Here is a 72,089-nt window from a genome sequence, read left to right as displayed (position 1 = left end):
ACACTACATCTGTGAAATGGCAAGGACCCTGGACAAGAGACTGAAGTAACACTGGAAACATCAGCTGTCTTTGAACAGCAGACCAAAACCAGTCACAACATCAAGAGGTTACCATCTCCCCCAATATACAACCACCTAAGTACAGCCTCACATCATATGACACATCAAGTTCCATGCTTAGATCACATGATGACAAATGATCTTCATGATAACATGAGCAAACTCCATCACTGATGAAGACCATGTCTGGTCATCTCATCATTTATTTGGAACACTTTACCAAGAAATTTATGACCACATTGCATTTTCTTTTGCTGATTTTCTGTAAATTTGGTTAAAATTTGCATAACATTTGGATGGAAACCTAGCTATTCATGTGCACCTCAGGATGACCTGTGATAACATTGTTGATCCTGTGACTTTTCATCTAGCGCCATCATCACGTAATAGAATATATTTTTGTTCAGTACTTTGGGTTTTGACCAAATACCTGAAAAACTAATGGCATACCCTTCAGCCTCACCTGTGCTTCGTGCTAATTAGCAAAGGTTAGCATGCTAACAATGAACTAAGCATGGTAAACTAAGATGATGAATATGGTACAGTTTACCAGCCAAACATCAGCATGTTAGCATTTTCATTGTAAGAATGTTAGCATGCTGATGTGAGCATTTAACTCAAAGCACCTCTGTGCCTAAGTACAGCCTAACAGAGCCCCTAGCATGACTGGAGTCTCCAGTCATGTATACAGTCCCTTGTTTATCAAGCACTCTTGGATCTTGGATCTTACTGCAGCTTTTGACCATAATATTCTTATGTGGAATACCGCAGTAATTTTATTGCAAAAAGAGTATTTTCAGTGGTAGTTTTTCTGACAGCAAATGGCTTGTGGTGTTCCACAAGGGAGTTGCTTGGGTCCACTTTTTTTCAACTTCTATAAATGATTTACCACAAATGCTGATGTAGTTATGTATGCAGATGACTCATTAATTCATAAATAAATAAATAAATATGCCTATGAAATAAATAAATATGGCTATGAAATAAATCCTGAAATGAATAAATGAGGCATTAAATATATAAATATAAATATATAAATGAGTCAATATAGTTCAGTACAAACATAAATAACTTTTTATTTCAAAAAGGATGTTTTTCATAGGACTACTTTTATTTATTTCAGGGGACTTTATTTCATAATACCACATTTATTTATTTCATGGGACTTTTATTTCATAATGCCACATTTATTGCCATCTGTTATATTCAAATGAAGGGGGCGTGGTTATCTCAGCTGCAAGACCTGACACTATATTACCATATTGACTTATTTATTTATTTCATAGCCATATTTATTAATTTCATAGGCATATTTATTTATTTATTTAATATTGACTAAAATGGCATTCATAGCTAACGCTACTGCACTCAATCAGAATCAGAATCAGAAATACTTTATTGATCCCTGAGGGGAAACTCTTTCATTACAGCTGCTCACTATCACATCGTTTACACTTGAGAATAGAAGGAATAGAAGTACTAGGCAAATCAAAATATAATACACTATAATACAGGTAAGATAAATTAAGTACAAAGTGGTGTCACGGCCGGATCGCAAGCCGCGACAAAGAAGAAGATAACACGTTGTATGACGTTCAAAAAAGAATAACATTTATTAAAGTAAGAATAAAATTAGGAAAAAGACCAAATGAAAACAAAACAAACAACTGAAGGGAGAACGAGTACGACATGGGGAAGGGAGAGCGAGCGCCATCACACTGAAGGGAGCTGCTTAAATTTGCCGGCATTAGCTCCACACAGGTGTAAGTCTTCAGTAATGATGATGTCACTCACCCTAACACCATCCTGCAAAACAAGAAAAAAAAAAAAAAAAACAACAACAACAAATATGACCCATACTGGGTTCATAACAGTAGATATAAATATAAAAGCTAAAATAAGTGTAAGTACCAAGTGGATTTAGCGGTTGATAAGTATGTATGGTATAATACAATGTAATAATATAAGTAATAAGTAATAGTGCAAAAATGAGTACTGTCAAGTTAAGTGTAGCTTATTAAGATGATTATGAGACGGTGGATATTGATTATGAGATGGTGGATATTGCACAGCAATAATAGACGTATCAGTAAATATCAGTATATCAATATAATTTGTGTATAGATGTAGATTTAGATTTGTGTATGATCAGTTAAAACCAAATTACTGGGTGTTAAAGTAGATAATTTAATGTCTTGGTCTAATCAGATTGATTACATTGTTTCCATGATGGAAAAGGGCAATTTCAAGGAAATGTTCTGCATATGTTTCGTCTTCTGTTATGAATGAAGTTGTTAGATCACTTTGCTTATTTGGTCAAGGTCTGTTCTTTCCATGCTGTGTGTGAGATGCATAAACGACTATCATGGCTAACTGTGGAGGCTAAATTAAAATCTTGTCTTCTGTTATGCAAAATGTGATTTAGAATAATACACCACATTTTTTTGTGAAAAACTACTATATACTGGTTTTTGTCATAGGTATAATACACATCAAGTGATCACTTGTCATCTGGTGGTGCCATGTCCATGAACAAAATGTGCAATGAGAACTGTTCTTTATAGCACTTCTTCTGCCTGGAATATGCTCCCCACCAACATCAAACACATCAAAAGTTGATTTTCTTCCAAAAAGTCACTACAACAAAAATTGATGAATCTCAAACAGATGTTACTTCAGTAATTGCCAGGGGTGGAAATAACAAATCACATTTATTCACGTTATTGTATCAAAGCTGGGTTTTTTGTGCTGAGTGTGCTTTGAGTATTTAAAAAAAATTGGTAATTTTCCTTCTACGTAAGTACTTTTTGTCACAGGTATTGCACTTTGCCACATTTTTTCATGCATTTTTGATTGTTTTATTTTCTTTTTGTTGCTATTTATTTGTGACAATTTAGTTTTTGTTTTCATTGTAGCTTCCATTGTCCATCTTTTCATATTTAGTCATTTTACTTATTTTCTGATCTTTATATTTGGCTTGTTTTGCCTTTTCTTGTTTTATTGATACTGTGTGATTGTAAATTGTTGTTTGTTTTCATTATTATTATTTTTGTGTGGATCCCAGACTAGCGACCACTTTGTGGAAGCTAATCTTTACATTTTTACGTTTATATGTTTTGTTTTGAAATGGGTTAAAAAGTAACTCTCTTGAGGGAAGCTGCTGTATTTCAACTTATTCAAAACTGCTTTTCCACATAACTAAATTTATATAAAATGATCTAGGGCATTGTAATGTGTATGTCATAGTACGTGTCAATTGAGATTTGTCTGTTTTTTGTGTTGCTGTAACACTCTCTGGGGTTCAATAAAGTGATATCTATTGCTCACCTTCTAGTTTGAATTCATTGGCAGCCTGTAAAAGTAGACCTTCAAAGTATCTCCTTGTTTAGCCCTGAATCCCATCTCTGCAAAGGGTAGAATAACTTCTAGTTCAAAAAGAAGAACCATTGTATACAAAAGAGCAACTTCTGAATTTTCTGAAATTTCATTTTGATTTTGAAGTGGAAAACTTAAAACCTAGAAATGACGGTGATCATTTCGAGACAGAATTTGCCTACTAATTTATCTCCTGGACATACGTGGTTTAGCACTTGTTTTGTAATCGATCATGACAGATGTTTTAAAATGTGAGCGGGAACAACATGCGCTTTGAGATCTTTAACAGCCTGGTATCCAAAGTTAAAAGCTACATGTCCAAGGTTAAAAGTTGGCCAAGGTCTCTTCGTCTAAAACCAGCACTCTGCCAAAAATCTGTCTTGGGTCAGGTCTCCCATCCAGAGTGTGGGCTGTGTTAGTGCATAGAGTCAAGGTTTTACTCAGTGAGTCTGCTAGTCAGGGCCTCAGGCCTTGGCACTCCTGATGCCTGCTGGCCGCTAGTAACCCCTCCTCCTCCTCTTCTTCTTTGCGAGTGCATGGTGAGGATCTGGCAGAGTAGAAGGACCCCGGCCTTGCAGACTTTTTCTTAGTGCTCGCTGCACCACATCTCCCCCCACTACTTCTTCCTCTGCTCTCCCAACATACCTCCCATCTCCTCTGTTAAAGCAATGCTAATGCAGAGGTCAGCAAAGCAGCACATGGTTTTCGGAGGCCAACAGCTCCCGAGGAGGTGCTTTTGATTTTCAACTCCATTGAGCTGCACTTATTCAATATTTACTCTCCAAGACCTCTGCATTAATTTTACACTATACTTCTAAGAGGGCCCATGTAAAAAAAACCTGCAAAGGGCCTTATGCAGCACTCCTAACAATCCCCCCCCAACACACACACACACACACACACACACCCTTAAACCTCCCTTTCTGTGTGCTCCACCGAAGGCTTCATTCTCTGCTTGTCTCTGACTCCTTCCTATCCACCAGTGGGAAGGCCAATCCTGGGCTAGTTATTGTTGGTGTGCCATTCTATCATTACCACTAACCTTGACTCCTGGCTGCTTGCTGTAATCACGTTGAGCCACCAGGGAGGAAGTCTGGCCTGGGGTGAATTATTAATTAGCAAGGCTGGTCCTCCCCCTCAGCACTCCCAGGGAGAGGAGGCGGAGCGGTGTGTGTGCTCCTCACAGGTGGTAGGGGTTACCCACCATGCAGATGGTATTAGCACACCTATCAAGGTAAGACGGATCAACATTCTGGGCTACTTGTGGAATTGTTAAGCAACACAGAATCAATAACCAACAGTGCATCGCTTCCTGCCAATGCTTGATGTGCCTCTTACTTTCCATCCCTGTGAAAGGCTGTGATGGGGATGGGGGGGGGGTTCATTAAGATGAACTTCACAGGCTTCCTCACTGGGGACATAGAGGTTGATGAATTCCAGTTTTCGACTAATTATCAACTTCTATATGAAGTCAAAAACAAAGCAAAGCTTCCTAATACTTGTTGTCCTTTACTGACCTTTCTACATGTTGCCACAAGCACACACACGCATGCACAATAGAGTCAATGCATTTACACACACACATTTCTAAGGTATATTATATGAAGCTGACACAAGTTCCCTTGTACAACAACAACACATCCACAGACAGAATATGACAGAAGGCAGGACTACAAACCTACAGTTACCTTACAGTATGTTTTGGAGAGCTTCAGTTCACTTGTTTGGCGGATTCCCTGGGGTCATCCATTTCCCAGCAACCCTGACTTTCCCCCCTAAACAGCAGAGACTACGGGGACTGGGACAGAGGCTTTGATCTTCACACAACTCCCTTAATTCACAGAGAGGAAGCAGGGATTTTCTCCAAAGGGTGTCTCTGTGCTCCTATTCCCCAGGAGGACCAAGCCAAGTCATCTATGAAAGTGAGTGAATTGCAGAGCAAAACAGTGCTCCCCAGGGTGCAGAAACAGATACTCCACCAGTCACTTTGCAGCTTTGCTGAGGAACACTGGTAATGAAAAATTTATCACTGTGTGATGTACAGCACCTGCAGCTACTCTACCTGATGCGCAAAGTCACATACAGTCAGTAATATGTGGTTATGACAACATCCTGTTGAAGCTTGACTGTCAAATACATTTCATGTTATTTAAATCATCACTAATGTACTAACTGAGCAACTCTGAATGAATTTACAGTTGTCATCACTAAATGTAAGACTAGATACAATTTGAAAGAATCATATTGGCAGTTGCATTTGACCTAGTCTTGTTGATTTTTCCAGGTCTTCCAAACAAGGGTCAGTCATGAGACATTTTGTGTCACCCAGTGCACACGGACTGGACAGATAACAGGGAGTGATGTACAGTGTATTGCAATCCACTGCAATAGCTCTGCAAAACACAATGCCCTTTTGAAGCTTACAATGTTCAATCTTTGTTCTAAATTCAATTACATGGTAACTTTGAAGCCATAGTTTGAATTGGATTGTAGACTCTGATCAGCAAGTCAAGTTTTATAGTAACAATATTATTTCTGTCACCAAAGGCAAAGTGTCCCAACATGTGGATTGAGCACCTCAGGAGCCCCAGGAGGATCTTGAAGGAAGACATTTGCACAACAAGAACATGTATTACTGATGTTATTAGCTTCAACAGCCACTGTACATACAGTTACTGTATAACTAGTTACTGTACCAAGTCACTGATAACAACAACACCTACTCACATGGGTATCCTCTAATATTAGGACATGATTGGGGACTTAATTAAAACATTCATAGAAAATCCAGAAAGGGTAGTGAAAGCAAAACCTTCTATAATTAACCTTTTGTGGCTTGCGACTAACAGAATAATAAAACTTGGAAAATAACATCCAAGTTGTATGGAATTAGAATTTTCCTTTAAAGGCTTCACAGTCATCATCACCAATTTTTTAATGAATCATGCATAGCATGAAGCACAGTGTTTTGTATACTGGATTTTGCAATTCACAGTGGTAACTTTTAAGCGTAAAGCCTTTGGGAAAGGTGAAAAAAACAACGTATCTTGGCAACTTTATAAAAAATTAGTAATTTTATCACAGATTCATCACAATGGCCGGTGGAAGGCAATCTAATATTTTTCAGCTGATCACAAATTCTGTGCTTGATGTTGTGTCTGACAATTTTATCATATACTATGATTTTGTGTCTTAACTAAAATAAATACATTTAAACTTTTATTAGTTAAATTTCTCTCTGTATGATCTAAAATCATGGAGCGGCTATCAGAAGATTGGCGGTTTCGATGGAAACAAGATTGATGAGAGCAGTGAGACTGAACCAAAACAGTAAAGTTGCGGACTATAAAACCAAAACAATGAGTTGACATATGCCAAATTAATCAATGTTGGATATGAATACATATTTATTTGTAAAAAAATGTAGAAAGCGATGCTTTTTCCCCTGATCTCCCCCTACAAACACGTACCCCTCTGGTCAGGCTTGCCCTCGCATTTTCTTTTCATTTACTTTATCCCTTCTGCTTCATTCCAAAATATTTTTCCAAAGGCATTTCCTTTTATTTTGAATCCTCGAACTGGATTGTCAGCCTGTGCTTTTGATGAGAAAAAAAAAAATCCTTTATGAGGGTAATTCATCACCTTTATAAATGTGTTCTTCCGCAGAGGCTGAGTGTTTCTGAAAAAAATGTGATTCGGAAATCAAGAATGTAAGGATGGCTGTGGAGGCTGGTCCACGGGGAGTCATTTGTGGTCCTACTGTAACTGTGCAGTGCTGCGGCAGTGCAATTAAAACACAGGGTTTTTAAGGGTTTCAAAGTGGCTTTCCTGCTCTTGCTTCTGTCAGCCATAAATTGAAAATAAACACAGCTATATATGGGACGCCCATAAACGCCTTCATAATTCACACCTTTGGGGAGAAGCTCAGGTAGATTAAGTCGTTTCTGTGATCCAATGTTTTCACGTGAATAATATACCCACAACCCTCCACCTCACTCCTGTTCCTGCACTCTTCCCTTAGCTAAAAGCTTGATCTGGACATTATTGGACAATAAAGGGACACATACCATATTGCAGATGATTAGACTCATGGGTATATAAAGTGTATAGGTGTAACAGCCCCTCATATAGCAATATGTTGCATTAGAGGAGCTCTGTGCATCTCATCATCCGGGGGTAAAATAATTACCTGTCTTTTTTATCAAATGTGAATATCCAATTTGTTGCAAAATAATTTTCTCTCCTCATCTCTCCTTCTACACTTTACTTCACTCTCTTTTTTACCTCCTTACCTGTATGTTCAAATAAAATTAGGCTTTCTGCAATAATCCTACAGCTAAAACCTTTCCATCTCTGCCTTCCGACATGATTTTGATCCTTGGTATACTCCCAATGATGGCGGGCGACTGGCATATGGCAAAGCCTTAAAATACATCAACACAAACATAAGGCCTACACAGCTCTGTGGATCTGATGCTCATAAGCCAACAGAAGATAAAGTCGTAAAAGACATAATATACCTCAGAAAAGAGAATCCAAGAGAGCTAGATGCCAGATTTCTGATCAAAGCACCTTTTGAAGTTTACACAGGAGGTTCATGGTGTGTGTGTGTGTGTGTGTGTGTAAGTGCAGGTGTGTGTGTGTGTGTGTGTGTTTGTGCATGTGTGTGTATGTGAGACACAGAGAGTAAGAGACAGACTGAGAGAGCGTGTTTGTGTGTTTTCTCAAGACACTTGCCTGGGTGTCTGTCGAACGTGATATCATGGGATTTTATATAAATAGCGCACCGGACATTCCATGTCATACGCATTTTAAGCTGTAAGCATGTCATTTAACACAGTTAGAGATGGTGCATTTCATTGGTTCACAAAGTCAGGTGACCTTTGTCAGGTGACCTTTGTCGTCATAGTCAAGTGACCTTCGTCGTCATGGTAACATTAATAAACACGTGGTTAACGTTGTGAAATGGTCGCAGTTTGGTTAGGTTTATGCAACAAAACTACTTGGTTAGGTTTAGGAAAAGATAATGGTTTGGGTTAAAATAAGCATGTTAGTTAAGTTACGTACGTAAGTTAATTTATGTTACATATGTTAAATATGTTACATAAGTACATATGTATGTACATACGTAACTTAAAAATAAGTCAACGTTGACTTTTGGTTTCACAACAGCAGTCTCCTGGGTTAAAGCCCTGTGTTTGTTTGACTCATCCATCCACACTGACCTCCTCCCAATGCAAACTTTGTCGCTCTTTATTCTACATCACCTCAAATTGTTTTTCTCTGACATTCGCGTGTAAAATGACACGCCGTCTCTACACAATATAAGTCTACAGACTAAATGCCGTGAAATCAAATGCAAAATGACTTAAGGCATTGCCGTGTTATTCATAAGACATTTGGTGATATCAGGTTGGTCTTTCTTTGTGACAAAATGTACTGAGCAAACATACAATAATAAGTGTAATAAGTGTAAATGATTAAATGACTACTACACCAGATATCTTCAAAAGTCAAAGTGTATTATGAATTCAATATATTTTTGTATCTTCTCAAATATCGCTCCTATTCTTTATGTACTTAAAAGCATCATGTCCAAACTGTCAACTTTTCAGGCACGAAGAACAGCAGTGTTTCTAGCTTTCTGACTGCATTTTAAGTTAATTCAGTCGGCTTCGAAGGCAAAAGGGGCATTTTATCATCCCCCAGTTCATTGTGACTATCATTGTTCATTCTAACAACCAGTTTGTCCTTTATTTACTCCTAATACAGAGCCACAGTTTAAAGTTCTGAAACCCAGAAATTAATCAGCATTTCTGAGTCATAGGTTCCCTTATCAGCTGTTTCCCCCCTAGGCTTTTCAATGTATGCAGAAAGTCTGTTGTTCAGATAAGTCTGTGAAGGTTTCGTGTTTTGTTCTAAGACATAAAGTACACCTGTTATACCTGCTATACATTGAATTTGTAAGCTGAATATTTATAGCTTTCCAGTTAGGAATCATAAACTTATTTTCTTAATTTAACTCAAGCTAATACAAAACTTCCATTGGAAACCTCCCATAGTGGATATAACTTCCAGGTTAGCCTCAAGGATTGTAAGACAAGGTTGGACAGTTGTCATCATACAGAAAAGCTACACCCCTGTTTCCAGAGAAGTATGTTTGCAACTAATCTAAAGAGTTTCCCCTCACTGCCAATGCAAAATGTTCATACTGAATGTATGTATAATGTAAAATATTCCCTATCAACCTGTTTCATTTGTTTTCCTTATAATATCTGCTCATAACAACTAAAATAGAATTTTAGCTTTTTATGGTTAGGTTTACTGTAAGCAACTCAAAGCACTTGGTAAAGGTAGGGTAACGACTGTATTTGTGTTGTCATGAAGGGATGTTAAAACTGGAGTAATGTGTTCTCTTCTTGTGGTTCCACTTAAAAGCTGAGCAGCTGCATTTTAGACCAATTATGATGTAGTGCTTTTTAATTCAGTGCAGAATATACAGCGTTACAGTCGGGATAAGATGGGATGAAGTAAAGACAAAAATAACTTTCTCCAGGTTAACAACAGACAGAAATGGTTTGATTTTAGAGATACTTTTCAACTTGAATAAGCCCTTGCACTTGGTTTACAAAGTTTAGATTTGAAGAAAAGATTACTCCCAAACTTCTGGAAAACAGCTTGGTATTGGTTGGCAGTTTTAATTTCGACTGTCCGGCTTACGGTGATTTTGTGTTAAACCAAAACTGCCATCTTTCCCGAAACTTAACAATGTGGTCTAGTAGCCTTAACCTAACAACAAGGGGGAGGCAGGATGTGAATCCCGACCTCTGGTTTCAAAGTCCTATGCACTGTATACCCATCCCCTGACCTTTGTGCAGTATAGGAACATTTCCTAGATTGGCACATACCATTAAACGCAGAGTCCCTTTTACTGGCTGGGTGTGGCTACACGTTTTGACAAATAAACGCAAGTCTCAATTTTTATAGTTCTTTGGATGTATAAAACATCTGAAAGCCCATCGGGTCACCCACTTGAGCTAGTTCTAAGCTGCATAGATCGCGCATACACATATATATGTTTAAACTTTTGTCAATATGGATATGCTACACTTCATAAGATCGGTTCAATCGACAAGAAACCGAAACCATGAGCACCAAAGTATAATTCATTCAGATTTACCGGCATGGTAAACAAGACAGACAAGATAAAGTGGTGACTCCCTACATGAAGCAGTCTTATATGTGTCCAAATATGTGTCCATTCCTCGATTATTTATCTTATTTCCCAGTTTTGCTGAGCAAAACTGGGAAATAAGATAAATAAGATAATAATAATAATAAATAAGGTGTGGAAGGAATTAAAGGCATCTCCCACAGATGCACATCCCAAATATAGGCAGGTTGAGTTCAGTGATTGAAGCAAATAAAAGCCTGGGTTGTTAATTGAAGATTTATGGTATGTTGCCAGTGAAATGTAATTGAGGCAGCAATTACATTTCCTCCAAAATATATTTCACAAAGCAAATTAGTAGAAAAGAAACTTATTTATATATTTTTTTAAGGATATAAGGTTATTATCTTGCAAGAAGCTTTCATTTAACCCGATTTCATGGAAGCAAATGTCCTGCCTGTTTAGTTTAATCCAGTTTTATTTTGGTTTGGGTTTGAGACATTGAGAGGTAGGATACCCCTGTCTTTAATATCAAGTCCGTAAGTTTGCATGTGGACAGTAGGGACATGTCCTTTTGGGAGGACAGAATTGTCCCTACCCATTTTTGAGCAAACCTGTTTGCATTATGTTTGGAGTGAAGTCTTATTAGATAATTCTGGTGTGCCCTCCCAGAGGCTACGTCAAATTAGAGAGAGAGAGAGAGAGTGAGAGCTGTTTCTATGCGCCTCCCCCTGCAGAAAGTCGTACATAAATTCCAAAAAATATTTTGCATTCTGCTAGTGCTACGTTCTTATGTGAGTGTTCTTATTAATAAATGTATCCTTTATTTTGGAACAGTGGCTTTAGAGTTTGTGTCCATGTAGTGTTTTTCTCTCTTACTGCTCAAGCCGCTCCATCCGAGCCCTCCCCAGCGCCCTGCGCTTTTCTGCCCGAGAAAAATGCCTATATGTACACACTCCCTTATGTTGTTGTTATTTAGCCTTTCTGAGGATATTGCATGGATAAATCCAGTGCTTAATTTTTAAATCAGGAGGTCCCGGAACACAGAGAGGGTGCTGTTCCCTGTGGGTCAGGGGGGGAGAAAAAGTTGTGGAACGCATCAAAAATCCACAGTGCCTGGAGCACATTGGACAACGCATAAACTAAACTAAACTGTCACAAACAAAGCATTATTTATTTACATTAATCAAATATATTAATCAGAGCATTAACAATAATCATTCAGAATCAGCAGGGGGAGGTATGTAGAAACAACTGTTTCTCTCTCTGTCTTTCTCTCTCGTTTGCCATCGTTCAGACGGAAAGCCCTTTCTGATCTGCTGGACATTGCAGTGTTTCTCCAGGATCAGTTGAACTGATATGGCATGCTTCAAGGATATAATATAATGCATCTGAAGTGCATTCAGGCTGGCTATGTGGTGACTTAAGAGACAGAAGTAAGAATCAGGAAATTGCTGAAAATACATAAATAAAATTACTTAAAGACAGGACTAGCCTATCTCCCAGAGTCTCAAACCCAAACCAAAATAAAACTGGATTAAACTAAACAGGCGGGACATTTGAATGCAAGTGAATGCATTACGCTTCTGTAGGTTATTTTTTCATGTTAATATATTTAAATATAAATGCACAACATTTCATTTGAATTCACTTCATGAATACATGTTGAGAAATTGTATACATCATAAATATTTTTTTCTTCATCATCACACTCAAATCCCCCATGTACCCATCCATCCCCATATCCACAACCATTCCCACCCACAAAATAATAATCATAATATACAAACATGTGTATCCCAACATATCCCACCATGTACACACACAAACCTGTCTAAATACATGCATGCACTGAGTACACATACAGTAATCTCCACATGTAAACGCATGCGTATACATTAAAGCGTTGCACACAATTTACAGGTTTTGTAGGTTGCAAAATAATTGACAGTTCCTGATACTGACTGCAAGTCAAATATAGAGGAATACCAAAAACAACACATTTTTGGCTGGACCAAAGCAAAGCCAGCCCTATAAACACGTAAGTCTGTCCCTGACTTATTGAGTGAGTGATGAAGTTGCACCATTGGTCGGTCGGCCACAATTTAGCACATTGACCATACACGGTCTAGCCATATACTAGGTTTCGACCTAGTTTTGTTTTTCCTATATTTTGCTTGAGTCCAACTCTGCTACTTTGTGCACAGTAAACTGCTAAAGCTGTCTCCCAGTGCCTTACTTCATCCAGGATAGCACCCCATCTGTCTCCTATGTTCCTAGTCTGCATCCTTGGATGGTCCATCAGTTGTTCCATCAAGGGTCTCAAAATATACAAATATACATTCAAGTGACAAAGCCCTCTAGCGGCCATAGTAATTAGTACTACATATTTTGTCGTTTAATTTGGAGGAATCACAATACTGTATTTACCGTATGTCAGTTAAAAATATTAACATCAACTTGAACCGTTTCATAATATCATTCTGCTTGTTGAAGTTGTGTTGGTTGATGTTGATGTTGGACTTGCACATCACCACTGGTCAAATACCTACAGTACTTGGACCCAACATGAAGCATATGGGACAGCAAATGTAAAACTCTCTCTTGTGTTATATTAGAGCAGGAGCAGTGACACCTCTCTCTATGAAAATGTCTCAGATGATTACTTGAGAAGAATCATGAGGAAGCCAGAATTTAATGAGCAGACAAAGTCCTTCAGACCTGGAACAAGTACCCTCCGTGGTGCTTGTGTTTAATGGCCCCAGAGAGGATATTGCCCCCTACCTCTGTGAGAGGAGCTCTCCTGAGTCAAGTGACTTTGATGGGCTGCCCCCCGAGCCCGGTGCTTCTCTGGCATGGGAATGGAAGGCAGAGGCCCTTGTGAGGTGAGGAGAAGGATTTGTGTGCGGCCTATTGTTCCCAGGCTCTCTTCCGGTGCGCGAAAGACCCTGAGCCTCCCAATGTGCAGCACACAGAACAATACAGCCCAGTTCTTCCAGTCTGTCTGGGACAAAGGAGATGTTCTGCAGTCCCCTCCAATCTGTTGATGTTGTCTGCCTGATGTTTTAAAACTCTCCTGATAAACTGGGAAACACCTTTATTCCAAACAGGCATGTATCTCGTGACAATAAAGTGGGATTGAGTGCACTAGGAGTCAATCAATGTTATCAGGCCTTTGCTGCAAAGGTCAAAAAAGCTACATGTCCATCCAAGATGCCCAATTTAAAAGGCATCAGAAATGCTATTTAAAGAACTTAACATGTTTGAGAAATAAGAAAGCTTTAGAATTAAATATGAACCAGTAATGGCTGCAGTGGTTTTAGTCAGGGTTTATGTCTTTGTCTTTGTGTCTCAGCTGAGTCAAAGGTGTTAATTTAATATTTTTTTTAACAGAAAGGATAATAATAGATAACTGATGTGAAATGACCAAAGGATCAACCGTGAGTTAAACTTTCACTAAACAGAGACTGCTGATAATTGAGAGTGAGAATGATTTTTTTTTTCTTTGATGTAACACAAATAAAAGATCAGCCATATGAATTGAAACTCCTCTTTATCTGGTCGCCTCTTTTTTGCTGAGTGAACAGAGAATGTGCTGCAGAAATCTCACTCAGTAAACATGTGCATCATTATCCATTCATCGGGACGTATTGTTTGTTTACTGTGGCCCCATTTCCAGAGAGCCCAAAAGCAGGCCGGTGGAGTGGGAAGCTCTGAACAAAGGCCTTTCTTCCCCACCCGCCTGGGCCTCAGAAATGCTCACCACTCAGCTGGCACAGAGCCTTTCACCGGGCTTTTGGTCGCCCATGAGTGACAGTTGAATCACGGAGAACTTTTCCCAAGTACAGGAGCCGGGGTGACTACACTGTAAAAATATTTCTGCAAAACTCAAATATATTGATTGTTGAGAAGACTATTAGAAAGCTAACAATTAAAGTTTTGTAATCAGTGATGTGTTTGAGAGATGTAAAAAACTTGTTGTCATCTCAATAGAAGCAAAGCAATAGAGACACAAGGGCATCTTTGATTTGGAATTTCAGAAGTGTAAAAGCTGAGTGAGATTTGTTAACCTTGAGATATCTGAATTGCAGTTACAGTATATCAACATAGTGGAATTCATTGTAAACAATACATAGTAATACTTTTAATAGGGTGTGAAGCACTGCGCTGGCAGACATGAGGAGTTTTATTTACCCAAAAATGAAGAAAGCAATTTACAAAATTTGAAACAAAGTTCTGGGCCCATAAAAGAGGTCAATTAAACAGAACTAAACTCAGGCTATGCTAACTTAACAAAAACTGAATATAACTGAACAGACCAAACTGTCAACAAAGACAAAACTGACCTAACAAAATGAACACATAGAGGAACAAGAACCTAAAGGGTAACACACAAACAAACACTAACCAAACTACAAATAAAACTAGAAGGGCACTCAGAGAGCACAGACCTCCGCGACTGATCTCGCAATGCTAACGAAAGTGAAAAATAATTTATGTATCTGCCCCGGGATTTGGATCCACTCCACTTGGATCCAAGTTTCATGAAAATTGGGCCAGTATTTTTTTTTCGGAATCCTGCTGACAGACAAACAAACAAACAAACTGAAACATAACCTCCTTGGTGGAGGTAACAAAAGAGGACAATTAGTCTATTGGTTTAAATATTTTAACAATTAACCAAAACAAAAGTATCAAAAAACTAGTATATTATAAAGAAATAAACAAAATCTCTACACTAGAAATCCCTAACCCCCAAGTAATGTGGTGGGCAATTGGCCACTTCCTGTATTTCACAGCTCTGCTTTAGGGGTGCATCTTTTGCTCAGGCCTGACAAGATGTCCCTCCAGCAGCAGCAATCAGAACAGGCACCCTCAGTACTGATAACTCCAAAGAAATAGAAATTAGAACACCTTAAGATAAAGATTAACTAAAGACAAATTAAAGTGTGACTATACAGAAGTTAGCTAAATGTGTGTACTACAAATAGAAACGAATGTACTGCCAACAATAATTTTTCTCTCATCTCTCCTCTCTCCTTCTGTTGCTTTCAGCAGGTATTTCTGCCTCCAGAGCTGCGGAGACTGGATCTGTGGTTGTGGGCCACCTGCTGCCCCCGTGTTCCTGCTCGACAACTGCTACTACAGTTGTTGTTATTGGCTTTGTTACTAATACTGACATTATTTTTCCTATAGCTGTCATTCCTATTATTACTAATTTATTAATATTAACACTACAATTACTTTTCTACTGTTAAAACATTTGCATTGTGCCGCTCCTTCCCCCACCACACTCCCCCAAAACCCCCCTCTCTCTCCCTCCCTCTCTCTCTCTCAAAACCTAACACAGTAGTGGTGGATGGCAACCCACCATTAAGTCTGGTTCTGTCCAAGGTTTCTGCCTTTTAAAGAAAGTTTTTCCTTGCCACTGTCACCAAATGCTTGCTCATGGTGGGATTTGTTGGGTCTCTGTAATTAATATTATAAAGAGTACGGTCTAGACCTGCTCTATAGGAAAAGTGCAATGAGATAACTTCTGTTATGAATTGGCGCTATATAAATAAATTGAATGGAATTGAATTGAAATTGAACAATACAAAATAAACTATGAGTTTGATGTATGAAACAAAAGCTACTTGTCATCATTTATCTGTTTGCTGATGTGTGTGCATTGTGAATGTAATATGCAGAAGGACAAGGAACCACATGATGATTCTTCCGTTGGCGTTCTTCCCTGGGGCCAACAATGTCTGTTCCAAGGTGTTCAGAGGTTGGAGTGGAGCTCTGGAACAGGAGAAATGTGAGCCTGCACCTCCAGCTGCAAAAGCTGCAACTGATGTTGCAGTGTCTTAAAATAATGCTCCTGGCGTGTATTATCCTTTCAGTTGCACCTCCTGGACCTCCTGCTGCCCCATGAAGGCCTGAAGAATACCAGCCTGGTCTCTCAATGTTGGTTCTCTGATATCTTCATCCTCTGTGCCTCTGGCTCCTCCAGATCCTCCAGCTTCCATCTCCTCTTCACTGTCTGCTTGGTCTGCTGGTCCAGTGGGGTCCACTTGTACATCTCCCTCCATGCTGCATGGCTCACAAAAATGGCGCGAAGGAAAAAGAGAAAAGAAAAAGAGAAAAGAAAACAAACACCTGTTCCCTAATCCCACCGATCCCACTCTTGCCACCATACAAGAGGGACCGAGCTGGCAGGCATGAGGAGTCACAGGTGGAACTTTTAACAAAGGGTTTTATTTACCCTCAAAGTACACTCAAGCTTCACAGGACATTAATCCATAAAAAAACCTGTGTGGTGAAGCATTAAAGACACTATGTGTATTTGTGTATTTCCCACCTACCATTGGTAGTACCAAAAACTGCGCCCAAAACCTACATATAGTGGCTTTAAACAGAATTTTGAGATTAAAGTTGTACTTACAGCAGGTAACATGTGGATAGCTAACTAATAGTAAGTGTTTCTTTAGACCAGAGGTACCTAGCCTGTTGTGGATCAGGATACTAATTTTAGGTCTGAAAATATTAGTGACCCCACCTTAAAATAAAACATATATACATATTTGCTACTGGAAACTTTTTAAATGACAGGGATTTTATTGAAGAGTTATGAAAGGAAATTTTAGTCACAACAATGCTGCGATAGGTTCCTAAAGCACAATGTGTTGATACTACTGTTAATTTAAACTCACTATATCTAATGAGATGGTTGTGGTGATGGTTTGCGCTGCAGCCTAAAGTCACAGTGTGTAGTCGAGAGTGCTAATCTGTTACGTCTAATCTGGATCAGTACTTTGATTTTATGCAAAACGATAGACTAAGTCCAGTTTCAAGTGATTGGGAACCATAAGTTTAAAGTGCACTGTGTCCCCTTTAGATACACCCCTTTTGGCCCAAATCAAAACTCATCTATGCATGTCAGACATAGTTTAGTGACTGACTTTCTTTATTTCTGGCAACCAGAGAAATTCATATATATCGTATAGAGGACTGCATTGTTATAGTAAGACCACCATGTTTTTCCCTAATGTGACCCCATACATCAGTATTAGCATATTGGCACATGACATACAGGGGTTGCTTTGGAATTTGTCTGAGCTTCTTAGAGACTTAACTTTCTAACAACAAAGCTTAACAATAACAATGTACTACTGCCACCATCAGGCCAAAATTTCCCCCTGACGACCACTTTAGTCCAGGACAAAGTGTCTATTGGCTCCATTTCCATAAAATGTGCTGTGGTTTTTAAGTTTTCCAGATAAATAAATAATACTTGAGCTGATCACCTGACCTTTTCTCCAGTGTCACTGAGGCCAAACCAACGGTGACACAACGAAACACAACAACATTTCAGAAAACACAACATTTCACACATTTCACAAAACACAACAACATTTCACAAACACGACATTTCAGAAAAAAATTATAATTCACAAAACACAGCATTTAACAAAACACAACGACATTTCAGATTATGGAAAAGGACGGACAACATTTCTTGTTTGTAATTGGACAGAACCTAAGTCCCTGGCGACAGTTCAATGTCATTTCCTGTTTGTGTAGCCTATCCTAGCCTATGACCAAAATCCATCCCCCCTGTTAACCTGGTCAAAAATGCTCTGTGCTCTGTTTCGTAGTGTCGCTTCATATTGTTGCTTTTAATAATTGCCCTGGTCTCAGAACACGTGAGACATACTGGTTTTGAACTGCCTGTGGGAAAATTGAACATGTAAGAGTCTGTCCATTCTGGATTAATAGCTCTGTTTCCGCTGTCTACTTTTCTCTTTTAGAGCAAGACATTTGAAATTATTTCTCCGACTTGTTTGTGTCCCAGTGGAGGCTGTTCACATTCACTTTTCGTAGTTATAGCTAGGAAAGTAATGCACTATAATTCGTATAAACCCACATAATAGGGAGCCACAAGGCAGTTAAATTTATCATTATGCAGCGACCTCTAGTGGCCTTAGTAATTATGACGGGATCAAAGGAGGAAGTCAGATCAGAAAGTATAAAGAGCATCAAAGTCCATGTAGGGAGGTGGATGGATGGGTCAAACACAGGCCTTTCAACCGGGAAACTGGGGGTTCATGTCCTGTGTGAAACCAAAAGTCATTATTGAGTTATTTTACGCTTACTTATTTTATGTTACGTATGTATGTTTTGTAACCTACGTAAGTTGAGCCTTTCCTAAACCTAACCAAGTAGTTTTGGTGCCTAAACCTAACCAAACTACGACAACAACGTTAACCATGTGTTTATTGTTACCATGACAACGAAGGTGTTGCTGGTTGCTAGACATTTGTAGGATTATGCATGAAAAATGGTGCATTACCTTTCATAAGATATCTACGAACTGTTGTATGAGGATACTTTGCCCTGTGTGTGTGTCTCTCACTAACTCACTGACTTGAGTCGCAATGCTCATCGGAATGCACAGATTTGATTGGCTGAATAACATCACGTGACATAATTTATTACGCATGCAACTGATCTGTGAGTTTCCCGCTAAACCAGTCCCGTAAAGGCTAATAAAGCTGTGCCAGTTAAAATAGAAACGCTCCGTCAAAATTTAATAATTCTCAATAATTTATCAATATTCTCTACAGCAGACAGGGGGAAAGATACGTTTTTTTTTTACTGTTCTCACTTGTTATTTTTTCAAATAAAATTGAGTATTTATTTGACAATATAACACAATAATTATACATTGTTTCAGAGTTTAGTAAATGCCCCTAAAAAATAAATAAATAAATAAGGCAGAAGGAAGCCCTCATTGATCAGCGGTAAAAATTAACAAATCGCTTACTGGTTCTGTCCAATCACAAACAAGAAGTGTTGTGTTGTCCCACCTTTTCCGTAATCTGAAATGTTGTTGTGTTTTCTGAAATGTCGTGTGTTGTGTAATGCATTTCAGCCTCTAGGGGCCATAGCAGAGCTTCTAAACTATAACTGCCGTACATATTTCTTTCAATTAATATGTTCTATAATTTTCATACATATTATTTCTTTTTAACATGTTTTTGTTATGTTTGTTTAAATTAATTCATGCATATTAAGTGCTTATGTTAAGTAGGAACTAAAGTACATATGCGTTACACACATGTTTTTGAAAGGTGCAACAGGAAAAAATTGACTTTTGGTGAGAAGTTAATATCTCTGCATGTGGATATAAAGTTATAAAAAAGTTGCAAAGAAGAAAAGATGTTTTTCATTTTTGTATTTTGATCGGGGTATTTCAAGAACTCATTCCCTCTTGGTTATATGCAGCTAGCGAGGTATGTGAAGTATGTTTGTGTTTGTGTGTTTGAGTTTTTTTGCAATATATGTGAATGTGTTTATGTTTTACATTGTCATACTGTAGTTTGACGGTGGATTTCATTGACGGTGAACGTGATAGCGGAGAAAAGAGTGAGAAAGGCAATAAATCCATCAGTATCCAGAACCATGGCGTCGTTTATTTCCCGGAGGGAGTGAAATAAACTGTTAGTCTTGTTTCCAAGAGGAACCACTGAAACACAACAGCTAGGAGATCTGCACTTTCATCTTTGTATGGAACAACAATACTATATTATTAGATTAAAGATTGGTTGCTGACCAAAACACACATACAGTAGCTGATGAGTAAATTTGACTGCAGTGAAGTTTTACAGTGTATGGACGAGTGCTGTTGTATTGAGGGCCAGGCCCAGCTGCATTGCTGGGAGGTCTGCCTATTGTCTGGGCCACATAAAGGCAGGACGAGCCAGGGACCAGGCTTTACAACTCAGCCCAACAAGCTGTTGCAGAGCACACACTCACTGACTATGTCATTGATGCATCAAGAGACGTGGTGTGATGCTCTTTACGTAAATGAGACAAAGACACATACACATAATCTCCACATGTTCAATCAAACAAGCACAAATGTTAAGAACATACTATCTCTAACATATGTGTACACAATATCCTTAAAGCCATGTATAACTTTGCTGATTAATAATCTGCAATTGAATGTTTTTTTTTCTAACACTGTCTGTCTCCAAATAATAGTGATTCACCACTTTGCTTCTTCAAGAACGCTTTTACAATAGGTGTTTTGAACACTCTGTGTAGTTGTAGGCTCTGACACACAGGTTCGTGATCATCCTATAAGATGGGGTTCATGTTGATATGAAGGAGAGAACTGTCAGTCACCTATTGAACAGTCTTGTTGTAATAAAGTCTGTCCTAAACGAAAGGCCTAGTGAGCCTTGTCATAGCACAATGAATGAAATTAAAGCTGTGGTTCTGCGATACGCTGTCCCTCTATGGGTTGAGAAAGCGTGGCCATCCTTAGTTCTCAACAAACCCTTTCAAAAGCCCCTCTGTATTGCATACACAAACACAGACATATTCTATTCAAGAGGGGTTGTCAAAAGACAAAAAAGGGATGTCAACAAACGAAAAGTAGAATGCTACCGAGACCAACAGGTGTCGAAAATAAATGTTTTTTTACTCGTGTACACAATTTAGTGGATATATTTGCTCTCAAATTACTTAGTTTGGCAATATTTTATATTTTTGTGTGTATTATTGTCAACCATCCAAAGCCATCCAAATGACACATGCATTTTACTAATTCCTAATACATTATTACATTAATGTGGGTTTTTTGCACTTTTTTATTAGTTGTTGTATTCTAGTTACAAATGAAATACTATAAACCCAATATTTGGAGATGGATGACAAACTGTACACCCAACAACAGTTGCACATGATATAGCTGTGTTTCCTTATTTTTACAACTTACTCCCAATTTTGAACCTTTTTATACAAAAACATAAACCATCCTCTATGCTGATATCATTCATACTTTATGGTGTTTTCTCTCTTGTCATGTTATTGTTTCTGCAGTCACAAAGTTTAGGCGACGCATGCGGGGTGTATCCCGTGCCCTGCTTTCTGACCTGAATGCACACACAATGGATCAGCCTGCTGTTAATAGCATGAGCCTGCGCCTGTGGCCTTTACAGTGTGCACAGAATAAAGTTCAGGTGTCAGTAGTTCAACTGATTTATAATGGTGAACAGGCTGTGATTAAGTGCTGATGTCACGGGATTCCTCACCACTCATTTGGGGAATCAAGTAGTTTGTATCCAAACAAGACAAATGGGCCGCTGGCTGGTTGTAACCTTTCTTATGTGCACGTTCCCTCCAATCATATGCCACTGCACCTAGGCTCTATGAGCTGACTTTATTTATAGCCATGTTCATCCTGCATGTGTTTTTGTGCATTGCTGTGTGTCTGTGAGGAAACACACAACGTTGTTCATACTTAATTTCTTTTTTTGCATTCTCTGTGCACAGCGTATGCTCACCCTTGTCTTCTTATCTGGCAGAACATATGCCAGATTGTTAATTTAGATCTAATTTTGTCGAGTGGATTGATTTTCACAATTAGGAATGCACAAGTTAAGAGTTTAACATAATCGCAGGAAAGAGGAGAATCCCAGCTACATTAATTGCGACGAGAATCTTCACCCAGGCAGTGACATATCAAAACTTCAGAGCAAGTGAAAATTGTCTGGGAGCGCTCCATCTAGAAAGAGCTAGACTTATCAACTTGGAATCTTTTTCAAATGAAATCTCTTTCCTCTCTTGTCCCTTCAGCAGCACTTCAGAAGTTTACAAATGTCGCCTTGAAGGATTTGAATGTTTTGAAACTTACCATCAGATCATTCCAGCAGTTGCTATGTGGAGCTTCAAATGTGCAACATTGCCTACAGTGCAGCTTTAAAACCACAATGAAATTTTAAAAAATTCTACTGATCATTAAGTGTGTCTGTTTAACACTGTATGGAATCAAATGTACAAAAATGTTCTTTTATACCACATTTAAATCAAAATGAAACAGTTGTATATTCGCCCATCCAAAGCCGACAGGTGATAATCAAACAAACAGTGAAAAATCTGGACAGTTGCAGTTGTATCACGTCACGTTTTTTTAAAAACATATTTTGTCTGATATTTGTAAATTTTTCCAGGCCATCTACTTAAAAATATGCAGAAGTCGATCAGTTCAAAGGAAGTCTCTGAAAGTCTAAGTGCTGGTTGACAGGGCCGTTGTGCCATTGAGGTACAATAAGGACTTGTTCTCAGTATTGTTTCTTACGGCAGTGTATTGCTGCCGCTGTGACAAAAAAAAATTTGCTCAGCTCCTCGTTATAACTTTGACTGTTTTGGGCAAAAAAAATAAAAATTTATACTACTAATAATAATAATAATAATGTATTTCTCCACTGAAAGTATATACCTGGAATTATGAAGATGGCTTTGAAACAGCATTTAGAACATGGGTCTGCTCAGTTTTGGATGCAAGTTGAAATTAAAAAAAAAATGTGTTTACCGTTTGAAGAGAAATGCTGAGTTACGAAATAATCCATAGACTTTTGTATCATATTTAATTTTGATTTTGTACAGTGACTCTCAATAAAATTTTTCAATGACTGTAGTCATGACTGTAGCTCCTTCAAACTTTTACTTTTACATTTTTGTTTTAATCTATTTTTTTCCCCGTTTTATTGCTGAAACATCACTGAATGATGTCTGATTTGATTTGATTTAAAGGGCTTAGCAAAAATTGCTCAAATCAACTGGACAGAAGATTTTGACTATGGCAATGGCTGCGTGTGCCTGTAGGTCCTTCAAATGCCGCTACATTCTTGCTTTTCATCTGCTATTCTTTTTCAGTTTTCAGCTTTATTGCTGAAACACGTATTACCTATGATAGTAATACATCATTGTTGTCAGCGGAAAAGGAAGCCAGGGTTTGGATTAAAGAGCAGCCGACCTTGAGCCTGATCAACCGGACCAGGCAGGCACCGTGGCAGCTGCTGTGATGGCCTAGGAGGAGAGGAAAGACAGCCAGGATAGGAGCCATGCTGGCCCAGCTTGGACTTAAGGCTGCTCCTGGCTAATGTCCAGTCTGGACGAAATGGGACTCAGGTTGGCCAAGCAACGGGAATCAGATACTGTTGTGCCCAGATCTTTACAGAGACCTGCTCCATCAACATCCAAGAATCGACAAGCAGACCGTGTTCCGAGCAGACAGAGCACAAGACTCTGTGACTCTGTGTTTACATTGATTATGCTTTGTGCTCAAATGCAGGCAAAGTGGATGTACATGCTCTCACAAATTATCATCACTGTCTCTATCTGCTGTTTACATTACATCAGACGCAAATTAAAAAAATGCGCTGCAGAATTATTTCCTGGGCGTATACAAGGACACTAAAAAAGAAGGAAGGGTCATTACATCTTCATACCAATGTTCCAATGCTCTGCTTGGTGCCAGTTCTATTGAAGCCTATATGGGAGATGCATGGAAAAGCACACTAAAACTCAACAAATCTACGTCGTTTGATGAAGAGATTCCTCTACCAAATGAAAGAACACACTTCAGAGAATACATTACTGACTGATTTTTCCAAATGTGCGCATTTGTTTATTTGCTGTTGGTCTCTAAATAGTATCCTAAGATGATAGGCATACTTACCAGGGCTCATGGTGAGTCAAATTAAAATGCTCACCATGGAAAATGAAAAAAAATGTTGCAAGTGAAGTGTCCCTTGAAAATATTGAGTTTAGGATTAATACATATTGTTAACTAAATCTGTAGCTTATTCTTCATTCCTTCTCTCTTGCTTTTACTTAGATCTGCTTTATGATGATTGACAGGGCTAATAATGGCTGTTATGGGAATATCACGTATTCAAATGAGACATTTAGAAACCTTCTCTGATCATTAATTATGCATTAGTAGGCTATAAACTAACCCTTAGCTATTAAACAACACAGGCATGCATCATGGCTATCAGAAACTTTTAGAAAAACAACGAACCTGATCATCAGAAAATAATGCATCATAGTTATGAATGAAGCAATCTCTGTTGTGATAAAATCACACCTGGGCTGTAATCCCATTTGTCTGGTGCCTTGCTGTGGCTATACCTAACGCCTGGTGGTCACCATATCAAAAACTGTATGTTACATAACGTTAGCTAACAGGTCAAGTCAATTTAGTTAGGGTATATCACAGTTTATCTAATTTACTAACATTAGTCTGTTACTAACCTCAATCACATATGCTATAAAACGTGCATAACATTAACATAACTTGCATGCAAATATATTGTTGAATTAACAAATCAAATGAAATGTACCTTGAAAACACATAAAACATTACCTAAATAACAACACAACAAAATACTGGTGCCTCCTTAACTTGCAATGAGTCTTTTACAGCGCTGTGGAGGAATTTTGGCCCACTCATCTTTGCAGAATTGTTGTCATTCAGCCACATTGGAGGGGTTTCGAGCATGAACTGCCTTTTTAAGGTCATGCCACAGCATCTCAATAGGATTCAGGTCAGGACTTTGACTAGGCCACTCCAAAGTCTTCATTGTGTTCTTCTTCAGCCATTCAGAGATGGACTTGCTGGTGTGTTTTGGATCATTGTCCTGCTGCAGAAACCAAGTTCACAAATATCCCCATCGCAAAGATAAACCTCTCATCTCTCACTGGAGATAACTTGTGAGATGAAACAGACAGTGAATGAAGCTCAGCTCTTTAAAGTGACCTTTGACCTGTTCATCACCTATGTTTTTATAGACTTATTCACATCTCCAGTAGTGTCACAGTGAGACAGCTATCCTGATCTTAATGTGTTGGGGATGTTAACAATGATTTTTCAGATATGTTTCAGTTAATCAAGGTATTTCGATGACAAAAATGTGATACAGTAATTGTACTACTGGAGGTGTTTTGCTGTTTTCCCTCAATTAGTTTTTCATTGTGATTTTTTAAATGTCTCTTTTATTTTGTAGAATTTTTTTTAAACAAATTTGCTACTTTTTTAGTTGAGAGTGTAAAAATAGTTTTGGGCAGCTTGTGATACTTTTGGCGACTTTTGGTAGAATGTGCTACATTCTAATGATTTGGCCCCTCCTCTCCTCTTATTAGCATGACTGATACTGAGAGGGTACTTAGTAGGCTTGAGGTGCAATTTTACCTCCAAATAAAGTGGTTTAGATAATCTGGGTAAACTGTTTGTTTAAAACCTGTCTGACTGCTTGTGTTTTTTGCACTGTTGGATTTCATTGTAGCGATGTCATCGTGTTCCCAGATCAGAACAGTTAATTTGGTGAATACAATGCTTTCGTAATCAATAGAAATGATGGACAAAAGCCACAAAAACGAGACAGAAGTTGTAACATACCACAGTTAACTATTGAAGCCTACACTAATTTCATGAGGTAAAGCTACATCAAGTTATAGGTTACCTCAGTGGTAAGGTAAACTCACGTCAACTATTTTCTCCACATAAATGGGAAGGTCTATGGTTTTACCCTGCACAATATTTATCTGCCTAAACTTAAATCAAGCGCATTCTCATTGGCTGCCATGATAATTTTGTCTGACGCTGACAGGCATTAGACAGGCCATACGAGTATGTGGGTATTTTATTTCCAGGGTATGGTACATTCATGATATCTACAACATATATAGAGAACATTTTGGTTTCCACTTGTTTTTTTGGGGGGACGCAAATCTGGGACAGATTTTACACTGAATGTGTGGGTGGAACTATGTGAGAAAATGTGTTTTCTATCTCTCAGCTCTGCATGTGTGTGTCTGCATGTGTGTTAGTTCCATGCTAGCTCTTCGCACTGCTGGGTAGTGGCGATGATGGGGCCCACACACGCTGGAGCTCCTCAATTATTCTGGTTATGTGTACTCTACTACAAAGACTTCATCACACAGTGTTTCAGGGAAGTTTTCACATTGCTAGGTGAATCAAAATGCCAGTGACACCCATCCCGGCCCGGATGTCATCTGTGAATAAACAGGGTGTCAGTCTAGCTGTGCTCCTACTGCCTGCAGAAAGCCTCTGTCAGCGTCAGACCAGGAAATGCCACCTCTCTGCTGACAGCTGCCTGTGCTGCACTCACACTGGCACCCGCAGGGAGAGCCTGGCAGTTGCCTACCTGGCTCTGTGCACCCCCATGGTAAGTGCAGATCCCCAAACCTGCTGCACATCGCCCTGACAGCACTTCATTGTATATCTAAATAGAGCAGAAGCCCAGCGTGTCCCAGGGAAACTTTTACATTCTGCTCCATTCAAGGTGGATTTGTCACCTGGGAAGGAGGATAATGAAGCAGTGTTTCTTCTCTGGTTGTTCAAGGCAGTCCTTTCCCGTTGACATGGTAATGGCTGGATTGGATTAAATGAGCTCCCCTCCTTGTCAGTCAAGGTGAGGACGGGTAAGATCTGTGGAACAGTTAGGTTTTGTTTTAAGCTGCAAGGCCATTAAATAAATATGATTAAGGTGCAAAATGAAAAATGTGGGTGTTTGACTGAAGACACTGGCTATAGATAGTTTTAGTCATAGCCAATCCCACTGCCAAAGCAAATCCAAAGAGGACCAGGTAATAGCTTTTCTCCTGTTTGGTGTGATGCCTAAAATCCTAATGGAAATGTGATATGCCCTTGCCACTATCCTATTACAATTTTTGCTTACACACTGAAAGTGAATGCTTAGCCAAAAGCATCAAAACTTTAACTTTTGTAACCAGGCCTTAAACAAAGGCACCAAATGTACAAACACATTTTCTGCTGTGCACTTTGTTTGCAATTCTGCAACACACTTGTAGCAAAACACTACACACTGTTTCTTACATTAGACACGATGATGAGGGAGGCTGGGCAAAGAGTCCAGCCCAACCTGAGTCGCTACAGTAATACGGACATTTAGACTGGAGAACAGGTATGTCTTCAACTCTCTGCACTAGACTTATTGTTGAACATCATTCTGCATCACAGTACAATACAATGTAGAATACAATATTAGGTCTATGCTCCTCAGTGAACAAAAAATAGGTATAGTGTTGTGAAGTACATGTATTATAGTTTTGATGTTACTGGGTACAGTATGACAGTACAGTGTGTAAAAAAGAACCTCTGTGGGGACATTTGCCTTGCCTGTAGATTGTAGTTTTGACTGAATGTGTTTACCATTGCACTGTAATTTTATTTGTTTTTCAGTGTGTTGTTGGTGCTGTAAAGAGTAATTCAAATGGTGCATGTGTGTGTAATTTTGTTGCAAAAATGCCATTTTGAAAAAGGTTGCTCTACACCCAACCAATCAACTTAACCTCCTCCCTAAGAGTTTTTGCAAGAATATAATAATGTCACACTACTTGCTTCTGAACATAAACATATATTTTTACAACCAATGACCATGTTGTTTTTGTCTGAGAAAGGACACTCATTATCCATACAACCACAATTATACGTTGCATGTCAGGAAATGTAAGTTGTTTCAGCTAATGAGAATTACAGTTATATTTGTGCATTGGACAGACTCCTTACATTCATCTTTCCCTGATTATTAGCACTGACTGCTTTGTTAGTTTATAGCTTAAGATTTAAGTGTTGCAATAACTTTTGACCAAGAACATGAACATTTAGCCAAACAGAATGCGAGCGACAACAACTATAACAGTCAGTCAATGTAACATTGTTATTTACAAGATGACAATATCAATTATTTTGAATGTACAACACAGAATTATTTTAGAGACTGCCTTGTGCTACAGTATTCCTCTATATTCCTGTCAATCAGTGCAGCTTTGTTAAACTTGTTAAACCTGTCCTTCTATTGCATTGCTGACACAATGCTATAATGGTTTATCAAAGATCACTAAATTAGTTAATAGCCTGTAACTATGTAACAACAACAGTGCAAGATCTGGATTAGAACCAACCAAAAATGACTGAAAAACACATTAAACAATGTGAGCAAAAAATAACTACAGTGCAGTTACATCAGTAACGTATTCTTTTGTTCCACTGTAAAGTAGAGAGATATGGTTGCTTTTGTAGGCTACTTTGGTATAACTTTGTAAGTGCTCTGTCATGTGTTTATGCATGTCTTTCCATTGGAGGGTTGCTCTGACTAATTGGTTTTAATTGTTGGTAATACCCCCACGTCGTTTTCCTTTAGGTCGCCTTGGCGTGCGGCTGAGGAGATGCCTTTTTTATTGATGTGACAGCGCTAAATTGAGAACCTTTGGCGGAGTGTCAAAGCCTAATTAATCACTCTAATTTCATCTCTCCATGCGTCCTCAGCCATTGAGTGAATGTGATCAGAGGGAGAGCTGTCTCTGCGTTAGCTGAGTCTCCTCATGCTAATTAGCTGCTAACCCTGAGATGGAGAGGCCCTCAGGGTGAGAGGCGAGGGGCTAAAGCCGGCCTAAATGGCCACATAATGACCAGTGGAACAGGAATCAGAACCCAGCTCATTTTCATTATATATTACATTCAAGTTCTCCACCCCCCATCACCTCTCCTCTACTACTACTACTGAATCTGGTTCCTTTGAGGAATCAGGCCTAAGCTGTAGTCTTGTCCATCGTTCATCAGACACTGTCTACCAGGGTAGACAGCATAACTTCACCTCAAAAAGATGAAAATGGAACGGTGGCTCATCCAGCACCCTCAACTGATCTGAAAAGAAAAGAACCAATCAGCCTGAATATACAGGAACCGTTTCATTACGCCTTTTGTATGAACATTACTGTTTTTTGTCCGGTATGTGAAAATGAAGCTGACCAGGTGGACTTAACCAGGGTGTTTATGTTCTGTAAAGTAAGCAAAACCATGACCAAATTAACCTAAACCTAAACCAAAATAAGTAATTCTAACCTCAACCCCAACCAAGGGACTGTACAAAAATGATTGGGGTGGGAGGGGGGCTGAATCATATATTTAATTTTATTTTTTTTAAAGCACAACAATCTCCACTCTAATGGCACACAACAAAAATGGTGAATATTCCAGCCACTCTTTTTTTGAGTAAAAAGCTTCTTAGGGGTGTGAGCATGTGCTTTAATGAACTGATCATATGATGTTCAAAACAATCAGACTGTAAATGGCAACAGGCGTTATGTTACATTTCACATTACTAAATAGTTGAACAAGTTAGCGACATGTAATGCTGAACTTGAATTATATTATAGGTTTATATGATACTACAACAGCCACTCTCACCTTCCCTTTTTACTGCATCATCAAAGAAAGCAGAACTGTAGTGTGTCACTATGAAAAGATTACGTGGTCTTCGAAGACATACTGTACTTTTTAGTGACTGCAGTGACTTTAAATATCGTCATGTTTTATGTGTTTCTCAATATATATGGTTCTTTTAGCTACTACATGATTATGATGGGCATAATAAAACCATGATACATCAACAGAACTGTTGTCATCTGTATGGCAAAATGCACCCTTATCAAACACAGTACAAACGAAAGCTGTAACTTCTGTTACTATGTATGTTCTATTTATGCAACTATTAACAACAATGCAAGGGAAGGCTGAAATAAAATACACTCCCCCTTTTCTTATCCCCCCTCCCTCCAAATAATTTTTGTAAAGTCCCTAACTGAGCTAAAATAGGTGTAGTAGCATTGTTGTGCCAATTTGATGAAATTACAAATGCTTAGTAAGACACAAAAAAGTGGGCCATCTCTAATCAGTCTGTGATATAAAAAATGTGAATTTGTATTCATTAGAGGCCGTTAGAATATGTTGGGCCAAGATGAATTTAGATTTTGCAATGTAATTCCTATGTTAAATAGTAATGAGATTCCGGAACTTATTTTCATTTTTGACACCAAAAATATTCCATATTGTGTTCCTGCCATGACTTTGTTAGTGTGAAATCCTGATTTTATGTTTTTGTGGCAGTGGTTGGGTAGAAAGCTGGCTGAAAAGGCCAGTTTTACCAAACATATGTGATAAAATAAATTTTATTTATATAGCGCCAATTCATAACAGAACTTATCTCATTGCACTTTTCCTATAGAGCAGGTCTAGACCGTACTCTTTATAATATTATTTACCGAGACCCAACAAATCCCACCATGAACAAGCATTTGGCAACAGTGGCAAGAAAAAACTTCCTTTAAGAGGCAGAAACCTTGGACAGAACCAAACTCAGTGGTGGGCGGCCATTCGTTTTGGGGGAGGGGGGATGGGGGTGGGGGAGAGGGAGGTACAATGCAAATACCACCTAGAATTTTTAAAATAGTAATAATGTAATGGTAGTGGTAACATTAATATTAATAAATGAATAATAATAGGAATGACAGCAATAGGAATAATAATGACAGTATTAGTAACAGAACCAATAACAACAACTGTAGTAGCAGTTGTCCAGCAGGAACACAGGAGCAGCAGGTGGCCCACAACCACAGATCCAGTCTCTGCAGCTCTGGAGGCAGAAATACCTGAAATTGACAGAAGGCTAGGCTGGATTATTGCAATTCCTTATTATCAGGTTGCCCAAATAAGTCCCTTGAGACACTCCAGTTGATCCAGAATGCTGCAGCACATGTACTGACAAGAAACAAGATCATATTTCTCCAATAATAGCTTCTCTGCACTGGCTCCCTGTAAAATCCAGAACAGAATTTAAGATACTTCTCCACACCTACAAAGCTCTTACTCGTCAGGCACCATCATATCTTAGTAGTTCACTATTACCCCACTAGAACACTGCGCTCCCAGAATGCAGGGTTACTTGTGGCTCCTAGTTTCCAAAAGTAGAATGGGAGCCAGAGCCTTCAGCTATCAAGCTCCCAGTCTGGGTTCGAGAGGCAGACACCATCTCCACATTTAAGAGTAGACTTAGTTATGCTGCTATAGGCCTAGACTGCCAGGAGACTTCCCATGATGCACTGAGCTCCTCTCTCCTCCTCTCCCTCTCCATCTATACGCATTCTTATCCCATTAATGCATGTTACTAACTTAACATCTTCTCTCTCCCGTAGTTTTGTGCTTTCTCATCTCTCTCCTCTCACCTTCTGTCACTTCTTGAAGGTATTTCTGCCACCTACTGCCCCCATTCCTGCTCGACAATCACTACTACAAATATTATTATTAGTCTTATTAATTTAGTTACAGCACTATCAGATAGACATCTAGTGTAGGAATGTTTGCCTAATGTTGTGTAGTTCAGTAATAGCAGTTCAAAAGTTATTAAATAACTGTGGAAAGACTGTTAAATGTTCAATTTCAATGGCAGAACACGATCGAAGATGTGGTTAAAACAGTGAGTGGGTTTATGTATACTCTGATAGAAGCCAGTCGAATCTAATAATGAGATAAACACAGCACTAAGGCTATCATTATCGACGTCCACATGAATATTAAAATCACCTACAATAATTACTTTATCTGTTTAAAGGATTAAACTTGATAAAAACTCTGAGAATTCAGATAAAAATTCAGAATAAGGACCAGGAACGCGGTACACTATAACAAAAATAAACAGAATTGGCTGTAGTGTTTTCCAGGTTGGATGTGAAAGACTAAAAACAAGGCTTTCAAATGAGTTATAGTGGATTCATTTAGGCAAACATATTTTTCATGACCCAGCCAGGTTTCAGTAAGACAAAGTAAGTCAATATGATAATCTGATTTTAAATCGTTCACTAGTACAACTTTAGATGACAGAGATCTGATATTTAAGAGTCCACATTTAATTCTCCGATTTTGTTGTACTATTTCAGCTGTGATATTTGTCTTTAGGTTTTTATGTGTAACTCAACTTCTGTTAGCCTTTGATTTTATTAATTTAAGAGTATAACTCAAAAGAATAAGCTATCCATGTGGAGCTTCTTCCAACATCAGACTGGAGCCTTAGTTTTGAGCTGATCACATCCGTCTCAACCCCATTTTCAAAACGTTAAAGCAGAGAGCAGCACAAACTCAATCACGATATAGCTAACTTACTAACCAGTCAACTACTTGAACTGTATGTCTTATAAATGGATGATGTGTTAATTGGACAGCTGGCTATGATTGATAACATGTTTCAGGGATGTCTGCAGCATTTGCCCCCCCCTTTGTCTTGAGTATTTAGTGGGCTTCTCTTATGCTGAAATTTGGCACAGTTCCTGCATATTAAACTTTACAGGGCCCAGTGTTTCTACAGTGTATTCCCTGTCATGTGTTGTTAAGGCCTCTCTATTAAAGCCTTCATCACACCACTTTATACGAGTGTGTGGGTACATCTGGCCAACGCATTTGGCATCCTTTGTAGATTCTGGCTCAGACACCTAACATGAGACCTAAAAGCCCTCGGCACCAAGCCTGCCTGGCACCCGCTCTTCTGGGAAAACTGGGCTGGGAGAACAGGCCGTGAATCAGGACAGGCTGGAGAGCTGTATGTGTGTAAGAGACGTTGACCTTTGCTACTGTTGGTTGCTTGTAATGTTGGTGATCCAGGACTGTAATCCTCTTCTTCTATTCTGCAAGTAGCTGTAAGTGGTTGTGCGTCACTCTGCAGAAGTGTGCCAGCTAAATGCCTGAAATGCAAATATGAATGTGGCTCCTGTTCCACAGTGAATAAATCAGATCCTACAGAGAAGACTGTTAGGAAAAAAAAGACAGGTAGTTAGGAGGGTCAATTTATGCAATCCTAACCCATAGTAATGTAAAATGACTAATGATGACAAGTGTTATAACTATTATCTCATTAGTCCTAAAGACTTTTGGATGTTATTTATTTTTTTTTTTTTACTATGCAGGTTCAAAGCTCCATAATTGTGTTTTTGCATAAATTACATGTATTTTACATGACTGCAGATCATTTTCAAAAGCATATCAGATTGTATTAGATTTTTGAATGTTTAGTCCAACTTTATGAGAAGCCACTTCATTTTAATTAATTTTCCAAAGGTATGAAAATCAGTTTGAGACTGACTTCAGTTGGTTAATGTATTACAATGGCCATTAGGTTGCTTTTAATTTAATAAAATTTACACCATTGATACATGGTAATATGGGTGATTTATAAAGAGTGCGAAATATTATAAAGAGTACAGTCTAGACCTGCTCTAATTTCTTAAATTGTCATCAGATCCCATGAAAAGACCTAAACCAACAATGTGTTAGTCAGCCCACTGGTTCCTACTGAAGGTATAAATCTTAAAAAACAAATCATAAATGTTTCTCTTTTTTTAATGCTCAATAATTTCCTTAAACAGCTAGTCACTTTAGTTTTTAGCAACAGGAGGAAATAGTGCATTTGTTGAGGACTATTTTCAATGTTAAATTGTCATTCTACAACACAAGGCTACACAATGAAACTGAAGTTGTAGCGCCCTTCACGCTACACACACAAAACATTTATACAAATATTTAAAATTAGAATAGAACAAAAATGTAAATAAAAACAATATATGCATTTACTTATATACATATATTATACAAAGGTATATGTGGTAATATGCAAAACCAGCATAACAGAAAACTCCAAGTCATTTATGTATGGTGGAGTGCAGAGGATGAGGTGGAGTTGAGGAGTCTCACAGCCTGAGGAAAGAAGCTGCTCTGTAGTCTGGTGGTACAGCAGCGGATAGTTCTGTATCACTTGCCAGACGATTTGTCTGTGGTGGATTAATCCACATTTGGTGCTCTGGTGAGTATTTCTGGCAGCATATATGTGGGATTGAGTCAAAATAAACTACAGTGTGTGTGTTCATTGTAATGAAGGTCATCCAGTGCAACAGTGTGGCTCATTGATGTGTTTTTAATAGTTGTTGGACAACAATGGAGCTCTGTGGCACAGCTTTAGATACACAGGTAACACTTGAGTAGGAGGATCAGTTTAAAGCTGCAACTAACAATTTTTTCATTACTGATTGTTCTTTTGATTATTTTCTTGGTTAATTGTTTTTGGGATGTATTTTTATTTTTTGGCTGTTAAATGTGAAAAATGTTCTTTATGATTGTGACATATTCCAGTGTCTTGTTCTATCCAACCAACAGCCCAAAACCTAAAGATATTCTATTTACTACCACAGGACAAAGAAAATGATCAAATCAAGAACCTGGAATGAGAGAATTTATGGCATTTTTGCTTAAAAAAATGACCTGAATAACTAATCAACTATCAAAATAGTTGTTGATTGACTAATTGTTTTCAGATTTAGATCAATTCATTGTTAGGTCTGCAGTTTTAGTGGGATTTAATTACACTAAAAAATATAAAGTATTGCCACCCTCATTCTTTATGAAACATGCATAAGTCATTAGTCAAATTTATATAAGTCAGTAGTTAATTTTATATTTTATATACAATTATGATGACAAAATGTAGATTGTAAAACATAAGTGAAGAGGATGGATCCAGGAGGAAAAGTGAGCAGCTTCAGGTGTCGCCCACTAAGTAGGCTCTAAGCCACACCACCTCCTCTCCACCATAGAGACCTAGAAAGAAGACAGGCCACACAAACACAGATATAAGTCTTATCATGTAGATTTTTTTTGAGAAATTAATGGGAACCAATGGCTTCCTTGAGGGTAGATAAAGACCCAATAAAAAATCTAAAACACTTGAAAATAGTCATCGGTAAAGTATGAAATAAAATATGCAAGAATTATGGTATGATCCTTTAAAAGTCATATATTCTGCTTTATCTTTATTCGCCATTTTACACCATCTCCACATTTAAGAGTAGACTTAAGACTTTCCTCTTTGATAAAACTTATAGTTAGGGCTGGCTCAGATGAGTCCTGAACCATCCCTTAGTTATGCTGCTATAGGCCTAGACTGTCGGGACACTTCCCATGATGCACTGAGCTCCTCTCTCATTCTCTCCCTCTCCATCTGTGTGCATTCTTATCCCATTTATGCATGTTACTAACTCAACATCACCCAAAGTTTTGTGCTTTCTCGTCTCTCTTCTCTCTCCTTCTGTCATTTTCGGAGCTGCTCTATAGGAAATGTGCAATGAGATAACTTCTGTTATGAATTGGCGCTACATAAATAAAATTGAATTAAATTGAAAATTGAATCTAGAATGATGGCTGCAATGCAATCTCATACTAAACTGACAGACAAGACAGGTGGTAGGCAATTGTTTGAAACAGTAAAAGCATTCAACTGATTCCGAGACTAAATTAGATAGAGGTGGTTTTAAAAACCATCAGATTTTGTAAAGTCGTTGAACCTTCCCCATCTGCTTGGAAAATCCTTAATACACAGTTTATTGTACTTAGAATAACAATTTCTGGGAAAATAAAAACATAAGCATCCATTAACACACAGTAAATTTTCAGTTACGAGCCTGTTGTGTTATTTCTCTGAGATGCTTGCCAAGGCTCTTCCTTTCCCTGTAATTACTGGATCAAATTCACATCACACATTAACATGAAGCAGGCAGCCAATTATTTTTTTTTATAGCCTGAACTATTTTTTGTCCTTATATCGCACAGAGATGCAGTTTCAGCCAGGCTTGGCCAAGACATCCATATGTTTGTTTGACTTGATTGATTTCCTGGAGTGAGGACTCCAAACACACACACACACACACATTTATATTCTTGTTTACTGAACATACAGGCGGACCTGTAGAAATGGTCAATGCTCTGGACAAAAGACGATCAGATTTTGTCGCTTGCAGTGTGCTTTGACAGTGGTCACATCCTCAAACTCCTCACACCATTGCCGGGTCTGTAAGATGCGAGGGACTCCTCTTTTTTTATATACAACCATTTCTAATTATGCACTGCAGGGGAAGTTAAGGTCTGTTTTTCATAATTCATGTTTTGCTTACAAAGTGTAAAGTCTGCTATTCTCCAGACCTCTCCCTCCACCACCTACTCACCACCTCCTTGTTAAACTTCCGTGTTGGAACGGATTGTAAAATGATATTTTTAAGTGGAAAATCTTCCCACCTTTATGATCAGCCCAAGTCCCTGCTGTTGGAGCCATGAGAACATTGAACACATTTTGCTCAAGCAGAGTGAGGAAAAGCTGCTCATGAAAACAGATTTTTTTATGATACACTTTTGGGAAGGCTGTCAGCTACTATCGCTCTCAGCTTTGGCACAGATGCTTGTTTTAAGTGATTGGGGGAGTGAAGTTTTTTTTTATTTTAGTGCCACATTTCTTGGGAGCAGTTGAATGTAATGGTCCTCATGAAATGAGATAATCAAACATAATATGCACAGATAGCAGGTCACAGATCACACGCACGCACACACACACACACACACACACACACACACATTTACACACACTTCCTGCTGTGATGCATTAATTTTTCACTGTATGGAATGAGCATGATAATGAGTCAATGTCATGTTTTAAAGTGTGGCTTGCCTGCAGAGGTCAGGTTAGGTCTACACTATTAACATTAATATCTGAACCTGGTGAAGGCCTGGTTGTGTCTGTGCAGTTATCCTCTTACATTGTTAGATATTTTGATTGATTAATCAAATCAAAATATGCTCTTATACTAACAAGTCTATAATCTGTATCATCTATGCATTTCAAAGGTTATTTTTATGAGAATTTGGTGTACCCACTTTCATAAACCTGCTTTTCTCTACATTAAGAGTGATTTCCTCCATTTCCCAGATTGCCTTTCACTGATCACCCAGAGCATGGGTGGATTATGAGACAATGGACCCCTTGGCACGGATACATAAACCCCCCTAGTAACAAATAGGAATCAGGAATCAGTCATGCCCGACTTGAGTCTCTTTCAGCGTCATTTTGCAAGTTACCCAAAACTGTAAAGTGAACTTCAGTATTTTGTTATTCAATGTTCTTTTTTGTATGTTGTTCAGTATTATATTGAGATAAAGAGAGGCTGGCTAACTCATTTTCCTGCATCTTGCATTGTGATACATGCAGCTCTCCATTGTCTAGGAATATTGTAATTATTACTTATTGTGTCATATGTTATGTCTGTCTATATATTGTGCTACTGAGACTGTGTACTGAGCATTTTTTTCCATGCTTTACCAAAAATAAATTCTTCCAACTCTGGTAGCATGGCCATTAAAGGTGAAGTGAGTGAAGTGAAGCATTCTGCCATAGCCACACTGACACTCCCCTCCACAAATACAAAATACTATAGGGTGCCATACAAAATATTACAGGAATCCATTAAAGGAAAACTGTGAATTAGGTTATATTTCCTTTCAGCAGAGCTACTTGGCTTTCAAACATATTTTAATTGCTTGACCACTTTTAATGCAGCATTACTGTAGCTGAAGCTTAAGTCTGCACCGTGCAGTAGTAAATATGATCAAACTAAATATTGGATTAAATTTGGTATTGGCAGAGGACTTGGTTTTGATTTCAGCCAGGGACCTTTGTTAGCTAAACTTCAAGCATGCCTTAAGGACATACAAACGTGGGATTTTCTGATGTTAAACTATGCTGCTGTAGGGCTAGACTGCCTGGAGACTTCCCATGATGCACTGAGCTCCTCTCTCCCTCTCCATCTGTACGCACTCTTAACCCATTAATGCATGTTACTAACTCAATATATTCTCTCTCCCGTAGTTTTGTGTTTTCTCGTCTCTCTCTCCTCTCTCCTTCTGTCGCTTTCAGCAGGTATTTCTGCCTCCGGAGCTGCAGAGTCTGGATCTATTATTGCAGGTCACCTACTTCCCCTATGTTCCTGCTCGACAATCACTACTACAATTATTATCATTAGTCTTATTATTGTTATAATTATTATTTCTATTATTATTATTACCATTGCCATTACTATTATGTGGAATGTCTATGTGGAACTACTGTGCTACTGTTCTCTTTCCTCCTGCTCTCTCCCCCCTTCCCCCATCTCTCTCTCTCTCTCTCTTTCCCTCGAGGCAGAAGTTTTTCCATGCCACTGTCGCAAAGTGCTTGCTCACGGTGGGAATTGTTGGGTCTCTGTAAATAATATTATAAAGAGTATGGTCTAGACCTGCTCTATATGAAAAGTGCAATCAGATAACTTCACAGTCAGAAATGCCCCTATTTTTGACTGAGCCCTGTGACTTTTCACCGAGAAATGAGAAGGCTCCCCTAGGCCTGTGCCCAGTAGGCCTGTAATCCATATCCTAGAGAATGTGAGTGAACAATACATGCAAATGCAAAACATACAGTTAACTAAGTTGTTTACATTTGAGTACGTTTTGAGTATATTTCTATCCAAATGTTCCAAATTTCTATCCAAATTTCAAGCAAATTCACCAAAAAAGTCAACTAAACAAAATGTGATTCGTTCCCTTCAAGGAAGTGAATGTCTGTGGTGGTTTTTGTCTGCTGCCATGTTTTTCTTTTTCATTTTGGGGGTTTTTAGTGGAGTGGAGGCATGTAACGATGGGTGGTATAATTATACTAATGCGGCGGTACATTGCCAGTAATAAAAGAAGAAGAGGTAGAAGAATAAATGGAACAAAAAGAAATAGGTGAAGAAGAAATTGAAGCAGATCTTATCATTTTTAGTTAGAAAAATCTGTCTCCATCAGACTTTATCGGACCTTTCCTGTATTGACACACCAACTTCTTCACCTCACCCAAGTGGGAAAAATGTGTAGCGTTTCCATCCCAATATAAAAAAACAAAACAAAACTAAATGTGCATTTAACAGATGAGTGGTTATGAGCAGGGATGCAAATGTCAAAACACAAGAAGCAGAGTGGATTTCATTTTAAATATGTTGACATGTTCTAGGATGGATTTGTATATGTGCACTCCAACCTCTTGGTGGCTGAACTTAACTGCCATTCCACCAGTAGCTCTGGTTTAGAGGCCTCACTGTACCACTAATCCCTTTGACCAGTCAGAGCAATGCAGCACTGTGTGTATACAGTACTGTGTGAACACATCAGTCGATGAAGAAAACTTGCACTTGGAGGCACAAATTATCTTTGAAAAGAAAAGTGTTATAATTGATAATGTTTATATTTCTTACACAACTGAGGACAACAAGGATGTGTATAAGAATGAGCAGAAGCAGCAGAGCAAAAGTAGCTCAGTCAGGATCATTACAGTAGTCTGGGACTAATCAGTGTGTCTCACCAGCAGCGCTCCTCCCATTCACAACAGGTGTTTTCTATCATACATAAAAATATCCACCTTGACAACATTCCTTGAAAAAGTTTAAGAATCAGTCATTAATATGACATAATTCCACTTATTTTCACTGCTAATGAAAGATATTCTTAAATATTTTGAAATAACCATGATAGTAGGGGTGTCGCGATATACCGGTATTGACGATAACCGTGATATTTAAAAACGAAATATTGATATCATGTTAATAATACACATATGATAATATCGTGTAAATAATCCAGCGACTCTCCCATTTCTTTCCATTTTTGCTTTGTCATAGTAGGTGGCGATAAAAAGATGAATTTGACTGATTGCATTATTCTTTTTTTTTCAAATTGTCTATAGAAATCGCGATAATATCGTTATCGTGAATTCTTTTGGCCACGATAATCGTGTGGTGAAAATTTGATATTGTGACAGCCCTACTTGATAGCAGTGGAATGTTCTGCCATATCTTGAGAGAAATAAATAAGAGTTGCACCTTAACAATAAATATTTCTAACAGTAGATATCTCTCACTTGCTTCAGAAAAAAAAGGTTTCAGATTATATCACGTCTAAACTGACATTTTCCGTGAACAGGGAAGAACTGTAAAGTTTGGCTTATTTTAATGTGATTGATACTAAACTAAAGCAGGATAGTAGATTATTGCTGGTTTACCATACATCTAAAAAAACGTAGCCTCATCAGTGGACTGACGCCCTTCATACAACATATACACTGTCAAAACACAGAGAGAATATGCTTGGTCTCACTGAAAATGTTTCTTCAAAAAGTCATACATGTAGTTCAGATCAGATCAAGAGGTATTTCTGAATACTGGTTTGTTTTATCCCATATGTTTGGAATTTGACACATATGACTATTCAAAGACACAGAATATCTTAATAATTGAAAAAAAATGCATTTGATAGCCAATTCATGCTAAAAAAAATCGTAATGTGGTGAACCCCACTTTCTGGGTTGAAAAGGTAAGAATTCTTTGTTATCTGACCTGTGTATGGCAAACAATGCATTAAACTCGTAGAAAAGGTTTCAGTCGTAGTCATCTGGACACTGTTTTCAGAATCAAGACGTTTGTCTTGATGTCTTGATGTTGTTAAGTAACACAGAGTAGCTTAAATTTCTGAGTTCTCAGACCATTTTCACAATTGAGAATGACTTCCAGATGGGAGCCGAAACGTCTTGATTCTGAAAACAGTGTCCAGATGACTATGACTGAAACCTTTTCTATGATGGAACACTCCTGGACGAATGAGGGACTACACCGTCTTAGTGCATTAAACTAAAAGAATAGCTGATGTTTAAACATGACCGCAGATTTTAGCTCTGTTTAAATCCTATTTTTGACAAAGTGAGGAAGATGATTCTAGCAGGTATAAAAGTTAAGATCAAGAACATGACTAAGTGAATAATTAGCTTGTACAACATGTGCAGACACAGAAACACAAAGAGGAACTAACCATAACACACACACATACACACACGCACAAGCAATGGAGGTCATTACTCCTATACTCTCTCAAATCATTCGTGTCTGATCATGGTCAACTTATGAGAACAGCAGTTAAGATAAAATGGACCGTAAGGCACATGGCAGTCGTAGGATATTGTAACCTGTGTTTAATCTCATATTTTCAAAAAAAAGAATTTTTTACAATCCTTCTAACAGTGACTCTTGTACAACAACATAAATACTGTGCTGGAAAAAATTAATTTCCAAAAATTAAGCAGTTTTTTCCCCCGCAGTCTCTTCCTGTAAACATTGAAAAATGCAAATCAAGTCTCCTCAGTTCTCAACAAGACAACAACATCAAAATAACAACAACTGTTCCATCTGTAAGGCTTGGCCGCCTCACTATGCAAATAGTCTCTAATGGGCTCAGAGTGAAATTAAATCTTTTTTTTATGTTTCCATTACCTTCTCTTTTCTAATCCGTTTAATGTTCGAAGGAGTCAACAGTGCTCAGTTTTAGATCCAGGAGGGTGGAGCAGGTGAGGGGGGAAGGGGTAGGGGTGAGGCTGTGGTGAAGGGCTCCGTCCATCAGAAGAGGCTGGTCAGCGTGGTCTGTGACGGGCTCCGGCACTCGTGGACGTCCATGCCACCCGGCACCGAGGTGAGCACGGAGGTGACGGTGGGCATGGTGGGGTTGGTCAAGTCTGTCAGGGTGGTGGGGGTGCTGGAGGGGCTCATGGAGGCGTTGGAGATCTCCGAGGCTGGGCCCGAAGGCGTCCCGCCCTGCAGTGTGGAGCCGTCAGATGCCTTGTCAACCCCGGTGCTCTCCTGCCGCAGCAGGTTCCTCCTGAACTTGGCCCGAGCATTTTGGAACCAGACCTACAGAAATACAATAACAAAATAAATCCTGTTACTACAGGGGAACTGATCCACTAAAGTTAACTAATGCTTAATGGAACTTCCAATGATAACTGTCCACTGCAAGGTCTGTGGATTATCAAGAGTAACCAGGATATGTTTCTCAAAAGACACGTTGGTGTTGAATTACTGTATATAAATGTAATTTTTCAGTGCTGTAAGCACCACAAACAAAATTCATTAGGTAGACGGTAGCGGCAGGCCCAGTTCTACGAGGGTATAAAAGCATGCATTGCATCCTCAGTTTAATATTTTGCACCCTCAGTTGAAATTTGAATAATAAATAATAAATAACAAATGATAATAATGTAATTTAAAAAGAAACAATTGTAATGCAACTTACGCTATTCGCCAAACAGTAATTAAATAACATATGTGCATTAGTCGTATGCGCATCACTGTCATGCAGGTGCCGTTCTGACTCATAAAGCAAACTGTTGCTGAAAAGGAACGACACACTGTATATTTACTTACTACTGTTTACAACTTTTTCCAGGTTAGTGGGCATGCATAGCCTCTCAAAACCAACATGAAAAAAACTTAGTAATGTTCCCTCAGAGCATAACGTTGTTTTGTTGTCACAGTTTTGTTGCTAAATGATATTAAAACTGAGCGTGCTGGGTTTTTCTTTAGCAAATACACTCACCGACAGCAACATTATTGTTAATATTTTGGCACAATGTTTAGTATATGCGAATCAACCTAGTCATATTTTCTTTGTAAATACAGTGAGTGATACAGTTCAAGTTGCTTCAGTTTAGACTTGTGAAGCTAAGTTTTTAATGTTACCCTAACCTAACTTTGGCCAAGAAAAAGCAAAGGCTAAGTTCTTATTTAACTTGATATCACTAGATTGTTTTGTTTGCTTGAAGTCTAAGTTTCATTCTGTGTTGAATGTGTTTAGAATATGGACTCACCTGCTTCTGTCTTCTCAGGTGCTTATACATATTCATATGTATGCTATGAATGGCTGTCAACAATAGCAAACTAGTATAAGTATAAAAGCCAGTATAATGCTTGTATAATGTGTTGTAATGAAAAAGTAGTGGTCATAGTGAGTGAAAGTGTGATCTGAGATAGACACTGCAAAATGTGTTATGTATCTGGAATTGTTCATTAGCTATGTTTGATATCTGTCAAGCTGAATGAACTCTAAACAGAAGTAAAACTGATTTTATTCTGGTCCTAAGACTGAAATCCAACTCTTTCTGGGAGAGAAAGGACACTGGATCTGTCTTGGAATGTAATTGTGAGACATATGATGCTTTGAGGAACCATTGCAAATAAAGCAAACTGTCGCTGAAAAGTAACAACACATTTTTCATTGCTGTTGCCAGCCTGTACTGTAGCTACAAGTGCACCCCCACTAATTTTAGATGCATCCTAAGTAATTTTGTTTTGGAACCGGGCCTGGATAGTGGATATCTCACAAATACCACCGCCCTACTTTGTTCAATACTTGTTGGTTAATTTACCACACCTGTGCTTTTGCATATTTGAGCCCAGTAACTACAAATCATTTATACTTGACAACACTGCCAACCATTTTCTAAAGCATACTATTAGATTTTCCTTCTACCAGGTATTGATTTCAGTCAATTTTCATACAGATTAAACACACTTTCTTATAGAAATTTAATTTGTCACAATGAACACGCAGAACATCGCATCTGTCAGTTTTTGCAGCATGCTAATAAAATGTAGGATTTTCAACTCAGTCCACACTTACAACTGCATCACCACACAACAATAATAAAAGTGACACTAATAAAAGCAGACATGACGCGCACTCTGATGGATTACCTACTGTATTTCAAGCATGTTTTAAGTCTCAGCATCAGTGATTTGTTCAAATGCTTATATAAATCGTATCTTTATGTTTTCCTGACAAGGATGTTAGCAGCTATGTCATAAGGAGAAGGACAGGGTGGATGGATGGGTCCAACTTGACATAGATCACTGTTTGTTTTCTGTTTTCTGTCTTCTTCCTACAGTCAATGTTGGTATCCTTTAACCATGACCAGGGTCAATCCTTAACCTTAAAGCTGCACTATTCAATATTTTATATGAACAATGGCTCAAATGGTTATGTAATGTGAAAGGAGTCAGTCATAATGATGAACCTACAGAGAATTATCTCCCAAATCTGCAGTTCCCCGCAGCTCCCCGGAGCATTTTACTGTCTTGTAGCTTGTTGTTTTGGTTTTGGTTCACTCTCACTGCTCTCATAAGGGTTGTTTTCAGCGAAAAAGCTCTGATACACCCACTGTACACTAAATGCTCAGCACCAAACAGCAGACAGACAAAGTTAGTGACTAGCTGGTGAACATAGTGGAGCATTTAGCAGCTAAAGAGACAGGTATTTTCTCAGGAATAATACTCAGAGTGAACATTGGCCTTACATTCACCAAGTCACCAGAAACACAACTTCAAATGAATGCTAATGTTGCTCTGTATATGCTAGATGAGTAAATAAACAACTGTTTGTCAATGCATTAGCCAAATCAACTTTATATGGTCATAATATGTCAAATGTGTATAGTGGGTTCTGCCTTCAAGTAGCCAAAAAACTTGTTAATGCAGCTTTAATGTATTTTAACCCCAATCATGATCTTTCTCTAACCCAAACCAAGACCTTTTTTGTCATTTGAATAATCTTTGTAACAGTTTCGGAAAGCACTGACAAATGGCGTTGTCCTGCTGATAGGGATGTCAGATCAGAAAAAAACTCATATGGGACATTTTTAAAGGCAATGCAAAGTTACGTATTTTTGAGTTTTGAGGACTTGAGAAAGTTTGCAACAAAAGGGCCAAAATATTCAATTCAATTCAATTCAATTTTATATAGAGAGCGCCAATTCATAACAGAAGTTATCTCATTGCACTTTTCCTATAGAGCAGGTCTAGACCGTACTCTTTATAATATTATTTGCAAAACAAATACTGATATGGTCCTTGAAATATTTTGACGTCACAGAACCCCAAGCAGACCCACATTATCTCCACTGCCACCACATCCCATTCCCTCCATTTGCTATTAGTTAAGAGCACACACCAGTGAGCATCTCCTCGTGTCTATTTAAAGTCTGTTAGCAGATGCTCAGACTGGAGATAAGGACAAAAGAACACTTAAAAACACAAAGCCAGGGCGCTCTTCTACTGTGTACAAAAGTAACAAAAGCCTTTACTTTTTATGACTAGTCATAGAGAAAATGCAGTGGTAGCCACAGAAAAATAAAACCATATCTTTTATGTTTCCATATGAAAATAAAGAGCTTTGGCTTCCTGTTTCCGTTGATACTGTGAAAAGATAATAATGGACCTGTCTATAGTGTGTATAAGGAAAAGCAGCTATGAGTTCAGTCATTATTCTCATATTTGCAGTGGCAATGAAATTAATGGTTTCTTCCTCATTTTGCTGAGGACCCCGTGAACCCATTCAAGAAGGCCCTGCACCCCAATTTTGGAATAAGCATCCTGCTCCTCAATGTCCCTCATTTTTGCATTTAAATTCTTTACACTTAATCTTGGCTCTCTTTTTAAATAATAAAAAGTAGTATCTGAGATGTGGTGAGTGAGGCGGCGGTCTGAGCTGAGCCATGTGTTAGAGCGTGTTAGCGCTGGAATCGTGATGGAGCCATGGGAAACAGGCAGCGGGATGAAAACTCGCATCAAAGCAAAATGACTGCTTTGTTTTCTGCTAGCGTTAATTAAAGCAGCGGGATGATTTTTTTTTTCCTTTGCAGAAAATTTTGATTCAGAAACCTTTTTGTCTCATTTTTCTTCTTCTCAGTCCCCAAGATAATTTGCTGTCGTCTTTTGTGGAAATCAAACGCTCTGTTGTGCTTTCTCTTTCTTCGCATGTACTACAGAGCTTTTTGCTTTTCATCCCTCGGTCCTCACCATAACATCACATAGTCCACTGAAATAGATTACATTTAGTTTTTTATGGCTTTCTTTCATTTCCAGGTAATTTTGCATTCCAATATGAACACACATACTGACTTTTAAAAGTTTGTTTTTCCTAGAGGAAATTAGAAACTCTACTTCTTTTCAATGCAGCTTTTTAAATTATTTTCTTAATAATCTTAATTTCTAATTAAATTAATTATTTTATATTGTGTTTTTATTTAAATGAGAATAAATAAAAGGAAAGAAAAGAAAGCAAGAAAATTGTTTGTAGTTTCCTGAAAGTCTTCCAAGAATTTCACTGGAACGAAAAACAGTATATCTTAAAATAAAGCAGCTGATTTGGCTTCTTTCAGGAAAACCTCACTTCATATATTTTACACTTGGAAGCAGGCTGATTTGCATTGGAAACAAGTTAAATTCCTTCACCCCTGTTGGCACTTGTGACCTTCTCCCCTAAGTAAAGAAAACCATGGTCTCATCGGAAGTGAAAGGCTGCTGCGGTTACCTGTAAGACGCGCTTGGTGAGGCCGGTCTTCTGGGCGAGCTGCTTGAGGTCCTTGGCGTCTGGGTTGTGGTTGATAGCGAAGTAGGACTTCATGGTCCTCAGTTGGTGGTGCTTGAATGACGTTCGCATGCGCTTGGTCTTCTGACTGGAGCTGTACTGAGAGTCCCGGTCCATGGGCTCACCATCGTTCTCGTTGCAGCTCAGCGCTGTGGGCCAACAGGGAACAGGAGAGAAGGGCTGGTTAGACAGAGGGAACTCTGATCCAATCACTAATCTTCATCATTTTGATTTGTCTGTTAGTCCTTTACTTTTGATCGGCTGGTTACATTGAACACTGTAGGGTTTTCCTTCTTTTTCTGAGCCCATTTTTAGGTCCCAGTATTTTCATGACCCCAGTGATCAAAGAGTATTCCATTTCAGCTAGAAGCAGCTCCAAATGCATTAATAGAAATTATATTCTTATATTTCTATAATATTTTAAATCTTTTTAGTGTACTTATTTTTAATACAGTGAAGGAAAATCAATTAATCTCCCAAGAAAATCAAGAAATCTCCTGAAACTCTCCCCACATGAAGCCCAGACAACAATGTGTATGAGCAAAGACAGTAGGCAATGCAAATGTTTAGGTGCAATATATTGAATGTGGAGCTTAAGGAGAGAAAAAAAATCCCCACATTAAGAAAGAAAGAAAGTGATTGAGGCTGAAATGTTGTTGTTAATTTTTTTTTTTTTTTAGCATTGTTATATAATGTTTTTGTTACTATCCAGCTTGCTTTTTAACTTGTTAAAAAAAATTTGAAACTTCAATCTATATTTCTTTTCTTCATTTAAATCCATAAAATCAATCTGATCCAAGGTGACACTGTGACCTGACAGCTGTTTCTTCCAGCTGCAGATCCTCTTCCTCCCTGCAACTCGTCTGTCTGTCTGTTCCTGTCTACATGTCTTTCTTTCCTCGGAGGAGGTGCTAGCCTGGCTTCAGCAAACACACACACACACACACACACACACACACACACACACACACAACACAACACACATGTATTTGTCCCAGCCTGCAAATTTCTTGGCAACATTCAAAGTGTTGCTACATGCATAACAGTTCGTGTTCAATATCAGAACGCTGCAAATGATGAATATGAAGTGAGTGAAAACCATCAGAATAACACTTCACTTAATTAGCCCATACACACCAGGCAGAACAAATGCTGCTTTCTGGCCAAAGCATATGCTGCAGCATTTTAACAAAAAGCAGCCTGTTTCCTGCTTGTCTCCTTGTCTTCATACAGAGCGTCTTATTCACAGTGTTAATACCATCTCAGAGCTGCAGGCTGCTCCAGGTCCCCACATGTTCTCATGTGAGTGTTCAGGTGAAGCTTTGATGTTGTTTCTGGCTGGAAACAGAAGAGGGCGCACTGCCTCTTCACTCTCGTCCTGATTCTGCTTCAAATTCATTTTCTTCAGTTTATTTACTAAATACCCACAATGAAAAAAGCTAGGGTGTTTTTTCTTCACAGTAAGAATGTCTTACTCTGAAATTAGGCTTCCTTTCTGCTTTTTAGCTTCATGATGAAATCTTCAATTCAATTCAGTTTTATTTATATAGCGCCAATTCATAACAGAAGTGATCTCATTGCACTTTTCCTATAGAGCAGGTCTAGACCGTACTCTTTATAATATTAAATCTTGTGTTCTTAAAATGTCTGTATTCTGTAAAAGACTGTATTTTCTTAGTCCATCACTAATAGGTAAAATCATTTGATGTATTTTTAGAGCAGCTTCATTTGTATCATGAATTCCACTGATTTTTTTTTTTTCAAAAAAGTGGCAGCATCTTGAAATAAAGAAAGTGATCCTTCTTGTTTCAAGGACAAATCACTTGATCCAGAAGGAAAAGAAAGAAAATAAGCTTATTTGTATTAGAAACTAGTGGTATAATTATTTCACTTGTTGCAGCTTATTTAAACTTAACTGACTGAACTGTTAAAAAGTTTAGAGAAATGAGAATCAACAAAACTGAGAGATATAAAATCACAACAGAAAAACTTGTTTTGTTACTGTTTCTATGACTGGTCTTAGATTCCGACACAATGTTTAGTTTGTAATCAACTTGCTTTTTATGTGAATAATTGGAAGGTTAATTAACCAAAGTCAAAGCATCAAAAACTTAGATTCTAGCTAGAAAGTTCTGCTGTTAGAAGGTTCTTGTATTCCCTGCTCTCTCTTCCAGTGAATAACTCATCAAATCACATTGATCTCTCTGGTAAACACCCAGTTTGGCCCGGTCCCAATTCAAAAATGCTCCAGTAGTGTGTGTGTGGTGGTGAGTGGTGTGTGTGAGTGGTGTGTGTGTGTGGTTGGGTGGGGGGGGGGGGGGGTGTTAGGGTCTGTAGACGTCTATGGAGCCTGACAAGTGGAAAAGGGCGAAAGCAAAAGCCGGAACATCAAAAAACTTTTCTTTTAATCCCCCAAAGAGGACATGGAAAAAACGGTCTTTTTTTTCATAACAGATTGACTAAACTGAAACATGACAAAAAAACCCAACAACAATTAAAACTGATTCTTTTTTAAGATTATCATTTAGAAAAATCTTGACTACATGCACATTTTTGTTAAGAATTGTTAGACTGTCACAGCACATTTACCTAATGAAATCTATATGAAGCTGTATGAAAAGTTAAGCTTAAAACTGTTTGCAATAAATGAAACTATGGCCTAAATGTATTCACTTGAAAATGATGGTAGAGGCCTGACTTTATTGACAACCCTCCCACTGTAGTTAGTTAGTTAGTTAGTTTGTATTCAGACTTATTCCTGCACAATGTTTGGCCTCAACACAAATAGCACAAAGTGCTACTCATGTCAAAATCATTATAAACACAACTAACTTCCAACAAGATTATAGGAACGTTAACGAAAAATTAAAACAATGCAGTAAGGTCGCAATAAACTCAATATTTAGCACAATACGTCTCTTTGATCCCCAAAGAGACTATAAACAAATATTATAGTGACATCATGTCATGGCTTGTTAGGGTCTACCGTTATGTCACTGTGGTAAAGTTATGATAAACTCATTTTAAACTCCATATCGAAATGTTATCGGAATATTAAACGGCAAGGGATATGCTTTAGTATTATAGTTTTGTATGATAAACAGAGGATAGCACGGGCACAATATAAGCCCATACAGGAATGTTAAAAAGATTTTTCATTGATGAAGCATTTCAGTCTTAATCAGCTCGTATTCACGCTGTGTGGCTGTTCATTAGAACTGTAGAGCAGGATTTAGTTTACAAAAGGCGATTATTTGTTTTGGGTTTTTTATTTTTATTTTTTTTTTTACTTTTCTTTTTCTACGTTTCAGATCTAAAATATATTTTTTTTTAGGTAAAACCAGCATCAAAACAAGAGAAAGCACGAAATACGTTATATGCATTTTATAAAAGCACTGTAGCTTTTTCTTAACTCCGCCTACATTTTATTAACCACAGCATCCTCGTCAATAGCTGAACATCGTTGTTTTTGAACGTCTTTATAAATGTCCTTCTTACCTGCGTTATACGCAGCCAGCTCAGCCCCGGGCCCGGGACTTTTCCTCTTCCTGGGCCGACCTTTCTGCACTGTCCCCACGCCGTTGAAGTAGGATAGTCCGAGCGTGTTTGCCGGGCCCAGGCCTTTGTGCGGGACAACGTCCGCGTGGTTAAAATGTGTCTGATATTCTCCCTGGATGAGAGTCTCAAAGTGCAGCCGACAGTACACCAGACTGTCCTTCATGCCAAAGTGGTCCCCGGTGGTGAGCATCTTGCTGCAGGTGGTGCAGGTGAAGCAGTTGAGGTGGTAGACCAGGTCCCGGGCCCGCATCACCATCTCCGAAGCTGAGATTCCCAGGTGGCACCGAGCGCATCTCTGCACCGAAAATCTTCTGCGGACAACACAGAAACCTCATCAGCGGCTGGACAGGGAGCCTGGCAGGCCTGCTGCTGTGTTAGTGTGGGGCAGGCTGGACAAACTGCCTGTGGTGCGTTCTTATATGCAAGCACCCGAACTTTTACGCGCTTAAAAACAGTGCATTAACTTTCCCTGCCCACTAATGAGGTGAATTCACATGAAACCTTAAAGTTAGACAGATAGGCTGCATCGATTTGCCGCTATTGGAATTTATTTTAAAATTGATATTAGCCAGGTATGCCGATTGTTGGGGGTTTAAACAAAACCTGACACGGAATTCTGATAAATTCACGTTTCTAATTTAAGAAAAACTCGTTATTCAAAGAGCCAATGTTTCCCAAAGCTTCCCTGTCATTTGCTGAGAGAAACACGTGAATATAATGGAACTACCTGGCATGAAAACAGTAAAATATAGATAGTATATTATGGCACAAAATATTAGCTGTCATCAGTGCCAAAATGTCAGCATCAGTTTTTACAAACCCCTATTATCAGGACTGAAGCGTTGAGAGGGAAATACTCTGCACGCCTTTTGTTCTGAAATAAAACTGAATTTTGAGAACCAGATCAAGATAAACCGATTTTATTGACGCATTGTAGATTATTTTAAAATATTCCATCCCTGGTCATGTGTGGTGTTTAACTTAATGAGATCAATCACAATTACCATGATTAGAAACACACAGTTTGCTCTATGAATCCTAAATAGTCACTTAAAAATCCTAAACGCTGCTTTCAGGATGGACTGTGGCTCTCCAGGCCCTGTGCGCCCTCCTACCTGTAGTAGTCCTCCTTGCAGTAGATGCTGCCGTCCTTGCTGAAGCAGGTGAGCTCAGACTCCAAGTTGAGTTTGCACTCGCAGCACTTGAGGCAGCGCATGTGCCACTGTTTGTCCACGGCCAGCAGGTAGTAGCGGTCCGCGATCTTCCTGCCGCAGCCCGCGCACAGAGCCACACGCTCGCTGGTCATGCACGGCATGGACTGCAGGTCAACACGGAGAGAGGCACGAGGACACAGCGTCAGGACACGATGTTGGAAGAAATACAAGTGAAACCATCCGGATAGACTAACATTAAGTCATTCTAACATGGGAGAGGAAATAAAATAGGCCTACTATAAAATCCTAGAAAGTTAAAAGACTATTGAGTCTATTCGCTAAATCTTAAGAATATTCTAATAGTAGCATCGGATACAAGCTCATCCTCACTACAGAGGGCCACCAGTCACATATTAGAGGATTATAGAAATATTATACTGAAATATTGCAGAGGTTTAAACATGTATTTTCATCTCCACAACCTAAATAATAGCCCACTACACATGAATATTATAATGATATTAAAATACAATTGTGGGTTGAAAGATGCAATTCAGTAAGAAAAGGAGAATACAAAATCCCTTCTACGACCACAATGTAAGCAATTAAAAACATTATAGGAATATTTTTGCTACATGAAATTAAATTGTAGGCTATAAATACTCTGCTATGAATACTATGAATCACACTGCTACCACAGGAGACTATATAAGGAACGATGAGGCCATTATTGTAATATTTCTTAAAGTACCAGCCTATAGGAGCAGATTAAAAGAAAAAAAAATACAACTAAAGTAATTTTACTTAAAGAAACTATTAAGAGCCATTAACACGCTGTGTATGGTCTTATGGAATTATTATTACGAAGTTATTTTTGGTGGAGGACATCAGTAATACCTGTGCTGTTAATTTTCCTAATAATAATACTAAAAATAATAATGATGATAATGTTAATTAAAGGTACGATAACAAACAAAGGTTTATGATAGAGGACTGTCATTTCCAGAGGCCTACAAAATACACACATACACATACCCTCCACAAAGAATTTGCAAATGAAGATGGAAGCTGAATTAAAGGGAATATTTTCTCTATCCCATCTTCTCTTGTTTTGTTTTTACTGCAGCGCATATAAGGATTATTAGTTTCTAATCATTAGATTTCTGCGTTTTTATTGAATTGAAATGACTGTTTACAAAATAGAAAATAGAAACAATCTAACGCTGCATGTCTGTTTTTCAAATTCGAATAAAAACTTTCACTTTGGTTTTGCTGTTAATGTTCGAGCTAATTTGTCTGTGCAAAAAGATCTTTTATTTTTGTTTGCGAACCATTTGAAATCTAGTTTGAACATGCTCTGTGGTTGTCCATGTTTAACGTGTGATTTGGACGCATATTAAAAGGCACATTTAAAGAAATAAATAGCTGAATTCTAAGAACAAATGTAATCATTTTGTTCCTTGAATAATTGTGTAGCTTGTTCAGCTCTGGTTCCGTTTAGTTGAAGCTTTGCTGGGACTTAAAGAAGTTTTAGATTAAACACTGGCTGAAGAAATCAGAATGTTTGGGCCTTTTGGAGGAAGTTTGTCGGCCTGAGAAGCGTTTAAAACAACTAAGTAATAAGCTGGGACATTTGTTGGACGGTGTTTCTGTGTGAATTGAAAGGAAAAAGCGTTCAGAGCTAAATCAAAGTGCTTGGAGCTGTAGGAGTGCAGCCACTGTCACATGTTTCCAGGCTGCCATGCTGCCTGCGCTAACAAGCCGAGAGGGCCAAATGAATCTCTCCTACCGTCTCTGATTCCCCCATATCGATGGCTGAGCTGATGGCTGCTGACTCGCTCTTTCCTCTCCGGTCCATTTCTTCCACCACACCGTGCACGTCGCCTCCAGGGAGGCCATGGAAAAGCATCGTTGCCGCAGAGGGGAGGATATTATAACTGTTCTCTTCGGATCTGCAAGCCAAGATGTCCATCAGAGGCAAAACCCTGCGCAATAATGCCACTCAAAATTCTCGCTTTTTTAGGTTTTCCTTTCTTGCCGTGACAAGTGAGAAATCCAGATCAGGGAGGAAAAAATATGAGGGAAAAATTGGACACGTGTTCTCCACACTACGTCTCATCTGCCAATGGAAACCGTCATTTGAATCTCTGCAGCTCTCATTATTAATAAGATATGATTAGGCTAATTCGTAAATAACCGTACAGATTCCGGTTCTCTTACTGGAATCTATTTTACAATCAGGTATGATATTATTTCTTTGTTATTACCAGTTGCTCTTTTTATATTTTCTTTTCCATTTACGGTGAATAAACATACCAACTACAGAAGCCCCCGCTGCATGGGTCTCAGCACCGATGCCTCCTCCTCGCCGGGAGTAATATTTCAGGATTTCGACAGTCTGCAAGGCATTGGCAAATTTCTCCCTCCTTTCTGCAGAACAATAAGTAACTCTGGACAATTGGCACTGCCAAAGCTGGGTAGCAGCCCTCTACTGCATCCCACAGTCAGAAAGAACAAAAAAAGATATGTCCAAAAAAGCTAACAAGGAGCCTGAGAGAAAGGCTTCCTCCCCTCCTCCAGGTTCAACAGTCCAAGTTGATGTTTACAGCTGCTGATTTATGTCGCTCAAACTACTTTTGCTTTGCAGAGAGAAAAAAAAAACAAAACACACAGCCTTTGCTTTATAAAATCCCGCCGGCTGTCTGGGAGAAGCAGTTTTCTTTACGGTGGTCTGTTTAGTTAATGTTTTGTCTTTTGCCAAGGAGGCTGCATACATGTGCGTAACAGCAGAATAGGAGGAGTTGGCTTTACGTTGAATGATGATAGGCGACTGTTTGGTGGCCCCCCAAAACCGCCGTTCCTCCTTCTCAGGTCCCGGTTGGAGTCTCCGCTCCTTATCAACGGGGCCCTGTTGCGTCACGACGCACCATTTATGTTCATTGGCTGTTCCGCCGTCACCGAACTGTTATACTTTTACCGACCGTTACGAACAAGCAGCAGCCCCTTTGCCTCCGTTACGCACAGACCACCGGCCACCGTTCCCCTTATCTGTCTGTCCGAAGCTGCAGTTTGAAAGGTCCGTTTTAAAGAAAGAGAAGAAGAGTCAGCGCAGGAGAGCGTTTCCGTCTTCTGAGGTGTTGGACCTGTCTGTCTGTCTGAGCGCACTGAGGAGGTCTGCTGGGACCTGTACTCAAGTGACGCACAGAGAGGGTTCCACACAGCACCACATTGTTGCTGCTCACAACCTCTCCAAGGCACCAAAAGGCTCTGCACAGAACCTGCAGGGGTGGGAAAAACTGCATCAAGTCTCCCAAATCAGTCATAAAATAAAGAACCATACAGCTTTACAATTTTTCTATTGGATTTTTTGAGTTGTTTTGTTTTGTTTGATCAAAAAAGAGACACTTTGGAACAAAACAAACACACACACACACACACACACACACACAAAACAACAACCCAAAACTGTCTCCACAACTTTGACTTATTCATGTCATTTCACTTTTGGTCTGTAAAGTATGTGGAAGGTGTAAATTGGGCTAATTTCAACTCAGAACTTATATACTGTAAAAAGCTTTATTATGCTAAAATAAATATTTGTGGCAAGACCACAAAGACCCTTAACATGTCTTTAGTAAATGCCACCTTTCTGCAGAGACATTAAAACCAAATCAAGGAAAATAACGCGAGAATATCAAGCTCCAAAATTGATCAGCGCACTGTATTGATAAGAAGGGAACGTGTGTTCAAACACAGCATTAGTGGGGTTGTTTAACTTACTGTAGTGTTAATGCGTAAAAATTATTTTGGCACCACTGGGTGTCATCTCTACATTTTAGCATACTTGATCCTATTTATGTATTTATTTCCTAGAAAGAGCTTCATGTCCTGAACTCCACTCTGTCATTTGATGTCATTTGAAACCCATCGGCTCTTGTCTTGTATTTCCAACACAGACAGAGCGAGCAGTTTGGTTCAGCAGCGGGAGCTGCAGCGTGAGGCTGAATTGATCCCGGATCCGCTCATTCTAATTAGCTTTCTGCTCTTAATTGGGAGGAGAAAGTGGACTTCGTCATCAGAGGACGTGTTTGAGGACCAGAGGAGAGGTTTGATCTTGCACAAAAGACGGTAGAGTTGCAGCGGTGTGGGAGAAAATTACACGTTATCTATCACATCACTGCTCTGGCTTTTGTTGCTTGAAAGTGAAGTCAATTCAAGCATTTAGTGAAATAATTAAAGACGAAATCCATCCAGCAAGTCAACCTCCTGGCTTTGTAAATACAAGAACAATATTTTAGCTGGGGATTTGCGTGCTAAAACAATAGGCTATCAGAATTAAAAATTGTATGTTACCTTGATATTTCTAATTTCTTTTTTCCCTGGCTTCTTTCAAAATACCTTTCCTGCCCCCACATAACAGCCCGCGTTTAGGCTATTGTGAAGTTTTATAGCACAAATATGATGTTAAGATCCTAAATCCTTATGCAAATCAGCTCCTCTGTAATACCCTTAATTGAATACATGCATATTTATCATCTGCGTTTTCTATCTGCTATAAGGCTGGGTTTATACATTAAACATAGCGACAGCGGGCATGTCTGCGGGCGTGTATGAAATATGATATTAGGTGGTAGTGTAAGATTAAGGGGAAAATATCAGTTTGTATGTATTTGTATCAGAAGACCCATACTGTCTTGTTTCTCTGATTTGATTTCAGTCACTACTCAGTATGAAGAACACATTTACACAGAATTTAGAGATGATTTATGCAAATACAGGCCGAGATCTGGGCTATATGTTGAATATTCTCAGTAATGCGTGTTCACAATATTCACAGCAGAGGAGGAGAAAACTCACAATATGATAATTAACAACAGTATCAAGCATCGTAAGGCAGAGCAGCGCTGGTTAAAATAGTCCAATATTTAATTCATCTATGGTACATTTATTTAAAAAGGTAAAACTGAATTAATTTCAGCTCAGCCAACACATCCTGCTCCTCTCTCTCTCTCTCTCTCTCTCTCTCTCACACACACACACACACACACACACACAAACACACATACTTTTCTTTCTTTTACATGGGGGCAGTAGACTCACATCTTGAATGCTGGGAGATAAAAAGATGCAAGAAAGAGAATCAAAAGGCAAACCATCACCAACACCAGTTACCAGTCTATTGTCATGGGAAGCATTATTTATGCATTATACATACAACTTACATCAGTTTGTTCCCACTCACTATGACATACAGTATATTACAAAAAGGCAACCTCACTGAGATTTTCAGCATAAAAAAGTTGAATAAAAAAGGTTAAAACTACCCTCCTCTACATGCTCTGTGCTGAACAGATTTCAGATTGAAACAACTGATTCATGATCTATTTCAGAGTATTTCACTAAAGAGTACCTTGATCATTTTAAAACAAATGCTAATGATGGAATTGGCGCAAGGACTACTGCACGGGATTATTCTTAAAATAAATTATTCTGAACATGCTATATTTTGATACTACTACAATTGTAAGTTTTGTCTATGAGGTTTGGTTGAAACAATTTAAGAAAACTCTAGTTCTGGTATGAATTTGGTATCAGTATTTTATTTTGTAATGGCTACAGAAGGGTCCGTATTAGTTTGGACAATGTGATGGTATATACTGTAAAATTATATACATTTGTCTGCTGTCAAATATTTTGTCATACTGTTTTATCACTTTATTATCTCTGGTTGTATAAGCCATTGTGTACAATGTCAAAAAACCAACGAGCAGGGCTGGCAATATTGGATTTTTAAATGTTTTTTGCATAAATGTGAAGAAGTATCGTAATTGTCAGGTATTTTATAAATTGCTGTCACAAACAGACATTTCTGTTACTCAATTTAAAAAAAAATGACTATGTCACAATACAGTATATATCGATATCACGATCAGGGTTGTAACCAGGACTTTAGAAGTACTGAGGTCATGAAGTCCCCCCCAAACGTGATATTCAATAGAAGTAGTATTTAAAATATGACCTGATATCAGGCTCATGTTAGAGTAAAGCTGTTGTTTAATTGGGTAAATGCAACAACAAAGTTGAGAGTTTACTAATCCTAATAACCACTATATAACTAATAAACTAACAGTGTGAGCAGGCAAGTTAAATACTTTGTTGAAAGCATATGCCCTAGTGTGTGTGTGTGTGTGTGTGTGTGTTAGGGGGTGGTGTTGCCGCTTGTCGACAACTAAAATGCTGATGCAGCTCCACTGATTACTCCTTGTCCCGTAATGTTTTCGAAACAGGGCAGCCATCAATAACACAAATCTGCATTTCTTAGAAAAACATCACCCTCGTCAGGCTCCTGGCATCTTTTTGATCTCTCTCCGTTTTTTAATTGTATTCTGCATAAAGGTAGAGGGGAGGCATTGGGTACGTGGCTTTAATGGGATGCTGCTGTGGAAGTGGGGAGTGGGTTACATGCTCTCTGAGGAGAGCTCGGCTGTAATTAAGAAAGGGAACAAAGCAGAGGAGGCTAAAAACACATGAAAGGGAGGAAGCAGATCACCTAATCACTGTACGTGCACCATCCATGCCATCGCCCGCTTGAAAACACACACTTCTAATGCAAGAAAGAATCACACATGAGCGTAAACACAGAGTGGTTCAGACAGCACACCTGAGCCTCTCAGATGTCAGTCTCATCCATGTAGAGCATGTGAGGAGGGTTATTTGTCTGTGTGTGTGTGTGCACATCAAATATGATGGAACCATCAGATTCATTCGCATCTAATCTGCCATTTTAAACTCTCTATGCCAGTTTTTCCCAAGCTGAGGCTCGGGACCCCAAAGGGGTCACAGGGCAATTCAGAGTAATCACTGGAAAAAGAAAAAGTGTGCAACTTCATTCTCAGCCTTGGAAGCTGTAGTATGCCAAAAAAATATAAAATCTTAACTCAAGGTGCATGTACTTTTTCCGGAGCTTTCAATCACATCTTGAAGTCTTCCTTAGTTAGTAAGTGGTAAGTTGTTTTTTTTTTGTTATTGTTCTACACAAAATAAATGCCTATTTTAGAATGTTTTTTTCTAATCTTTTGTCACTGTCCTGTAAAAACCATGTATCTCTGTGCAAGGCCCTTTGGCTTAGGGGTTAAAGCACAGTCCATGAAGTGCAGCATCCCAGGTGCAAGTCTGGCCAAGGACCTTTGTTGCATGTCATTCCCAATCTGTCTCCCCTCATTTTCTGTCACCTCTCTACTGTCGGCTATCTAATAAAGGCATGGAATGCACATTTAAAAAAAGAAAACCACGTATCTCCAGAATGTCAACCTTTCATGAGCTGAGAACAGCCCTATTTTTACATTTATGACAATGCATTTTTCAATTAAGCCAATGGTTTTTATAAATGGTATACGTAGCTTAAGAAGTAGTAATTTTCTCAACCTACGAAGGAAGGAAAATCCTTCAGTTTATCTTAAAAATTTAACATCACAGAATTAGATACAGTACATGGTTTTCTTTGGATAACAATGCTTTGCTTTTTTTCTTGTAAAATACTGGATAGTTTCACCTCTTAGGGCCTCTAAAATTATTGAGAAGGGAAAGTCACTCATTCACTTCATTCATAGACATACAGTATACAACCAGTGACAAGGGTTTCAAGTACACATTTACTTCTAGCAGGGGCCACAAGCCACAAGTTTGGAACACACCGCTCTATACTGTAATGAGTCAGTCTGTCTCCAGATTTGTTTCATTACTCATTTCAATTTCACCCTTTCTATCTCCTGTCTCCTAGCAGAAAGTAACTTGGAGGAAGTGAAAAAGGAAGGGACGGAAGCAGAGGAGAGGAGGGAGAACTGGGACACTTGCTTCTGATACTGCAGCATCCATCCATCCAACAGTCAATCCTAAAAAACATGATGGCTAGAAAGGTAAATGTGTCTTTTTTCTTGATATTTATCTTAATTCAAAAGGGCAGAAAAATGACTCAAAAGCAAAAAGCAGATACAAGGTATAAACAGTATGTTTGATGTAAAATTCCCAACCCTTGGCCATTACCATACACATTACATATTAAATATATGAAATTTTGTCTTTATTTCTATTTGGCAAAGTTTGTGCAAAGTTCCTCAGTTTGAATAAACACTGAGAAGTTTGGGTTTTATGTGTTTAGGATGCTCTTGTGTTTCAAAGCTTCCTAGAAGGAGACTTCTGAGCTTTTGTTCATTTCCAGTTTTCCAGTTTCCATTTACAGTGTCTGGTAAGATGGCAGCAATGAAATCAGTTTTTGGTTCACAAAGGAAAGAAGGAGGTTAGAGAAGGAAATGAGGAAAGGGGGACACATTTTAAATGTAACTGAACAAATGTAGATAGCTCGAACCTCAAACTCCACTAAGTGAAGGGAAAATCTGTCACAGTATTATAGTGTTAGATTGACAGGTGATCTCCAGAAAGTGCTGTGGAAAAACACCAATGACTGAAAGGATCCAAAAATACACAGGCGACAGTGATGTGGAGGATGACCCAACAGGAATACCACTGTAATGACCCATCCAAAATTACAGGTAGTCACAGTAATGGCAGGCGGAAAGAGCAGTGAACGTGGGAGGGCAGCAGTGAAGAACACGGCCGCTCCGAGTTGCAATGCTGTTTCTTTATTCTCCACTTTTCAGCACAACATATTCCAGGACTCACTGCATACACTGAGGCAGCACATGCTCATTCTGGCATTGTGCAGGAAAATTATAGAAGAGGCGTGGTGTTCCAGATTTGCCACAGAGATTGAGCTGGAACTGATTCTATATGGATATACACTAGATGGATACAGAGGATACAATGTATACATGGCTGGAAAGAGTATAAAATGTAATGAAAAGTGTTTTGAATTATTTACAGATCTCAAAGTTTTTCAGGAAATGTGGGCAAAATCTGGGGTGAAAGACTGTATATGGCTTGCAGTGTGTTTAGGTGTAAATGTCTATTCTAAAAATAAGCTTCAGGCCTACATGAAAAAAAGACAGATCTTGAGATCTTTTTTAATTAGGGCTGAAACTATATGGGTTAAAGGTCAATACTCCACCAAACACACATTAAATTCAAATTTGTAATTTAAAAAGCAGTTTAATATTAGACAATGAATGGGTGTGATTATTAGCCAGGTAAATTATACAACCCCACTTGCTATGAGTGAAATATTGTATACAGTGGTGAAAGACGCATTTAGTTTTAAGCAAAAATACCAATATCACAATGTAAAAATACAACACAAGTCCTCTATTCTAAATTTTACTATCTATTATTATCTATCTTATATTGTCATACTTAATATAATATTGGATTGTTATTACTGATGTATTGACATTGTAGCAGCATGTTAATGTTTTAATTTTTGCTACTTTAAATACTTTTGGGTGGTTTAAACTATGATATTGCATCATATTGTATAAACTGATCATATGTTTTATTAAATCTTAATCTGCAAAGTAACTATAGATGTCAGATACATACAATAAAAAGTGTAAAATGTTACTCTAAAATGTGTTGGAGTTGAAGTATAAGGTAAATTCAAATGAAAAACTCAAGTAAAATACTTAAAATTGTATTTAGGGAATAGTATTTGTACTTGGCTGTGTTCCACCACTGATGGTAGAAATAGTTTGTATAGTTTTCTCAACAAGCTGAGAAGTGGTATGTTGAAATGTAGAACACAGAGTGGGGAAATGCAACCACATGATGATTGATGAATTTTCAATCATGTTTCTCACCTTCATTAAGCACTTTGGGAGATAATCAACCAACATTTGTAGGTCCTCATCTATTCAACACATGTAGTGCCAAAAAATAGCTGGTCAGTGTCCAAATTACTGAAGGATTAAACGTAACTTTCCTGAAGCTAGTCTGTGCACATATTTCTATTCTATTCTTTTTTTCATATTCATTTCATAGATATTCTGTTCTATTTTTAAAAAATGTATTTTTCTTTTTCTTCATTATTCTTTATTTGATAGTGGACAATAGAAATACAGAAAGGAAACATAGGCATGCAACAAAGTTGTCTATATCTTAACCACTAAGCTTCCAAGTCGCCTCTCATACATTCTATTCTATGAAACAAGTAAAATCACATTCTGTCTTACCTGATATACTTTACAACTAACACAAATGTGAGTGAATTATTCAGCAGATTTGGAAAATAATATTTGTGACTGATTTTCAATTCGAATTAGAGTGCAATTTCTATATTTTACTTCATACATAAATTGCACACAACATGGAAATTATGTCCTGTGTACATGAAAAATACATTCAAACACAACAGAGCTCAAGGTTGGAGTTTAAAATGGACAGAGGAGAGAAAAACAGATGGAAGACTTAATCAGTGTATTAGACACAGTGTTGTCAGTCTGAGGCTGTTCTGTATATCTAATAGACCTATTCAAAGAGGGAGTTTAAGTCATCTCTCTGTGGGGGAGCTTCAGCTGATTCTGACCTCCTTCAGATAAACTCTGTACATCTGATTAGCATTGTGGCTTTTAATGTTTTTTTATGGTATTAAAGATAAGAGGCAGCATAAGGTGCTGTGGGTACATATGTTGAATCAAGTGAAAATCCACTCAAAATGATAGAGGAAATAAGAAAAACATACTTTTGTGTCAAATCTATGTCATTTGTAGACATTCTGAGAGCAGGACTGTGAAAGTCTTTAATTCTCATAAAAACATTTTTTTAAATCATTAAAATTGACAAGATTACAAGGTTTTCCCCTGACAACGGTTGTATCCTAGATGCAGATAATCAATAATTAACATTGTCCGTTTGTCTTCTTTCTCATGGCAGAGTTGTGGTACTGTTTTTCTCCTGGTTTTGTGTAGCGCCGTGCTCCCACCCCAGCCCTTGTCAATCAGCCCCAGACTGCAAGGATTACAAAAGAAGCTCATTCTGCCACAGGAGCCCCTCTTTGGAGAGCAATTCTAAAACTTACATGCCTCTTATTTGTTGGGTCAAAGGTTAAATTGCTGACCCTCCCCTCCATTCCTCCCTCTCGCTCTCCCCACCATGGCCAAGCTGTACTCTGAGTCTTATATTTACATGGATTAGAGTCCTTTCACGCTGAAGAAAAGAGCTGGTTCACAGTCAAAGCCCGAGGAGCAGTCCATGCTGCCCGAGTGGCCACATTATTCACTGGCAGACAATGACCATATTGTAGTTATGTGGAAAAGGAGGGGGCAGGAGGAAAGAGAAATCCCCCCTTTGCCATGGCAAAGTCCTACACTTGTGCCACGGAGAGGGGAGGGCCGAGCCCCATCCGCTTTTTCAAGCAGAGCAAACAAAGCCTGCCCACTGTGAACAAGATGAAGATGTCAAAAGCTTTTAGGCAGGGGGGTGAGATGGGGTTTAGGGGATAAACCAACAAAACAAGTGAAAAGGTCTTTTCTCAAATGGATAAATCCTACTAAGTCTACATTTCCACATAAGATTTACTCTCTCCTTTAACATCCTCTCTCCTCCCCCTCTCAATAACCTTTCCAAATCAAACCATATAAAACGAAGAAGAAGGAAGGAAGTTTTGCTTTAAGGAAGGAAGGGAGGGACGTCGCTCGTTAACACAGCTCCTGCTAGATTTTGTATCATATCTGATGAAGAAATTCATGAGATCACATTAGAACAATTTGAATCTTCTTTGGTGAGATCCAACCCACTTGCTGTAATGTTTTACAGCATGCATCTGACAAACAGCAGCTATAAAAAATGGCCAAGCTGGAAAATAGAGCAGCTTTACACGAAAAATCATGTTAAAGGAGATTTTGAAACCATCTTAAAGTGATCCGAATCACATGCTCCTGACTGCATAATGCACATTTGAAAGCTTTGAAAATTTTGAATTTCTTTGGTGCAAACTGGAAACTAAAATCCCTTTTCTGGGTTATTCTGGCAATATTAATGACAATTTTCCTTGCAGTATATAAGGACGTACAGATATTGTCTCCCCAAAATGCACCTATGGCAGTGTGATGTCTCAGAGGACAGAAGCCTGAGGCACTGTGGAGTGAATGACATAAAGAGGCCTGGTATACAGCCACAGCCAATTCACATGCAAATAGCCAGCCTTGCACTGACTCTGATTAACTCCCTGTGAGTTCATAGTTTCCCTGTTAACAAAGATTTAGCCGCTTTTGAGTGAAGCAGTACATTAAGTAGGGAGAGACAGAGGGAGAGAGAACTGGTGGCGAACCTTACAGTAAAGCCCCCTCAGGACATAATGCAGCCTCCGTCTTGTCAGCCTAATCCGCCTCGCAGATGCAGGACAGAACCGGGGTTGGTACAAGGAACGAGAAAAAGGAGACAAAAGAAAGCAGGCTCTTGTTTCTCATTCCATCTCAGCAGTAAAAGTCCTCCAAAGCCCCATGACTGAACTGAGTGAATGACTTGAGATTGAGCCAGTCAAGAGCTGTGTGCCCAGTGGACCCTATGAATGAGAATGGGTCATGCTGCTCTATAGCACTGCCTGTATTTGCTTTTCAACAACATCCATACAGTATTGCAGTCTCACTGATTGCAAAAAAGCAGCCTCATCAAAAGAAAGTTTGTGAAACAAGCACAACATCCTAAAAAAAATTTAAGATTTCACAAAAAGTCACCACCAAAAAGAGATTGAACTAGAAACAGGGAATAATTCGTCATTTAAAAAGTGCTGAAGCCAGTTTGGATGTAGTTTCACTATTGACCACTAGATTGTGGCTCCAAGAAAATACTGAGTTACATTGAATTTAATAAAAAAATCCTCCAACTTCTTTCTGTTCCATTAAGGAGATAATAACTATGCATTTGTATCCTGCATTCTTTAGCCCATGAAGAGTGGGGCTAATATATCAAGATGTAAATGAAGGGTCGAATATGCAAAACAAACACAGACGAGGACAGTGGATGCGCGGTTCTTCTACATGGATACTACATTGGATGACTCCATGTTCACACACATGGAGCTGGCATGAATGGTCTGCATGGTCATACATCTTAGACAGCACGTAGATTTCCATAAGAACTTTCACACATTTTATTATTCATACATTTTATTTATAGAGCGCTTTTCAGGGTACTCAAAGACAATTTACATAAGATGAAAATATAAAACAACACGCTAAAAATATATAATACCCAACATTATATATAATATAAATATATTTGGCATTTGTTTACATCCATGTAAGTGTTTTTCACTGCCTTTGTGGGCACATTGCTACGTTTCTTCAACTATGGATCAGTGGAATAGCGTGAAACAGGCAGCATGAATGTGTATCGTGTCAAATGCGTGCTTGAGCCTGCATTTGCGTCGTTGTATGCATACTCGATACAAACAAAACAGGGACCCACTCCATAGCGCTACTAGTGGTAAAAAACTTCACATGGTAAAGTCAGCAGCAGACTCTGAAGAAACGACAACAATGAAGTAAATTTTTGAAATTAAAACAGCTTGTTGCTGATGCCGTGTTTTCTGTCGTGTTCTAAATTGCGTCCTCGGAGTGTCGTAATGTTTCGTTATGTTTTCATTGTGTAAAATTGGAGATTCTCAAGTAAGATGTTCCAGTGTCAACCAGGGATGACTCTGCACTTATTTTCCCTCGAGTGGATATACTTTTTAATCCTGTGGGTACACACAAAGTACACAGGCAAGTATGTTAAAAATACCTTATGTGTTGTCATAATTGTATTAGTTATATATAATACCATTAGCAAACTTATTTTATTTTATCCACAAACAAGTGCTGTGTCCAATTCTTGGTCCTGTCACAAAGTCCAACTCATGCTCAAGGAATACAGTTTTCACAAGACTGTATGCACTTTGCGAAAGTTTGTGATACCATGTTAAAAAAAATACCTACCAGTGATGTGTGTTGCACATCAGCATGGAGCGTGTTTTGCAATGTTATGGATTAGCGTAACAGGTGTATATGTTTAGTGACTTTGCATGAATGTGACTTTTTCTGTGCAGCTTTGATTCATATAGGCTGGTTGCTGTGCCACCCCTAGCCTCAGCAGCAGCACCCTGCATGGTACTGCTCTGCTGGTGAGAAACCAAGAGAATAGCCTTTGTCAAGGTGTACTCGCTTCAATTCTCACTCATCTCCCCTGGCATAGGGGTGTTAAATTATATGCTCCAGAGGACTCCACATTCATATTTTTACAAGACCCAGGTTATTAGGCAAACAGGCTCTGCACATGTCCCCCGCTATGACAGTTTTCACAGTCAAGGATTTCGACCTTTATTTCCATCCAAGTACCGCCTGCACTCCCCTTCGCACCCCCTGTGACACACACACACGCACACAAAAACCCACATGTACAACCCCTACCACCCCTCGCCAATTCCCGCTCCCTCTCCCTCTAACTAGGCGAGAGCCTCTAAGTCTGTGGAGGGTGTGATCACAGTATAGTTGCTCTGGGTGTAAGACTCCAGGCAGAACGGCTGTGGATCCGAACCTCCCAATCTACTCTGTGGATTGACAGCACAGCTCTCAGCCCCCTCACCTCTCATTTTGCAGCTTTATTTATAGTTCCCCTCTGCGTAGTTCATAGGGAAAAAATGTGTTTCTGATGACCATTTGTTCCTGAAGAGGAGACAAATTACAAATGTGAGCTTCGCCTTTGTACTTTGAAAATGCCTTTTTCATAACCAAAAACGGGCCTGATGAAAAGACCAAGGAACATCAAAGTGGTTCGCCCTCCGACAGAAAGGTTAAAAGTTGAGTTCGAACACTGATTCTCTCGCATTCTTCCTGGCTCGATTCTCATTAGCCACTCATTTTAATCAGATGCACCATCAATTAGTATGACTTTTCTGTGCGTTTGATGCTTAAAAGTTGGATCTCAAGGACGCAGAACTTTCAGTATACTCAGATGGGAGGCAGGGTTAGTGAAGCATCCAGTGCTTGCTGCAGTCATGGTTGTGTTTTTTTATTGCCACCACAGAGGAAGTGGTTAATTCTGAGACAGCCAGGGTTCAAGGCTGCATGTTTAAGTGCATACATTGTTTTTGGGGGTTGCCTGTGCGAACATCTTAGGCACAGGAAATCGGACTAGTATCTGACAAGAATAAAATGTTGAGGTAATAACTGGGGGATTTCTTTGATTCATTCATAAAAAACAGTCAGATGTGTAGATACTGTCTATGAGCTGAAAATATGAACTATCATTAGCTCTAATTAAAAAATGTCAGCATCCGCTCTGGCCTTCAAACAACGAGGAACTCAGCCCTAGTATGGGTTAACTATGGAAAGTGTTATACTCGAAATAGATATTTTCCATTTGGGGACTTGCAGCCGGCTACATGTTGCCGGTATGCCAACAGCTGAGGCATTCACACATGTAAAAGCTGATATGGCTTTTACATGCAAGCAAAAAAAAAAATAGAATGTGGATGTTTATTAACAACATGTGTGTTTTTCAATTCAGCTTTATAATTCTGAGAGTTTAGCTTTTCACTTATCTGCAAAATTTTGGTTATTTGCTGTTTGTGAGAGCCTTCACAAACTATTTCAAGCTTATTGAAATATTCCTGTCATACAATGAATTTAGATTCATTGTATAAATTACAGCATGTTAAGTTTACATATTATGGATTACACACCTTTAAATTATCAGCACATCAATGCAAAAAAGACACATTCTTATCAAAATATTCTAACCAGTCTCTTGAATCTGTAAATTTAACCAAGTGTCAAGAAGTATGAAATGGTGTGTAAAAAAATGTAAACATTCAAGTATAAAAATTAGACTCCATTTTTGTCATTGTATCAAGAGTTGATACAACAGAATCCAGGCTTGATTAGCAGAATAAAGGACGCAGAAATAGAGATTTATAGCAGAGATTAACTCTGGGAGAAAGATAAGAAGATGTCAGACAGACCAAAGCAGTGAAGATACAGCAGGTCAGAGAAAAACGATACCCAGTCTATCACCGTCTGTGTGAGGAAGAAAAGGGAATAATACGACAGAAAGGACAGAGGGCAAAAAAAGCCAACATCAAAGTTGATAGAAGGCTTACACATATGGGGCCAGGAATGGCCTTTTGAAAATACAGACACTGGCTGGTTAATGTTAGTCTTGTCTGACATGATGGACGAGATATAGTTTGACTAAATATACTGTACATCTATTTCAATTCAATTCAATTCATTTTTATTTATATAGCGCCAATTCATAACAGAAGTTATCTCATTGCACTTTTCCTATAGAGCAGGTCTAGACTCTTAATAATATTATTTACAGAGACCCAACAAATCCCACCATGAGTAAGCATTTGAGCAGTGGCAAGAAAAAACTTCCTTTAAGAGGCAGAAACCTTGGACAGAACCAGACTCAATGGTGGGCGGCCATCCACCGCTGCCGTGTTAGGTTTTGAGAGCGAGAGAGAAAGAGGAGAGAGAGAGAGGTTTTGGGGGAGCGTGGTGGGAGAAGGAGGCATGATGCAAATACCACCTAGAATTTTTAAAATAGTAATAATGTAATGGTAGTGGTAACATTAATATTAATAAATTAATAATAATAGGAATGAAAGCTATAGGAATAATAATGACAGTATTAGTAACAGAACCAATAACAACAACTGTAGTAGCAGTTGTTGAGCAGTAACACGGGGGCAGCAGGTGGCCCACAACCACAGATCCAGTCTCTGCAGCTCCGTAGGCAGAAATACCAGCTGAAAGCTACGGGAGAGAGAAGATGTTGAGTTAGTAACATGCAGTAATAGGATAAAAATGCATACAGATGGAGAGGGAGAGGAGGAGAGAGGAAAGAGGTGCATAATGGGAAGTTTCCCGGCAGTCTAGGCCTATAGCAGCATAACTAAGGGATGGTTCAGGACTCACCCAAGCCTGCCCTAACTATAAGCTTTTTCAAAGAGGAAAGTCTTAAGCCTACTCTTAAAATGTGGAGATGGTGTCTGCCTCCCAAATTTGGATCTGATTCCACATGATAGGTGCTTGATAACTGAAGGCTCTGGCTCCCAATCTACTTTTGGAGACTCTAAGAACCACACGTAACCCTGCATTCTGAGAGTGCAGTGTTCTAGTTGGGTAATAAGGTATTATGAGCTCTTTAAGATACGATGGTGCCTGACCATTAAGAGCTTTGTAGGTGAGGAGAAGGATTTTAAATTCTATTCTGGATTTTACAGAAGCTAATATTGGAGAAATATGATCTCTTTTCCTAGTTCTAGTTCCTAGTCAGTACATGTGCCACACCATTCTGGATCAACTGGAGAGTCTTAAGGGACTTATTCGGGCAGCCTGATAATAAGGAATTGCAATAGTCCAACCTAGAAGTAACAAATGCATGCACTAGTTTTTCGGCATTATTTTGAGACAGAATGTGCCTGATTTTTGCAATGTTGCATAGGTGAAAGAAGGCAGTCCTTGAATTTTTTTTCATGTGTACATGTGCACTCTAAATCCTAACTGAAAATCCTCAAATAAACTATTGTTATTTAGAAACCCCTGGATCAAGAGTGGGCTTTTTAAGAAGAGGTTTAATTACAGCTACTTTAAAGGACTGTGGTACATAGCCTGTTTATAAAGACAGATTGATCATATCCAGTAAAGAAGTGCTAACTAAGGGTAAAACGTCTTTAAGCAGCCTAGTTGGAATGGGGTCTAAGAGCGAGGTTGATGGTTAGATGAAATAATTGTTAAAGTTAGTTGAAGAAGGCCGATGGGAGCAAAGCAGTGAAAATATTTATCAGGTTTTACAGTTGTTTCTATGGTTCCTGTGTTTGAAGATAAATCTGTACCGGTTGATGGCAGGATGTGATGATTTTTTTCTCTAATAGTTAAAATTTTATCATTATACAAACTCATGAAGTCATTACTACTGAGAGCTATAGGAATACATGGTTCAATAGAGCTATGACTCTCTGTCAGCCTGGCTACAGTGCTGAAAAGAAACCTGGAGTTGTTTTTATTTTCCTCTATTAATGATGAGTAGTAAGCTGCTCCAGCATTACGGATGGGCCTTCTTATATGTTTTAAGACTATCTTGCCAGACTCGATGAGATTCTTCCAGGTTATTGGAACGCCATTTTTAGAACTGATTAATACTGACCTTCGGGTCAATGCTACAATATTACTTATTAAAAGTTTTCAATATGGAAGAAATATTTCTAAGAAATGTAACATTTTTTACCCAGTCAAATTTATGTGAAAAAATAAATTAGGCTAAAGCCCCACTTGCATACGCACACTTTTGAAAAGTCTCTCCTCAGAGGCAACCATGGGTTGTCCACACAAAAACTGATGAAGTAGTGGTGGGAATAATGAAAAAGAGAGTGTGAGAGAGAAGTCAAAACCCTGCCTATTTTCTCTCTTCTGTCAGAAAGGGGGTTTCAGACATTGCAAGACAATCCAACAAGCATTTGCAACAAGCAGGATGCATTTGTTATGTAGAATTTGCTAGACTATTAAACAACAGCTGCATTATAATTAGACGAAATATATCCTTAAATAAAATATGAAACATATAACAATTTTTACAGCCACGAGGATTTCATGGAGGTGAATTCCAATGAAAACAACTTCATGGAGCAGAACTAAAGTTTATTATTCGAGCAACTAATAAGAGTGCAGCCCAGCAAATGTGGTTTTGGTGATTTCCAGGTGACCACAGGTTAAAATTGGGCTAAATTTCATAGAAAATTTTCCTACATGTCTAGTTTAAATATAACTTTTGATTCAGCAGCATTGTGATGACAGTGTTTCAACATGTAGCAATTCTACAGGATTGACTAGGCCTATTTCTTAGTAAAAGCTGCACAAATGCGGATAAATAGTGTGTAGACAATATGTGTGAGATGCTACAGGAGTAATAGCAGCTTGTTTTTTAGTCTATACCATCATACAATATGTTGTGTGCAAAGTTGACATAAGCATTACGAGTGTCAAAAATTAAAAGCGTCCTCCTGGGAGTATGAATGTACTTGATGTCTTGTGTTCAAATTGAATTTTTTGGCCTGGTAGGAGCGCTACAGGAAAGGTTAGGGGTTCCCCCAGAGGTTTCACTCTCTGGAGACCAATGCACAATATGCACAGCAAATTCTACGGAAGTCTGACCAGTTGTCATTGCCCAGAATGTCATTGCAATTACCATCAACATCTGCAAGACATAGTATTGTATGTGAGCTGTTTTGATCCAAGGTATGGTTTCGGTCTTTAAACTGGCTGAGACTATAGTGCAGTTTAGTTTGGGATTGTGCAGTCATAGAGTGGTAGGGGTGGAACATTTCAATTTGATGGTGATGGAGGCAGGGGGAGCCTTAACAGAGGTGTTGGAACAGGGATCTGCTGGTGAAAGTCAGGTAGCTGAACAGAGTCGAAGGAGTTAACACTCAGCTGTGGTTAATCTCCTCAGGGGGACTTTGGGGCAATATCCAGTTAGACTGGAATGTGAATGTGTGTGATTCTGACCAGGGGCTGGCACAACTGTCTCTCACTCCTCCTGCAGAGAGCCTATGGTCGCTCCTCTCAGCAGTGTTATTTCTCCCCAGCACCCTATTAAAACTGCTCTCAACACATGGAACTGGCTTCGACCATGGTAGACAAGCAACTCCCTAGAGCCTAACCACTGACGCTTCAATCCAAACCACACAAGACCTCAGAGTACACAAGCGTTACACTGAAGAATTAACTTTGCTCTCTATAGATGGAAAGTCAGAGATTCAAACTTTGTAAGATGAAAAATCCAGTGATTCAGAATTCCAAGAAGGAAACAAGATGTGTCAATCTAAAGATTTCTGAGATCCTTCTGATTCCCTACTGAGACATTAACATGGTTATATGTACTGTAAATATCATACCATTTTAAATATAACATGTTAACTTTGAATTTTTTGTATTATTGAATTTTATGTAAACACATCTCCCAAAAACATGTCCATGCATAATGTCTAAATAAACACATACATTAAGTTGCATTTACTGTATGGTTGCTAATGTGCTATGCTAACCATTTGCTAAAACTGGCAAATAACACTGAGAAAACATTAGTTGCGGTATAGTTTCTTTGGTTATTTCTTTTCAGTGACATGCTATGTCTACCACCATGGCTGAAAACTTAATAATAAAATAAGCTGCAGTTTCTCTAATGGTCAGTGGATTCATTGAAATGAGTGGAAAAATCACCCATCTTCTCTCTTGATAAAAGTCAGTATATTTTAATGTAGTTGAGCTCTCAGTAGCTAATTTCACTCTGTCTAAATTATATATTGGAGGTGATTTTTAAATGCTTTGTTTTATTAAATGGATATAAGACTCATAGATAATATGGGGTATACCATTGCTTATCCCATTTAAACGCCACACTTAAAGGTTTATCTTAGGAATGATGTCATATGGTGTGTTTATCACTAATACCACTGTTTTTCTGCAGTCAGTGAAGTCCATGTGGTTGTAATTACGAGCTCCCAAAAGCATCCATTTCAGCAAAGAACCAAATCAGCAATTTTCCTTTTATAATTATAACAATTAAACTGTAAAAGTAAACCAAAACATTCCCTTGCCAGCAAATTATTTTTCTCAGTAAAAACTTACCTATAACTGTATGTTACAGTGTTATATAAAGGAATTAATAAATTGAGCTAGCTTCAGCATTTCCAGCTTTTAAGATCAATCTTCACAACATAATGAGTCGAAAACAAGTGCATACAATACATTAAATTTTTTCTGAAGAAATTTTAAAATGCTTCTAAAATGTGGTGTTTTTACATGGTGGTTAAGGGGTTTACTCCCCGTGGGTTCTTCTCAGTAAACTTCAGGGGTTGTGTCTCCATTTCCGTTGTGAATTATGCTAACTTCAGCAGATGGTAGTAATTTACAGAAACCTACTCTTTCTGTTGAAGGCAGAGCTAACACTGTATTGGTATTTTTGAGTTAAGAAGCCACAAGTAGAGCCACATGCACAAATCATTTTCATCAGGTTCATCACATGGTGACAGAGGAGAAAAGTAGTGTTTGCTTAT

General features: G+C 38.5%; 1 protein-coding gene across 3 annotated transcripts; it reads right to left on the bottom strand.

The window, feature by feature from the left end:
• Window positions 1–41,143: 41,143 nt before the first annotated feature.
• Window positions 41,144–54,230, bottom strand: lhx2b (LIM homeobox 2b). 3 transcript variants are annotated; one of them, XM_044197010.1, is made up of 6 exons: window positions 53,417–54,227; window positions 52,890–53,052; window positions 51,062–51,264; window positions 49,887–50,257; window positions 46,332–46,537; window positions 41,144–41,875 (listed from the first exon to the last, which is right to left on the bottom strand). In XM_044197010.1, exons 2-6 carry the CDS (start codon window positions 53,007–53,009, stop codon window positions 41,585–41,587), a joined length of 1,191 nt encoding a protein of 396 aa, XP_044052945.1. In that variant the 5' UTR covers window positions 53,010–53,052; window positions 53,417–54,227; the 3' UTR covers window positions 41,144–41,584. The 3 variants fall into 3 exon arrangements, with proteins under 3 accessions (XP_044052945.1, XP_044052944.1, XP_044052943.1); XM_044197009.1 differs by having other exon boundaries at window positions 49,887–50,254; window positions 52,890–54,230; XM_044197008.1 differs by having other exon boundaries at window positions 52,890–54,227.
• Window positions 54,231–72,089: the final 17,859 nt, after the last annotated feature.

Source organism: Siniperca chuatsi, linkage group LG5 (assembly GCF_020085105.1).
Source record: "Siniperca chuatsi isolate FFG_IHB_CAS linkage group LG5, ASM2008510v1, whole genome shotgun sequence".
NCBI classification, from domain to species: domain Eukaryota; kingdom Metazoa; phylum Chordata; class Actinopteri; order Centrarchiformes; family Sinipercidae; genus Siniperca; species Siniperca chuatsi.
The sequence above is the reverse complement of the archived record's forward strand: the minus strand, read 5'-3'. Positions and strand labels throughout refer to the sequence as shown.

Bases quoted from the DNA above. Each gene is read 5' to 3' on its own strand.
- lhx2b (XM_044197008.1), bottom strand. From the start codon at position 53,072: ATGGACATCTTGGCTTGCAGATCCGAAGAGAACAGTTATAATATCCTC. The intron at 50,258-51,061 runs GTAGGAGGGCGC...TGTTGTCCGCAG, and splicing joins TGCAAGGAGGACTACTACAG to AAGATTTTCGGTGCAGAGAT. The intron at 46,538-49,886 runs GTAAGAAGGACA...GTTGGCCCACAG, and splicing joins GCTGGCTGCGTATAACGCAG to CGCTGAGCTGCAACGAGAAC.